General features: G+C 36.1%; 2 protein-coding genes and 1 long non-coding RNA gene across 3 annotated transcripts in view; 1 reads left to right on the top strand and 2 right to left on the bottom strand.

Annotated features, from left to right (window-relative positions):
* Nucleotides 1-37,270: 37,270 nt before the first annotated feature.
* Nucleotides 37,271-40,599, bottom strand: LOC133872056 (uncharacterized). Its single transcript, XR_009900925.1, has 2 exons — nucleotides 39,566-40,599; nucleotides 37,271-38,473 (listed from the first exon to the last, which is right to left on the bottom strand). It is a non-coding gene; the product is annotated as an uncharacterized LOC133872056 (long non-coding RNA).
* A 415-nt stretch (nucleotides 40,600-41,014) lies between these two features.
* LOC133871736 (suppressor protein SRP40) lies at nucleotides 41,015-51,248 on the bottom strand. The gene is made up of 7 exons (XM_062309148.1): nucleotides 50,925-51,248; nucleotides 48,490-48,554; nucleotides 47,548-47,588; nucleotides 46,331-47,367; nucleotides 42,277-42,366; nucleotides 42,090-42,151; nucleotides 41,015-41,323 (listed from the first exon to the last, which is right to left on the bottom strand). The coding sequence occupies exons 1-7, from the start codon at nucleotides 51,162-51,164 to the stop codon at nucleotides 41,218-41,220; spliced, it is 1,641 nt and encodes a 546-aa protein (XP_062165132.1). The 5' UTR covers nucleotides 51,165-51,248; the 3' UTR covers nucleotides 41,015-41,217.
* Nucleotides 51,249-71,383: 20,135 nt separating this feature from the next.
* The window catches only part of LOC133870972 (large ribosomal subunit protein uL30y-like), a 4,004-nt gene continuing 3,298 nt past the window's right edge, over nucleotides 71,384-72,089 (top strand). Inside the window, exon 1 of the mRNA XM_062308287.1 lies at nucleotides 71,384-71,537. The gene's annotated coding sequence lies outside the window, so the exon portion shown is untranslated. The remainder of the gene's footprint in view (nucleotides 71,538-72,089) is intronic.

Below are 72,089 nucleotides of genomic sequence, written 5' to 3'. Positions count from 1 at the left end.
CGGATCAATGTCGGGCCTGTCGTACTCGAATTCATCATTCGTATCGGGTAGGTCATCAGTGGCTAGTACGAGCGATATGCACTCATGGTAGGTTGTACCATCCTCATTACTCCCATCCCCCTGGCCAACGTCGTACACGTTGCGCGGTTTGGTCCTAACCGCACAAACCCAATTTGGGTTCCTTCCATCTTCGACGTAGAATACTTGATCCACCTGAGATGTAAGCACGTACGGCTCGTCCTTAATCAGTTCTCCCCTGTGGACGAGGTGATTGAAGTTGACAAACACTAGGCCATACTCGTCTATTGTGAATCCTCTTTCCATCGTGGGGTCTGCCCAATTGCACTTAAATAGGACGTACGTAGTCCTGTCATAGCACTCGACCTCAACTATATCGGTTAACTGCCCGTAGTACGTTTCGCCTTCAACGGTAGGAACACATACGCCGATGTTCTGAGTCCTCCTTCCCACATCATGGGCAAGCGTGCGAAACAATTTCCCATTTACCACGTACCTGTTGTACTTGACCGCTGTCTCCTTCAGCCCTCTACAACGCATAACCAAGTTGTGGCCCAATTCCTCCCTACGTTGATCGTCAAGGCCATCGACCTATGTTATAATTACAAATATTAAACACGTGTATTGGGTAATTATATTGAACCCACATAAATTTATCCAATTTAAAAATTACAACTATTTCCTTACATATGCAGGGTACCATTCGCAGAACTGCTCATGATGTTGTGCTTCAATAAGAGCCTCCGTAATGCGACCTCTAGTGCATGATCGCCTAAGCGCGTCTTTGTGCATCCTACATTCAGCGTATACAATTATGTAGTAAAATCAATTAATTGCGTTATTCGAATTCTGTTAAATATATAAACACTACTTACGTCCGCAAATTGTGAAACTCTTCAGAGTTGAACACAATATAACGATGAATCTGGTGCATTATCAACCGGTTCAGGGTAACATGCGTGCCCGCCCCCTTGGATCCATCAGGATTCCTCTGAGGTCTGTTGTGGAATGTTGGTGCGTGATTCAGATACCTTGAACAGAACGTTACCAGCTCGGTCGCTATGTACCCCTCCGCAATGCACCCCTCAGGAGCCGCTTTATTGCGCACAGTAGACTTGAAATGCCCCAGACTCTTGGTGTACACACATACACGACAATTTAATTGTCGTCAATTATGGTTACATTTAAATCAAATTATATATTTACATATTACGCCGAATTTTACCTCTCTACCGGGTACATCCATCTATACTGCACGGGTCCGCCGAGTCTACACTCGCGCACAAGATGCACGACCAAGTGGACCATGCTCGTAAAAAACCCTGGAGGGAATATCTGTTCTAGTTTGCACAAAGTGATACAAACGTCACCCTGCAGTCGGTCCATATCTTTTTGTGATAGCTTTGTTGAGCATATGCCTCTAAAAAATGCTGAAATCTCCACAAGAGGTCTAACAACTTTATCAGGCAATGACTTACGCAGTGCAATTGGGAGAAGCTGTTGCATCAGTATGTGGCTATCGTGGCTCTTCAACCCGAAAATTGTACGGTCCTTCAGCCGAACACATCGTGAAATGTTTGAGGCGTATCCGTCCGGGACCCTCACATTTCGAAGAACCTTCAGGAAATTTTCTTTGTCCTCTCTAGTCATGGTGTGACAGGCAACGGGAATATACGTTTTACCATTGGCGGCCGTGAACGGATGCAACTTAGGTCTCAACCCCATTTCCTGCAAGTCCAGCCGAGCTGCCAAGTTGTCCTTCGTTTTCCCTTTTATATCCAAAATAGTGCCAAGTATATTGTCCATGACATTTTTCTCTATGTGCATAACATCAAGATTGTGCCGAAGCAAATTGTCTTTCCAATACGGCAATCTGAAAAATATACTTTTCTTCTTCCATATAACATCGGAACTCCCTGCACCCTTCTTCCGCTTCTTCCGTTTCTTCTTCTTACCCGCGGTCTCATCCCCAAACGCAACTCCGTCCAACTGTTGGAGAACCTCGTATCCGCATGGCACAATCGGTGCGCTGTCAAATTCTTCAGTACCGTCAAATGTCCTCCTGTTAAGCAGCCACAGATGTTCAGGTGGCAGGTATCTCCTGTGCCCCATATAGCAAAATTTGCATCCGTTCTTTAAGCGTATAGAACGCATCGATTGCATACAGCAAGGACATGCCTTCGCACCCCTGTTAGGCCAACCAGATAAATCTGCATACGCTGGCAAGTCGTTTATCGTCCACATCAACTGAGATCGCATAATAAAATTTTCCTTCTTTGAAGCATCGAATGTTCGTACCCCTACATTCCACAGTTCCAACAACTCATCAATCAATGGCTGAAGGTAAACATCAATATCCATACCTGGTGAGCTCGGTCCAGGGATAACCATGGAAAGGATGAAGGACGACTGTTTCATGCACATCCAAGGTGGCAAATTGTACAGCACAAGCATTACGGGCCATGTGCTGTGGGATGTGCTCATGTTCCCAAATGGATTAAATCCATCTGCTGTCAAACCAAGCCGGACGTTCCTACTCTCTGCCATAAAATCTGGATGTAAAATGTCAAACGATCTCCATGCCTCACCGTCGGCCGGGTGCCTCAATACGCCATCCCTAGTGCGGCCTTCTGCATGCCATCTCATATGGGGCGCAGTATGCTCAAACATGAATAACCTCTGCAACCGTGGGATGAGTGGAAACCACCTCAAGATCTTCACCGGGCATTTTTTTCTCGTTGATATGATCTCACCATCATCATCTACATGTGTATCAGCTCTCCACTTAGACTCTCCACATACGGTACATGAATCTAATTCATTATTGTCTTTCCAGAATAACATACAGTCATTACGGCACGCCGGAATCTTCTCATACCCCAGACCCATGCTACTTAGGAACTTTTTCGCCTCATACGTGTTATCTGGCAATGCCTCATCGCAAGGAGGCAACAACTGATTGATGAATTCGAGAATGTCTGAAAAAATCTTGTTACTAATACCTCCAACGCACTTCAAGTTGTACATGTGTACAGTAGCACTCAATTTAACAGCTCTTGGTACTTCAATGCGTCCCCGCACGAGGTATCTTCATCAACTTGTTGCGGAAGAGTACTGACGGCTTCAGGAACATCGTGCACGCCGAAGGCGTCACGCAACATGGCGTGCATGTTATCATCCTGTTCCACGGCGACACCCTCCTGTTCTGTGACTTCACCATGTTCAGTGCTACGGTCAGCGGCCTCTGTGCCACTGTGATGACTCGAACACTGACCAGGAATAGCGGACCCAGTCGTAGTCTCACCGTTCATATACCACAAATTGTATCCCGGATTCATCCCCCGACCTCCAGTCAGGTGGGCAAGAACGTAATCAGGAGTGTGACGCTGGTTATTTCGACAATACTTGCATGGGCAGTAAATTTTTCCATCGACGGCCGTACAGTTACTAACGGCAAATGCCACAAACGCCCTACACCCATCGTTATACCGTGTCGTACCCCTACGTGCTGACATCCAAGACTTGTCCATGTTTCTCTGTATAGGGTTAAGAGGACAAGACAAATCATACGTCTTACAGTATAAACGTGTACAAATATAGTGCATGTCACGCAACATGGGGTGTACGAATTTATTTCCCTTTAAAGGGTTTATGGTTAGAGTTTAGGGGTTTTGTTTTTTTTTTTTATAAAGTGTAAGAATTTGTTTTATTTTTTTTTAAAAGGGTTAGGTTTAGGGTTTTTTTTGTTTTGAAAGTGTAGGATTATTTTATGTAGGGTTTTAGTTTTTTTTTTGAAAGTGTAAGTGTTTTTATTTTTTTTATTCTTTTAAAGGGTTTAGGGTTAGGGTTTGTTAGGGTTTAGGGTTAGGTTTTATTTTTTTCTTTAAGAGTGTAGGATTTTGTTTTTTTATTTTTAAGGGTTTAGTGTTAGGGTTTATGGTTTTATTTAATTTTATTATTTCTTTTTATAAGGGTCTATGGTTTAGGGTTTGTTAGGGTTTAGGGTTTAGGGTTTGTTATGGTTTAGGGTTTAGGGTTTTTATTTAGAAAGTGTAGGAATTTTTTTTTTTTTTTTTTTTTTAAGGATCTAGGAATAGGGTTTAGGGTTTGGGTATTTTTTTTTAGAAAGTGTAGGATATTTTTTGTTTTTTTTTTTGGGTTAGGGTATTTTTTTTTTTTAGAAAGTGTAGGATATATTTTTTTAGGGTTTAAGATTTAGGGTTAGGGTTTTTTTTTATAAAGTGTAGGAATTTTGTTTTTAGGGTTTAGGGTTTAGGAGTTAGGGTTTAAGGTTTAGGGTTAGGGTTTTTTTCCTAGAAAGTGTAGGATTTTTTTTTTTTGGGTTTAGGGTTAGGGTATTTTTTTTAGAAAGTGTAGGTTATTTTTTTTTTTTTTTAGGTTTAGGGTTTAGGAGTTAGGGTTTAAGGTTTAGGGTTAGGGTTTTTTTTCCTAGAAAGTGTAGGATTTTTTTTTTGGGTTTAGGGTTAGGGTATTTTTTTTAGAAAGTGTAGGTTATTTTTTTTTTTTAGGGTTTAGGGTTTAGGATTTAGGGTTTGTTAGGGTTTAGGGTTTAGGGTTTAGGGTTTAGGGTTTAGGGTTAGGGTTTGTTAGGGTCTAGGGTCTAGGGTTAGGGTTTAGGGTTTTAGGTTTTTTTTTTTAAGCGATTAGGGTTTAGGGTTTTAGGTTTTTTTCTAGAAAGTGTAGGTTATTTTTTTTTTTAGGGTTTAGGGTTTAGGATTTAGGGTTTGTTAGGGTTTAGGGTTTAGGGTTTAGGGTTAGGGTTTGTTAGGGTCTAGGGTCTAGGGTTAGGGTTTAGGGTTTTAGTTTTTTTTTTTTAAGCGATTAGGGTTTAGGGTTTTAGGTTTTTTTTTAGAAAGTGTAGGTTATTTTTTTTTTTAGGGTTTGTTAGGGTTTAGGGTTTAGGGTTTAGGGTTAGGATTTGTTAGGGTCTAGGGTCTAGGGTTAGAGTTTAGGGTTTTAGAAAGTGTAGGATATATTTTTTTTAGGGTTTAAGGTTTAGGGTTAGGGTTTTTTTTTATAAAGTGTAGGAATTTTTTTTTTAGGTTTAGGGTTTAGGAGTTAGGGTTTAAGGTTTAGGGTTAGGGTTTTTTTCCTAGAAAGTGTAGGATTTTTTTTTTTGGGTTTAGGGTTAGGGTATTTTTTTTAGAAAGTGTAGGTTATTTTTTTTTTTAGGGTTTAGGGTTTAGGATTTAGGGTTTGTTAGGGTTTAGGGTTTAGGGTTTAGGGTTAGGGTTTGTTAGGGTCTAGGGTTTAGGGTTTTAGTTTTTTTTTTTTAAGCGATTAGGGTTTAGGGTTTTAGGTTTTTTTTTAGAAAGTGTAGGTTATTTTTTTTTTTTTAGGGTTTAGGGTTTAGGATTTAGGGTTTGTTAGGGTTTAGGGTTTAGGGTTTAGGGTTAGGGTTTGTTAGGGTCTAGGGTCTAGGGTTAGGGTTTACGGTTTTAGGTTTTTTTTTTTAAGCGATTAGGGTTTAGGGTTTTAGGTTTTCTTTTTTTTTTTTTTAAGGGTTTAGGGTTTAGGATTTAGGGTTTTTTTTTTTTAAGCGATTAGGGTTTAGGGTTTAGGGTTTTAGGGTTTAGGGTTTAGGGTTATGGTTTGTTAGGGTCTAGGGTTAGGGTTTAGGGTTTTAGGTTTTTTTTTTTTAAGCGATTAGGGTTTAGGGTTTTATGTTTTTTTTTTATTTTTTTAAGGGTTTAGGGTTTAGGATTTAGGGTTTTATTTTTTTTTAAGCGATTAGGGTTTAGGGTTTAGGGTTTGTTACGGTTTAGGGTTTAGGGTTAAGAGTTTTTTTTTAGAAAGTGTACGAATCTTTTTTTGTAAGGATTTAGGATTAGGGTTTAGGATTTTCGTTTTTTTTTCGAAAGTGTAGGAAGTTTTTATTTTTTTTAAAGGGTTTAGGGTTTTATTTTATTCTTTTTATAAGAGTTTAGGGTTTGTTAGGGTTTAGGGTTTAGGAGTTTAGGTTTTTTTTTAGAAAGTGTAGGATTTTTTTTTTAGGGTTTAGGGTAAGGGTTTTTTTTTAGAACGTGTAGGATTCAAAGTTTATTTAAGGGTTTATTATTGTGTTGGTTTTATGGTTATGATTTTAGGATATAAAGTTTATATATGCATATGAGAGAAATTTTAGTTTTTTTTTTTTTTTTTTATCCGAAGATACCAAATTCTTCTTATAAATCTGTAGTCTCTTCACATGAATAGTTAAAGTTAAAAATGGAAGATAAAAAACATATTCGTTGCAATTGATGATTTATGACGTTTGTTTTAAGTTTTTTTATTACGAATATTATTGTAAATGGTGGACAGTGGAATATTTGTTTTTTTTTTTTTTTTTTTTTTTTCCGAAAATACCACAATTTATATATATTAGTAGCACAATTTTTTTTCCCCACAATTTATATATATTCATAGCACAATATTTTGATTATAATTTTGTATTTTAATTTTACTTTGCCATTATTGCTCACGATCATATTTTTATAAAATTAAAATGATAGCGGATATTTTTTCTTTTTGCCACTTCCTAAAAATACCAAAATTCACAATAGCACATTAAATTCATAGTAGCACACTAAAATATATCTCAAATATCCTCACATCAAGAGTTTTAAAAAAAAATAAATAAATAGAATCACCAATAAATTCCAACATCTACATGCATAATGACCAACCGCAGCAAAAAAAAGTAAAATAAAATAAAATAAATCATATATATACAATTCACTTAAAATCAGTAATAAAAAATCAGTAATAAAAAATCTACAAGTATATATTCCATATTTCCACGAACTAGACAATGAAAAAAATTAGACAAATATCACAAAAAAAGTTAATAAAATATACAAAGTTATAGCAAAAAATTCAAAACAAAAATAAAAATAACTCACAGTGAATTTTGTAGTGTAAGGATGGTTGCAAGCTTGTACGTGTACCTGCATTTTTTGACAGAAAAAAAAAAAAAAAAAAAAAAAAAAAAAAAAAAGAAAAAAGGATGAAAATGTTAGAACACTGTAAACCGAGAGAGAGAGAGAGAGAGAGAGAGAGAGAGAGAGAGAGAGATTGAGAAGATGAGTGAGAGTGAGAGGAAGTGGAGGGAATACCGGTCCGGACGCGAGGTCTGTGGTGGGCGGGGGACAGTGGCCAGAGCTGAGAGAGAGAGAGAGCTAGAGAGAGAGAGAGAGAGAGAGAGAGAGCCGGTTCTGGACAGTGGCTGGAACGGGAGGTGAGAGAGCTAGGGAGAGCGAGAGAGAGGGAGGGTCGCCGGCAGAGAGGCACCGGAATGGGCTGTCGCCGGCCGGCTGAGCTCGACGGAGAGAGAGAGAGAGAGAGATAGAGTGAGAGAGAGTAAACGTAAGAAGAAGCTACCCATTTCTTTTATATAAATAAAATATATAATTTAAATAATATACAATATTTATAATAATTAAATAGAAAAATTGTACTGCCCTCCGTTTGGCCAGGTGGCGCGCGGGAGAACTCCCGCGCAGTACCTGGCCAAACAATTGGACACGTGTACGTAGTACACGTGCCCAATTGGGGACGTGTATGTAAATACACGTCTCCAAATGTAATTTTTTTAATATTATTTTTATATATTATATATATTATATATATATTTAATATATTATATATATTTTATATAAACCCATGCAACCCAGAACGTGTATGCACTGCATGTACTGCATGTACACATTGCTAAACCCTAAGACCTAAAACTAAAACATAAACTATAAATTAAAACTAAATATAAACCCTAAATTTAAATTATGACACTAGGTATAAGTATATATACTATACTACCCTAACCCTAACCCTAACCCTAACCCTAAGTATATGTACTATATATTATTTTGAATTTTAAAATGGCGGCGCGCGGGAGACGTGTAATTAAAATACACGTCCCCCATTGTAGAAATTGTATTTAATTAAACAATAATAATTATATATATATATATATATATAATTTAACAACGTAAAAAATTGATAGGGTTTAGGGTTTTAGTTTCTTAGGGTTTAGGGTTTAAGGTTAGGATTTTTGTTTTTAGTGTTAGGAATTTTTTTTTTAGAAAGTGTAGGATATTTTTGTTTAAGGGTTTATGGTTTAGGGTTTAAGGTTAGATTTTTGTTTTTAGTGTTAGGGTTTCTTTTTTTAGAAAGTGTAGGTTTTTTTTTTCTTAGGGTATAGGGTTTAGGGTTCGTTATGGTTTAAGGTTAGGGTTTGGTTTTAGAAAATGTAGGAATTTTTTTTTTTTTTTTTTTTTTTTTTTTTTTTTTTTTTTTTTTTTTTTTTTTTAAGGATCTAGGATTAGGGTTTAGGGTTTAGGGTTTTACTTTCTTAGGGTTTAGGGTTTAAGTTTATGATTTTTGTTTTTAGTGTTAGGAAAAAAAATTTTAGAAAGTGTAGGATATTTTTGTTTAAGGGTTTAGGGTTTAAGGTTAGGAATTTTGTTTTAGTGTTAGGGTTTCTTAATTTAGAAAGTGTAGGGTAATTTTTTTTTTAGGGTATAGGGTTTAAGGTTTAAGGTTAGGAATTTTGTTTTTAGTGTTAGAGTTTCTTTTTTTAGAAAGTGTAGGATATTTTTGTTTAAAGGTTTAGGGTTTAGGGTTTAAGGTTAGGAATTTTGTTTTAGTGTTAGGGTTTCTTTTTTTAGAAAGTGTAGGATATTTTTTTTTTTTAGGGTATAGGGTTTAAGGTTTAAGGTTAGGAATTTGTTTTTAGTGTTAGGGTTTCTTTTTTTAGAAAGTGTAGGATATTTTTTTGGTTTAGGGTTTAGGGTTTAGGGTTTAAGGCTAGGACTTTTGTTTTTAGGGTTAGGGTTTAGGGTTTGTTAGGGTTTAAGGTTTAGGGTTAGGGTTTTTAGGGTTTGAAAGTGTAGGAATTTTTTTTTTTTAGGGTTTAGGATTTAAGGTTTGGGGTTTAGGGTAAGGGTTTTTTTTTTAGAACGTGTAGGATTCAGAGTTTATTTAAGGGTTTATTATTGTGTTGGTTTTATGGTTATGATTTTAGGATATAAAGTTTTGGGATACAGTTTTTGTTTTGTTTTAAGAGTTGAATGTTCTTTATTTAAAAAACAAAAACAAATACGGGTTTAGGGTGTTTCTTCTTTTTATAGAAAGGGTTTATTGTTCCGTGTTTAGGGTTAGGGTGTTAGGGTATTTTTTTAAAAAAAATGGTTTAGGGTTAGGGTTAGAGTTTTTGTTTTGTTATAGGGTTTGGGCACGTGTACTGAGTACACGTGTCCAATCCGGGACGTGTATTTAAATACACGTCCCGAAATGTATTTGCATGCATAAAATATATATATATATATATATATATATATGTATTTATATAATTTAACCACATAAAAAAATAAAATACAAACCCATGCAGCCTGAAATGTATATACCGTACATATAGCTAAACTTTACGCGCTAAAAGTAAACCGTAAACTATAATTTAAAACTAAACCCTAACCCTAAAATTAAACTCTAATACTAAGTATATATACTATATTAAACCCTAAATAAAAAATAAAAACTAAAACCTAACCATAAAATTAAACTCTAACCCTAAGTGCATAGACTATATATAGCTATAAACTATAATCCTAATTAATGGTACGTATTGTATATAGTCATAAACCCTAACCCTAATCCTCGTGATTTAATATATATATTTAAAAGTATACAATAATAACAGATGAAAAATATATTGACATTATTATTCATAAAATGTAAAATCAATTAAATTATAACCCATAGCTTTAAGTGTATATATTATATATACCTATACAACATAAAACCCTAACCCTAAGTGTATATACTATATATAGCGATAAACCTTAACCCTAAGTATATATACTATATATAGCGATAAACCTTAACCCTAAGTATATATATTATATATAGCTATAAACCCTAACCCTAAGTGTATATACTATATATAGCGATAAACCCTAACCCTAAGTATGTATACTATATATAGCTATAAATCCTAAGTTTAAGTGTATATACTATATATATCGGAACAATCTAATTTTGAACTGCTCATGATTTAATATATATATATATATATTTAAAAGTGTACAATAATGACACGTGAAAAATATATTGACATTATTATTCATTAAACGTAAAATCAATTAAATTATAACTCATAGCCCTAAGTGTATATATTATATATACCTATAAACCCTAAAACCCAAACCCTAAGTGTATATACTATATATATCGATAAACCATAATCCTAAGTATATATATTATATATAGGTATAAACCCTAGCCCTAAGTGTATATACTATATATACTATATATAGCTATAAACCCTAACCCTAAGGGTATGTACTATATATAGCCATAAACCCTAAATGTATGTACTATATGAGGGACTAAACTATAAGTATTTAATTCATTATGTAGCGCAGAACTCTAAAAATAATTGCATTTACTATATATAGCCATAAATAAAAAGGTTACTGTATATAGTTTCTAAACCGTTTACATGCATGCATATCTATATATATAGTATTAATTATAGGTTTTTTAACTTTGTTATGTTTAAATTTTTTTTTTTTTTGTTTCTAAACGTAGATGGTGTACAAAACTGAACCCTAATTTGAACTATTTGGTTTAATTAGATATATAGCACCAAATTTGTTTAATTATGCATATAGTACAATATAGTATACTATATATATATAAATAAATAACCTAAAAAGTATAAATTTCAACCATAAAATTTACATATAGCATATAGTTTTCAAACTTAATTTTATGTGTATAAGTTATGTACACCGTATTTTCAAAGATTTGTATGATTAATAAGATAATGAGTTTAATTTTTTTTTTATTATTTTAAAAAATTAATACAACACTGGTTTTTTTTTTTTTAATATTTATTTTGGCAAAAAATAACAATTTGACACGTGTAATAATACACGTGTCCAAAGTGGACACGCGTATTAAAGACACGTGTCCAGTTCGACACGAGTATTTTATACTCGTGTCCAATTGGACACGTGTATTATTACACGTGTCCAAATGGACACATGTCTTTAATATGCGTGTCCACTTTGGACACGCGTATTAAATACACGTGTCAAAATGGACACGTGTATTATTACACGTGTCCATTTTTTACGCATGTACAATTTGACACGTGTCTTTTGAGACACGTGTCAAATTTGACGCGTGTCTACAGTAACGGGTACTGTAGACACGTGTCAAAATGCAGCGATTTTTGTAGTGTTCGGAAATTGATTTTTATTTTTAAATTTTGTAAATCATTTGTCGAGTTTTATTTTTTCCTTCTCAAACTACCAGACTATCACCAAGCTAACACCGGATCACCGCCGGTCTGTCACCGAGCCACCTCTGAACTAGGGATGTATGTTAGAATATATTCAAAATTGCGTGCCAAGAAATCTTGGGGTGCGATCTGGGTGGTTGGATGACGCTTGGCTGAACAGGCAGGGAGCCTTGGCGGTGCGTGGTGGCGTGACTGAAACAGACGGTGAGCTGGATCTAGGTTCGGTGTGACTGGAGGCGGCGACAATCAGGACGGAGCCGATGTTGAGCAACTGGCCATGAGCAGTGGCGACGTAGAAGCCAGAGAATGGTGACAGGGTTGAAGGCATGCTAACCATGGACTGATCCGCCTGGATACGACGGCTTGGGCTGAATTAGGTGGCCTCGTGTATGGGCTGTTGGTAATGCAAATCACAAGAGGACTGGTTGGTTGCGCATCAAGCTGAGCGATTGAGCAGCGTTGTCTGGGCTAGATGGAAGCGTGAATGGCTGCGCGTCTGCGGTGTGAAGCTTTGGTGGTGGTGGGTAGTAGCTTGGGTGCCAGTTGCGCGGTGGTGCAAGGCTGGATCTTGTGGCTTCTAGTGTGGGCTCCTTGCAATCGGTGGCTGATGGGTGCTTTCTTTTTCTTTCTTTTTTTCTCACAAAAGAATCAACCCAAAAATACATTGGGGTTGAAAACAGAAAAATACTGTGAATCCACAGGAAAGATTGAAAAACTCTGAAAAAAAAAATGCATGAACACAAAAAAAAAAAAAAAAAAAAAAAAAAAAATGAAAAGAAAGAAAGAAAGAAAAGAAAACATAATAGACTAGAATCCACAAGAAAGATCGAAAAACTGTGAAAAAAAGCATGCACACGAAAAAAAAAATTGAAAAAAAGAAAAGAAAACATAGTAGACCACAAGAAAGTGGCTCTGAAACCATAATGAGATTTGTTATAAATCTAAAATACGAGAATAATAGCGAAAGCAAGAGAAACAAAAGAGAGACAAGGAATTACGGGTGGTTCGATGTTAGACACCTACGTCCACCATTCAAAATTCGCTCTAAAGACTACATTATGCTCATTAACTTGATTGTTTACAATATATATGTCATTATTTATAGTTGAATAAGTCGACATATACAAGTAAACCTAAATCAACTGATACAAAGAAACACAAATCAACCTAGACTAGGAAATATAAATCAATAATATTATATTTTAAATATATTCTAACAGTGTACATATGGATATCCGCACTGCTATTTGTGATATCCGAACCCCCATTTGCAAAATGTGGATATCGCTTATAGATATCCACATACGCATCATTTTTTACTGTCCACATTCGGGCGATTATTGCGGTTATTATCCGCAAATAGGTAATGCACCTATTTTAAACGCTTTTTAAAATAATTTTGACTGATTTTTAGTCTTTTGGCCTTGTTTTAAAAATATAATGCAACACCAAAAATGTAGAACCGAGAAAAAAAGGAGATGCTAGATACGACCTTAAAATATTCATTGTAATCAATGCTCACAAGAAACACCCTTATGTTTTTTTATTCATAATTCAATGAGCATAACAATCAAGCCAGTAAAAATTAAAAAATTAAAAAAAATTACAAATCCAACATAATTAATATATATTACAAATCATAACATAAAAAACATAAATTATCTAAATATTAGGCCATCTCCAACAATAAAAGCTATAATAGCTATTGAAAAAAGCCAACTCTCTACTTTAACTACTGTTTATCCTATATTCAATCCAACAAATTTACTATTCAACTCTTTATTTTCATTTAAATATTATTTCCCAATCTTTTTTTATTATTTTTTTCTTTTCCTCCTTTTCCTCCTTTTTCCCTTCTTTCTCGGTTTCTCCAGAGACTTCTTCTCTTCACTCGGCTCTTTTTTCCCCTTCTTTCTTATTTTCCTTTCCTCTCTTCCGTTCAAAGGACACACAGAGAGAGATGAAGCGAGAGAACAGAGAGAGAGATTGAGTGAGAAGGGAAAACGAGAGAGAGACTGTGAGATGAGGGAGATCAGTTGTTGATTTATGAGAAGGCCCGTCCACCGGGGCCGCCACGACCACCCGATCACCAGCCTGATCATCACTGCCACCCATATCGGTACTGCGCACAGCAATTTGTCGACGAATGTCTCGGCGATTGAAGGCCGACTCAGAAAATCCACACATCGAAGAACGGTTCCTCCATTTTACCGGAAATCAGCGACGAAATGAGGCCCGATCTACACGAACCATCGGCGAGAGAAAGAGAGAGAGCTTGGGAGGGATTTATCTTTCTTATTTTCCGGTGATTTCTGAGAAATTTTCAGTAGGTAATTTCATTGAGATTCTACTTTTAATTATTGTTGATTTATGATGATTTTGGTTAGTTGTTCTTGGCCGGTTGCAGTGATGATTTTGGTTGATTTCGGGAATGCGTTTTGGTTGTTTGCGGTGATGAAGGAGAGAAAACACCGGTTGGTTGCGGTGATGATTTTGGGGACGGAGGAAAGAAGGGCAGAGGCGGATTTCGTTGGGCATCAGGACCAGGAGGGATGAAGAGGGAGAGTGGGAGATTGAGAAAATATTTGATGAGGGACGAAGAGTGACAAAGAGGGACGGGGAGGGACGAAGAGCGATCGGAAAGGGAGAGAGGGAGAGAGAAAAAATTAATAAAAAAAGTCTAAACACATGAACAGTGAATAACCAATGTTGGCTATTTACTGTTCCTGTGTTTAGAAAAATGGTTAAAGTAGCCATTCTGTTGGAGAAGAAAAAAAAACCAAAAAAAAGTCAAATTTGACTATTTTGGCTAAAATAGCCACTCTGTTGGAGATGGCCTTACACATTCATATGTGAAATATATAAAATATATATATATATAAAGGGATGCGGATAATTCCACCGAGTCATCCCCAAATCACTATCGAGCCACCCCGAATAACCACTGACCTATTCCCAGACCACAACCGAGACACCCCCGGACCACCGACGAACCATCACTAGGCCACCATCGATCATCGCCGAGCCTCCGCCACACCACTATCAGAACTCAAATTATTAGGTTAATTTTTTTTTTATATTAATATTTTTTATGTTGTAAATAGAAATTGATTTTTATATGTTAATATGAATGAATGAAAAATATATTAAAAAAAAAATAATAATAAAATTGTGATTTTTTGTGTGTGCCAAAAGCTAGAAAATATTTTCCTGCAAAATAATTTTTCTGAAATTATTTTCAGACGAAAAATGACTTTCTTGAAATTATTTTCCAACAAAAAATAATTTACGTCGAAACAAACAGACCCTTCAAATAAAATCTATAAGATTTGAGAAGGGAAAAGGTAATGCATCTTCGATTTACCAAATATTTATTGGTTTTAAGACTTCGATTGAGAAGATTAGAGCATTGGAGAACTATATATGGTTAATGCAATTTTTTTTTTAAGGAATTATAGATGCCATCAAGAATGTAATGGTACCAAGGTTTAATTATGATTTTAATGGTAGGCTAGAGTGTCAAAGTTGAATTTAGGATTTTTTACGCTCAAAAGTTAAAACTCTTGTTGTATTATGTTTAATTAATGTTATGGTATGTTTCGTAATAATGGGAGTTCGAGATGTCTGAACCCATGAATGAGCGTTTAGGGTAAGTAAATGCTTACAAAACTGGTCTCACTTTAACGTGTAATATGTTAGGGGACTAAGCATGCTTTATTCTTCATAATGATATGTCATGAGCCTACTATTTTTATAACTGCTTCGAAACGATTATTACTTATTTTATGATGATGATAAATGAACAATATTTGCATTGTATGACATGGTACACCGTTACGTACGGTAGGACGTCAATAAGCTTATTGTACGGGCTTGACCCTATAGTCATAAATATTTATGATTATGTTATGATAGGCCTTGCATACAATGGTTGTTTTGTGACCGGCGCACCATATTTGAATAGAAGTCACAATTACGAGTTTGCTAATAGCGTCGGCCACCCGAGGTCAAACTCGATTGGGCTTCTAATTTATGACGGTATATGTACAATATACGAGGCACCGATGTTGTATTACAAGTCCCCCGGAATAGCGTTAACTCTGCTATGAAGGATTTAATATCCTGGATAGACCGTATGAAGAATATCTATGACTTTATATATATATATATATATATATATATATATATATATATATATATATATATATATATATATATATATATATATATATATATATATATATATGTATGTATGTATGTATGTATGTATGTATGTATGTATGTATGTATGTATGTATGTATGTATGTATGTATGTATGTATGTATATATATATATACATATATATATATACATATATATATATACATATATATATATACATATATATATATATATATATATATATATATAGCATGTTTTCTATGAATTAAAATATTATTATTTGTTACCGAAATTTTGCATCATTATTTCCTTAAAATAGGCTACCTTTTATTAGGCTAATAATGGAGGCAACACACATAGTTTTTCTGAAAAATCCACCTTTATAATTCCATAAATTATGAAATGTTACCTATAGCTCATTGTATAACCAATGTTGTAATAATTTATTTACTAAATGAATTACTTTTCTTCCCCGTCAAACACGTCGGTATTTACGGTTTAGCAAGTTGGTAGGCAGTAAAGTGAGAAATTCGCCAGGGTGAAGATATCAAGCGAATGGCTCGAATTGTGAGGTTGGGTAATTGATAATTAATTGCTATAGTAATGTCTGTTTGGAGGCTCTAAGTCTATGATTGATGATACATGATTATGTCTTAAAGGTTTATTGCTAAAAGTCTCAGATCATGATTTCTGCTTTCCGTATGTTTTTTTCTCTGATAAGTTTAAGGGTAATTTCACTAGTCACTTACCAATTAATTGAGCTGAAGGGATCGCCAGTAACTCTCCAAGTTATGTAAATACAATTATTTAATTTTGATGGCATTACAAAAAAATTCCTGACAAGTGGGTCTCACAAGGGCCTTCTCTCAATTGCCTATTTATTGGTGTGAGATAGCAGCAAAAAAATGGTTTATGTAGATGAGAAACGTAAACTATTTTACATCTCATAAAGATTATTTTCTTTGGTTAATTAAAAATATTTTTAAATTTAACCAATATTTTACATCGCGTCAAACACTAAAAAAAAAAAAAATTAAATAAAAAACTATTTAAAAATATATATATTTTACATCAAAATAGATAGGACCTATGATGAAATTTAGAGCAGCGTTAATGAATAGGAATCCCAGAAAGAAGTTTGTTTGGGTGTGTGAGGCATGTGGTAAAATCTGTGAGTGAGGCGTCCTTAAACGAGGCCCGCAATTGTGGTACGAACGGAAGTAAGGGTGTAAACGAGCTGAGCCACTCGCGAGCTTATTCGGGATCGACTCGATTTAAACTCGACTCGTGCTCCAATCGATTATTAAATGAGCCATTCGTGAACACGAAAATAAGATCGATTATTAAACGATACAAACTCGTATAAACTCAGCTCGACTCGGTTAAAGCTCCTGAACCCGCTCTTATAAGGATCGACTCGTTTATTAAGGCTCGACTCGTATATATTTATTATATTAATTTGTTAATATATAACTTATTTTTATAATATAATATATTAATAAACAATATACTAATGTAAGCATAAATTAAATAACAAATAACAGTGGTCATTGGTCAGTATAAATTAATTGGTTATATGTATAAAAAATAGTAAAAATGAATAATATCAATACTTAATTGTTAGTCATATATAAAATATAATGACAATCCAAATACTTAATCATATTATTCATGTAATATAATAGGATTATAGGACTATATAATCATATAATAATATAACATTGTGTCATATGACATTTAATCATTTTATTATATGTTATAAGTATTATCATTAGATATTAAACAATCATTACATCATTTATTTATTTATTTTTTATTGTAAGTTATATAGTTGATTTAGCATAAAATATAAATATATATTGTTTATATGTTATATATATAATGTAATATTAATTTTTAAATGAGCTCACCCCTTTTTGTGTATGTTAAATAAACTATATGACTTACAACAAACTCAGCCGAACCGAACTTAATTTTTAGAACTCATCATAAGCTCGAGCTCGGCTCGATTGAGCTCATTTAGCCGACTTGAGCTTAATTGTTACCGCTCGAACTCGGCTCGAGCTCGTGATGAATGAGTTCGAGATCGGCTCGGGCTCGTGATGAATGAGCTCGAGCTCGGCTCATTTACACCCCTAGACGGAAGCATTGCAGTTTACGAAAGGGGTCCATGTAGAATCGGGTCTATCGTAAGGAGACCGTCAAATCATAAACCACTAAGCTCCTCTTGAGATATTTGGCCCTATCATGACCCAAATACCCCTCTACATTCGAGAAATGCTATTAAAGCCAACTCATTAAGAGCATGCGAATTTAAAAAGTGCAATTTAAAAATATTAATTTAAAATGTGAGATTTAAAAAAATAATTTTAAAAATATAGTTAAGCGTTTAGTAAAATTATAGTTTGACCTTTAAAATCACAAGTCCGCATTTAAAATTTCACATTTTCAAAAAAGCACCACATTGCTTGCGATTTGAAAAAGCAATTTTCTACATTTTCAAATCACAATTTTTTAAAAACGAAATTCCCAAATAATTCATTTTTTGCGATCTGTTTTAAAATCGTATATTTTGTCTACGAAATCGCAATTTCAAGCGCACTCTTAATAGACTAATTAAATTTGACTAGTCAAAATAACTAAAAATTATTTTTTACTATTTTAGCTATCTATTTTTTTAAAGTACCCATAGCAGCCTCACTATTTTAGTTATTCATTTTCACTATTCCATTTAAATATTTTTTTCCTAACATTTATATTTTTGAATGGTGGTCTTTTCCTAAGAGTCATAGTTATGAATATCTGTCTTCTTTTAATGGTCATATTTTTAAAATTTTGCCTTTTTTCCTAACGATTATATTTTTTAATATTTATCTTATCCTAACGGTCATATTTTTAAATATTTGTCTTATCCGAATAATGTTATACACCACCCCCACATTCCCCTCTCATTCTCCTAAAGCCTATGTGGCGTAGTCCCCCATAATATTTGATGTTGCACATTCTTCAATGTTTTCGGGGTCTCGCTCCGATTTTGAAATTAGCTTCTGAGATAAAAGTGTGCTCAATGCATAAAACATTATGTCGTTGAGTCAAACCTGAATTAGGTTTACTACTCTCACTTAAACTAGGAGGCCCAAAGTTTGATTTAGTTTAGGAGTCCTATCCCCATTCATCTGGGAGTTAGACTGTTGACCAGATTCTTTAAAAAATTCTTATTGGACCCGGATTGGAGCTACTATCACAATTCAACTTGGAGTATGATTATTCCCAACAAATTAAATATAAATAAAGGTTAGGATAAGAAATAACAATAATTTTTTTTTAAAAAAAAAAAAAAAAAAAAAAAAAAAAAAAAAAGAAGAAGAAGAAGAAGAGAGAGAAATGAATGTTTGCTTTGAGTGTGAAAAAAAATATTAAAAAAAAAATGGGAGATAAATTTTATTCTTTTGGTGAGTGAACAAGTTGGTAAGCATTGTTGACTCACCAAACAAAAATCACTACTTTGGTGAGGCTATTGGGGTATAGATTTTTTTATTTGATTTTTAGTGATTTTGGCTCACCAAAATAGTAAGAAAACTATTTTGGCAAGTCCACTAAAAATGCTCTAATGCTATTAATTATTGTTGCCGTGCAAGTCTTTAGGAGGATGTTATAGTTTTAAGTGTGGGAGTTTGTAATAATTATTTAAAATATTGTTTGAAACCATCTTCACATACTGCCTTGCATTAATTTAGTAACCATTATTTTTTCTTTCCCCTCCGGTGGTAAGGGACTTCTTAGTCTTGGTGGCACTTCCATCATGTCTAGGATTCGATTTTTTTTTTTTTGTGTGTGCAAACAATTCTTTGGGGCTACGCCTGTTGGTAAAGTAGAAGTCTTACCTGATCTGTGTGGAGGGATACTTTGTGCAAATTTGGAGTTTTTTCGACAAGAACAGGTACACGAAATGGTCATGCCTTAAAAGCCATGTAAATTTTATTTTATTTTTTTTAAAAAAAAAAAACCTTTAGGTTTTGTCTTCACATTATTTAAGAAAAATATATGATGTAGAGCTCTATAGTCCAATCCAACTCAAACCGACCCAATGTAGCCTGTTTTGATTGACGCAACTTTTTTTTTTTTTTTTGGAGGGTTGATTGACGCAACTTCATTTCATTTCAAGGTCTTCTTTTTAATAAGAGAAAAATAAAAGAAAATTTAAAAAATTTAAAAAATTTTTAAAAAAAAAATCTCAACTAACGATCGATTTTAGAATAGTCCTTTAAATTTTTAAGTGTACTAATGTGATCCATCAAACAATTAAAGTGTGCCAAAAATGTCACTTTTATCGAAATATTCCTATAATACCCCTATCTCTTAAAAACTTAAAAAAATAAAAAATAAATAAATAAACTAAACTATTTAAAAAAATGATAAATGCAAAATCAATCCATGTAACTAGCCTAAATTACAAATCTCTCATTGGAGAAAAAAAATTGGAAAAAATATAAAAAAAAAAAAAAAAAAAAAAAGGCCTCCTGATCTAACAGCCGATTTTATAATAGTTCACTGAATTTTCAAATGTACTAATATGACCCATCAAACTACCAAAAATGCCACTTTTGTCAAAATATTTCTATAATACCCATATTCTCTTTATTTTTTTTTATTTTTTTTTTAAATAAACTAAACTAAACTATTTTCTTTTTTGAAAAATGAAAAAGAAGAAATGCAAAATCAATTCATGTAATTGGCCTAAATTACAAATCGCTCACTGTAGAATATAAAATAATTCAAAGGTCTTCAAGGTAGGCAAAAAATAATAAATTAGCCATCATAGTCAAATTCCGTCAAAATACTTGATGGATTCTGTTAGTGTCAACGCCAACACCAATAAAATGATGACGTGTTACTCTTACAAAAAAAATCAATATATTAAAAATATACATTTATAAAACTAAATCACTCACTGCAGTCAAATTCCGTCAAAACACTTGACTGATTCTGTAAGTGTGCCACGTTATCATCAATAAATGACAAGACGTGCACTATATATATATATATATATAAACTAAAAAGTTAAAGAAATTAACGCGGGCTACCCCAACCAAGAGGTGGCTACCGAGCCACTTCTTTTCATCTTGTTTTTTCTTTTCTTTTTTTTAATTATTTTTTAAAAAAAAATTAAGTTTTAAATTTCTTTAACTTTTTAGTTTTATATTAATAGTTTTTTAAATTTCCTTTTTTAAAAAAATATAATAATAATTTTTTATTCATTCTTTATTTTAGTTTTTAAGAGAATAAGGGTATTATATGAATATTTCGACAAAATTGACATTTTCGGCACACTTTGATTGTTTGACGGATCACATTAGTGCACTTGAAAATTTAATGAACTATTCTAAAATCGATTGTTAGTTCAAAGGGGCTTTATATATATATATATATATATATATATATATATATTTTATTTCTTAACAATTTTCATGCCTGGAAATGGTTATAGTTTATGTAGAAATTAGAATACTCAAAACAAGACAAGTCACTCAATCAATAGAAAAATAGTTCTTGATTTCAAAAAAAAAAAAAAAAAAAAAGAAAAATAGAAAGATAGTTCTTCAGCCTTTTTTTTTTATTATTACCTTTTTTTCCCATGAACTATCAGCCGTTGTCAATATATCCCATGAACTGACACTTTCACCACTCCGACTGCATCAAACTACCATTTACTTACTACAACACCACTCCCGTCAGTCAACTTCGTTAAAAAAATTGAAATGACACAAATACCTTAACTTTATAAACAAAATTTACATATAATATCCTTAAAATTAAACAAATTTAAAATACTAGTAATAATAATAATAATAATAATAATAATAATAATAATAATAATAATAAATAAAATAAAATAAAATAAACAGAAAGGAAAGAGAATGGAGGTAGCTCACAGCCTCCCCCAAGGGGCAAGGGGACCTTTCTTTTTCCTTTTTTTTTCTAAAAAAAAAAAAAAAAAATTACAAAGGGAAAAATATAAAAAAAAAGCCCCCTGAACTAACAATCGATTTTAAAATAGTCTCCTGAATTTTTAAGTGTACAAATGTGACCCATCAAACTACTAAAGTAAGTCAGAAATGCCATTTTTCTTGAAATATTCCTATAATACTCATATTTCCTTAAAATTTTAAAAAGAAAAAAAAACTAATTAACTTTTAAAAAAATAAAAAAAAATTGCAAAATAATCCACATGGTTGGCCTAAATTACAAATTCCTCAATGCGGAATAAAAAATAATTGAAAGGTCTTTGAGGTAGGAAAAAAAATAACATTTTAGTCATTGTAGTCAAATTCTGTCAAAATACTTGACGGATTCTGTTAGTGTCAACGTCAATACTAATAAAATGATGACATGTATCACTTTTACTAAAAAAAAATATCTATATATTAAAAATATACATTTATAAAACTAAATTATTCCCAGTAGTCAAATCTGTCAAAACATTTGACAGATTCCTTTAGTGTGCCATGTTAGCATCAATGAAATGATGACACATGTCACTGTTAATATATATATATTAAACTAAAACTAAAAATTTTAAAAAAAAATTAATTTTTTTTAATTGGGGTGGCCCTTTTCTTCTTGTTTTTACTTTTCTTTTTTAAATTAATTTTTTAAGTTTTTAATTTCTTTAACTTTTTAGTTTTATATTAATAGTTTTTTAAAATTTTTTTTTGTAAAAACAATGGTTTTTTTATTAATTTTTTATTTTAAGTTTTAAGAGATTAATGGTATTATAGGAATATTTCGACAAAAGTGGCCATTTTGGCACACTTTGGTAGTTTGATGGGTCACATTAGTGCACTTCAAAATTTAAAGGGCTATTCTAAAATCGACCGGTAGTTCAAGGAGTTTTTTTTATATTTTTCCCTTTTACAAATTTTGGCCAATTGTTAAATTGGATGAAATCAACTTGAATGAGCATCATTCTATATAACAGTAACATCTTTTCTTTTTTATTTTTTTTAATAGAACGCCGTTATAATACTATAAGCAATACCATAAAAATTCTTATTCAAAATTGGGGGTGGGGGGGGAGAGGGTATAAATGGACCGAACAATCTTGGGGTGAACGGTCTCTTATTCTTTTGTTTATTTATGTTCAACTTTTTAAATTTTTATGTTTTATGTATTTAAAATTTTAATATATTAATTTTTTTTTTTTTTTTATAAGAGTGACATGTCTCATCATAATATTGGTGCTGACGTGACACACTAACGAAATTCGTCAAGTGTTTTGACAAAATTTAACTATAAGAACTAAATTGTTATTTTGGTCTATCCCAAAGAACTTTGAATATTTTATTGTTTTTTTATACCACAGTAAATGATTATAATTTAAGCCAAACACATGGAAAAATTTTGCATTTATCCTTTTTTTTTTTTTTAGTTTAAGTTTTCTTTATTTTTTATTTTTTTGGTTTTTATTTAATTTTTAATTTTTTTAATTAGTTTTTTTAAGTTTTTAATATTGATGTTTTTTATTAAATTATTTTTTGAAAGTATTTGTCTTTAAAAGAAATTTAATATCTAAATGGTAGTTTGATGCGATCGGTGGTGAGAGTATCAGTTCATAGGAGTATATTGACAATGGCTAGTAATTCATGGGGAAAAAAAATGTAATTAACCCTTTTTTTTTTATCTTTATTAATCCATGTGATGACTTACAAGAGAAGAATATTGCATGTTCAAACCTCTTAACTCTCATATTAGTGTGGGGTGATCGCTGGATTCCGAAACCTGCATTTTTTTTACTGCAATCGTCCTCTAACTTAATTGATGGAAATTCTTTGGTTTCTCAACTTATTGATAGGGATCTCAGGAGCTGGGATGCAGGTCTTATTAATTCAATTTTTTCTGCAGAGGAAGCCCAACTCATTACTAGCATCCCCTTTTGCTCCACCTTCCCTCCGGATAGATTGGTTTGGCAAGGTACTTCTACTGGTGCATTCTTAGTTCGCAGTGCCTACCACCTTACAAAGGAGCTCCAACAACGTACCATTGGAGAATGCTCTAATCCGGTTGATCCGGGGGGGGGGGGGGGGGGGGGGGGGGGGGGGTGGTTGGAAGATCCTACGGTCCTTGCATGTCCCCAATGCAGTCAAGGTCTTCCTTTGGAGGGCCTATCACAACCTGTTACCGACCAAGGTGAATTTGTTCACTAGAAAGGTGGTGGATAACAACTTTTGCCCTGTGTGCCATCTAGCAGAGGAAACTGTTTTCCATGCAATATGGGGCTGCCCGGGAGCTCAAGATGTTTGGGGACATGGTCCCATGTGTTTTCAAAAATGTGCCATGCTAGGGGACAATTTTACTTTGCTGTTTGTCTTTTTTTCCAACAGGTTGAACATATAACAGATGGCTCTCATGGCTTTGGTGGCGCGGAAGATCTGGTTTCAAAGGAATGCCTTTATTTTTGAAGGAAAATTTGCTCACCCAAATACCATTGTGGAAGAGGCAACTAAGGCTTGTGAGAAATTCAAATGGTGCAACTCTCCTCCACTCAATCGAGCAGGTCCAGCAAGGAGTGATTATGTCTCCAATTATCCTTAGCAACCTCCTCCTCAAGATGTGGTCAAGGTGAATTGGGATGCCTCTATCAATAAGGGTTCCGGATGTATTGGGTGTGGGTGTGGGTGTGTAGCTCGGGACCACTTCGAGAATTTTTTGGGCACCAAAGTTTCTTATCAACGGTCCTTGGTGGATCCAAAGATGGCGGAGGCCATGTTGGTGCACCAAGTAGTCCTCTTTGCAAAAGAGGTTGGTTTTGTTGTGCTTTTTGAGGGGATGCTCTTCAAGTTATCCAAGCATTATCAGCCGTCCCTCCTCATTTACACAGTATTGGACATTTTGTTGAGAGCATACACCAAGAGTTTGAGGTCTTCCTGTGATGACCCATTTTTTTTATATATACAAAACATTTCATAAACACTAATCTCTCAAAATATAAATGAATCTTCATAGTGGCACGACGATATGTCGCAAAGCCAACATATGGTACATACCCCATAATATGTACCTGGCAAATCAAAGTATAACATCTATCTAACTATGCAACGGAAAACATAAATCTAACAGCAGAATTCACATCTTAAACATCTATCACAAATTAATTACAATAAGAGTCATTTAACATCTATCTGTTTAAGTCTTTCCTCAATATAAAAACACAACAGAAATGGCTTTATACAATAAGTGACACAGGGGTCACAAGCCATGAACAAAACCTATAAAATAGAGGACGCCCATAGTTCCGCAATTACGACCGTCGTGGCGAGCATCGTTCATAATATCCCAAGTACACATTTACGAGACCATTTACTACGACTGGAGTACCTGCAGCCAACAACAGAATCTGCACGTTTGCGGGGGTTGCCACATCTGCACAAGTGGAATTATTAGCCCACCGTCTCAGTATAAAACATACCGAGACATCAATGATATTAAACTGAGTTTTCGCAATGAACCAACTTTTCCTTTTTAGTCTCACGTACACTATAACAGTTACCAATTTATAAACTTTTGTTTGAAAACCCCCGTAGCTGATATAGCGAACACCGACTATCAGAAAATATTTAAAACATACTATGTAGTTGGACCCATACTTATGAGTTCCATTGGCTTGGAAGCAACTATGTACACACCCAACTACAATAATACTTTTATGTTTGTAGCTCAAATGCACAAAGATCTAACGTTATTAACTGTGATATCACCATGCCTCAGGGCATTACAACTTCATGTCTATGGCACATAGTTGTCCATGCGGTTACTAGAGTAAAACTCTGATATCCAAGCACTCCTTACGGATGTACTACGACAATCCATCTACCTACTCCCAAGTCACACTGATATCCCAAGCAATAGCGCCACATCCAAGTACACCAAGCTTAAAACATGTCATCTCGCTCTTTAGTACGAACTTACTATCATTTTCCGAATATGGTTAACACCGAATCCTAGGGCATTACAACTTCATGTCTATGACACATAGTTGCCCATGCGGTTACTAGAGTAAAACTCTGATATCCAGGCACTTCTTACTGATATAACACGACAATCCATCTACCTACTCCCAGGACACTGTATTACTCATACCGAACAACGACAATACCCTTGCACCTCCAAGTTCAATGTTCTTAAATCATGCAACTTTTTTTTTTGAAAGGTTAAATCATGCAACTAGACGATAGAATTATACATAAGTTCTTTCCCAGTAAAACTCTTAGGCATACAAATACGTCTAGCATAAAAATCACAATACTCTATATCATGAAAACATTACACAATTTAAACAATGATATGCATGCTCATGATTGTCTTTTCATTCCTTGTGAGGCTTACCCTCTATTTCATTCTTATGAGGCTTACTCTCCCTTTTTCATTCTTATGTTCATGCTTTATACTTTACAATTCTAACTCTATACTCCTATTCTTTGCAAATCATGCTTTCTTCAAATACGATAAACCAATCACATGTAATTTTATCATTTTACTTTGCATAATTTAAATTTCAACCGCAGCTCACATTCAAACACTTTAAATCATTTCAACACATTTCATCCATACATCATTTCATAACATCATTGATATTATTTGAACATAATTGAAACTACTCAAATCAACCAAAACAGATATATTCAACATACAGTTGGTTCAGATTTATAAAACATATATATTTTGCGATTCTAATATACATAAAAATAATAGTTTCTCAATGAGTAAAATATCACCTTGGCTGCATAGGACTCATGACTCCAACATTTTCCCGTGTTCTAGTTACTTGGAACTCTACATTGGAGAACGAGTCGACGTCTCCAATCACGACTCGAGCTTGCAATCATTTATGACATTAGACTATGCTATGAAACTCATTCTATGACACTTAGACTACCCGCGTGCTCACACGTTGCGTTACCCGTGTCTAAGTCTAATTAAGTATCCTAAACTAGTATTAAATTAACACTTAGATTTAGGTTCCTATTATGTCTTGTTTATTAACACTAAGGTATGTTTATTATTTTATTAGCTTATCTATTGTTGTTGCATTGCATTATCATTGCTAAAACCTAATCGGAATACACATAAAGATTGGCTTAGTGATTCCTTGTATATAAGCTATGGCTCCAACGCTATATAATCATTATGTATTCCATTTATTTATTATACCCCTTTCACTTACACTATTTACTCATTCCCTAATTTATTTCTAGTTAAGTATATGTTCTATCAATCGGCTCATAGAACCCAACGCCCAACACTTACCTATTTATCATATTGTCTTAGTGTCCTTATGCATTAATTCTTCTCATGCCTTGCCTAAAATCCAAACCATCCAAAGCTCATAAATATAACCAAATACATCTAGTAGCACACAAAGCCACATAACCATACCTACATAACAGTTTTCATTCCTTATTTCAACCGCATTTGCCATTTACACCAAAAGGATCTAAAACATTAACTCCAAGCTCTTCTCAACAAACCAACCTAACCAATTTCCTTATCTTATTTCTCATTCCTCACTTAAGTACTAAGATGAGGACCTTAACCATTAATTGACAATACATTCCCTAGTCATCCCAATGATCTATGACAATGAATCCAACTTTAATCAATTCAACGTTACCCAACTTACACTCAAAAATCCTCATTTACATATCAAGGCTAATTTCTCTCATAAGTGGGAATACCCACATAAAGTCTTTTAGCCCATACGGGTCCCAATCATCAAAACAATTCAAACAACTCTAACAAACCAACCTTATCCATTAACAATTCATCCTTTAACATCAAAATACACTCCTACACTAATACTTTGAAATCCTCATTTTCATATTGAAACCAACTCCTCTATTAGTCATAAAACCAATATCAAATCAACAATTCATAACAAGTTAACATAACTAAAACTACATTATCCAAAGACTCATTCCTTGTAGTAAATCAAACACCTAAGCTCATATTCTAACTTTACTATATTCAACCATTTATGACCTCCACAAACCATAGTTCAACCAACACATAATACTCATCCATTTTGTCATGTTAGAAAATAACCATGAAAAATAACACAAATCATACCAAGTGAAACACAACCATCAACTTCAATTTCGGTTAACATCAATCCTAAATTCAGATTTAACAAAATACATCCATCAAGGTCCCTACAAATCAGATTCTCTCAATTACCTCAAGCATGTCCACAATCCACCTAAAATTCAAGAACTCAACCAATCCAAACAAACTCAAATAAATCAATTATAAACTTCCAAAACCGAGACTCATTTCGAGACAACAATACTCATAAAATGGTTTAATCAAAACAAACCCAATTCCATTTTAAGGGAAAAGGGAAAAAAAGGAAAAAGAAAAGAAAGTGGAAGAGAGAGAGGGGGAGAGAGAGAGAGAGAGAGAGAGAGAGAGAGAGAGAGAGAGATTCGGATGGTCCAAAAAGAGAGGGGAAAAAGGAAAAGAAGATAGGGGGGCCATGTGTCACCTTGTGGCTGGTTGAGAGAGGATAATGTAATCTTCTCTTAACCAACCCGGTGGTGACATGTGGCAGCTAAGATTTCCTTTTATCAAAAACTCGTAACTATAATAAATTATGGAAAATGCTATACTCACACCCAAACTCCTACAACATTCTTTTACAACCAAATGTGGAATTTCCACATCAAATTTTTTTTTTTCTTTTCTAAAATGAAAACTCTCTCTCTTTCTCTTGTTCTTCTCTCCTTTCGCACTTCTCTCTCTCATTCTTCTTCTTTTCTCTTCCGGTCGGCAACTGCAAATGGAGACGGTGACGGAGAGAGCCGGCGCTGGACGGGATCCGGCCCTTTCCCAGCCGTTCTGGCCGGGATCTGGTCATTCACTGGCCAGCCGGCCAGGATTCGGCCCTTTCCCGGCCGGGATCCGGTCGTTCCCTGCCGTTCTGGCTGGGGATCTAGTCGTTCCCAGCCAGAACGGCCAGGGATCTGGCCGAGATCTAGTCGTTCCTCGGCCAAAACGGCCAGGGATCCGGCCCTTTCCCGGCCGGAATCCGGCTATTCTGGCCAGAGAAGGGCTAGAATGGTGGCTGGAGGTGGGAGGTGAGGGAAGATGGAGGGAGGTGGGAGGGGAGAGAAGATGGAGGGAGGAGGTGGAGAGGAAAAAGAAAACGAAAAAAAAAAAAAAAAAATTTGATGTGGCATTCCACATCAGGTTGTGGAGATTTGGTTGTGGGGATTTGGGTGTGAGTGTAGCAGCCCTCGTAAATTATATTAGGACCCCATCTTATTTTATTTCTATCATTTACTAATTAACATTTGGCCTCACATATATTTTAACCACGCTTTAATTAATGTAATTGAATTTTTATTCAACTAGGACCCACTATAATAATTAATTTAATTCTACTATTTTATTTTAGACTTATTTTATTTTCTTAATGTAAATACTATCACCTAAAACATAATTATTAGTCACATCATTTAATAAATACAATTCATTAAATGCTAAATTCCTAATTAATTTTTCTTGGTCTTTACACTTCCAATCCGTTTCTTTTACTCACTGTCGACGCGATGCTAATGGGGTGGCACATTCTCTTGCACAAGAAGCTGTGTCTCATTGTTTAGATGCTAGGTGGCTGGTGCACCCTCCTAGCTTTATTTGTAATCAAATTTTTAGGGAACTTTCTACTCCCTAGACCTACTCATTTTGAGGTCATTTTATGCTGGTTCTTGGCAATAATACGGAAGACTATTTGTTTCAAAAAAAAAAAAAAACTCTCATATTTTAGCCTGTTAGTTTCTTTGTAATATAATGTTTTGTGTTATTTTTGTGTTTTAAGTATTCTCATGTGTTTAAGGAAAAAAAAAACAAGCAAATCCATCACCTTTAAGCTTCAAAAACAATTCCAGCATTTTGCAAGTAGGGGTGTGCACAGGGCGGGACGGGACAGATTTTCGCCCTTTTTGCCCCCACCCTGCACCCTTGCGGGTTGCGAAAATTGCACCAGCAAATCGCACAAAAAATGAAGAATCCGTGAGGCAAGGGGTGATACGGGGTGGGGGGTGCGGGTTGTGCGAGGCGGGGTGGGTTCAATACCTAGATCTAGAAACAGGAGAAACCAAAACTAGATTTTCCCAGGAACCAAACAAATCATGGAGAAATTAGAAACAAATCAACGATTATTATTCGCAAAATTGAAACAACACAAGAAATCATCCAAATTTATAAACCTCCTCTCAACAAACAAACACTAAACAAAACCAAACCAAATAAAAACGAACAATTTTTTAAAAAAACACTCACCTTAATCACCATCGTGGACTCCATAGCTAAAGAAACAGCTTCTTAGCTCACTGGAATGCCCAAGTCTGTGGGGAGGATATGATCTGAAGACTGAAGAGTTACGGGGTGTGGGTATACGAGGGATAGATCTAAAGAGTGAGTCAAGATGAGGGGAAAACGAAGAAGATGAAGTGCGGCGGCAAGGTGAAGCCATCAGAGGAAAGGAAGAAGACGAAAGGGATGAGGGGATGAAGGAGAAAAGGAAGAAGACAAAGGGGCGGCTAGGAAGAGTCTAGAAAGAAACAATGAAAAAAATGAAGAGGCGCTAGGGTTTACTGGGTTAGGAGGGTTTTTTTAAAAAAAAAAAAAAAAAAAAAAACTCTTTCATTAAGGCAGGGCGGGGCAGGTCCCCGGGGTTTTTAAAAACCCGCACCCGCAACCCGCCCCGCACGGATATATCATTTTTGGACCCTGACACACAAAAAATAACTAAAAACCGGGATTTTCGAGGCTGGGCTGGTAGGCGGGTTTTTGTCCACCCTTATCTGCAAGGCAAGGGCTTGAGCGCAACACATAAGAGCTCGGGCATAAAAGGGCTCGAGCACAACATAGAAGAGCTTAATCGTAAAAGTGCTTAAGCACACAAGATTGGGATAGAGCGCATTTGGTGGCGCCGAAATGCAAAGTAGCAGCAGCAATGCAGAGAAAAGAAGAAAAATAAGAGAATATAGGCTCCAAAATGCATCCTGCAGTGTAGAAAAAGAAGAGAAAACGTTGAACAAATATCCATTTCTTCATGATCAATAGGAAAGGTAAAAATTTTGCCTATATTTAGTCTACACACACACACATGTTAGGAGAGGAAGTTTTGGGAAGAGAGAATTGGCTACTAACCTGAGAAGTTCTGCAAAATCCGATTCTAGCACTCCCATGAGTAGCTAACTCTTCCAGAAGGGTTTTTTTATAGCCCTATCCAAGTAGCAATAGCTTAGTTGTTTTTTCTTTTTGGAATTTTTTTACGGGCTTGAGTTTGAGATTGTGTTTGTGATCAGGTAATGGGTTTGGTGATGGGCAAAGCCGTAGGGTCAGTTTTCCTAGGTCTACCTATGGTGGAATTGCGGAATCGATATTGGGTATTCGAGGTACCCCTGCCTCCTACAATTTAGAAGTTGTTTGTTGGTAAATTTCTGCATGCTTTATTCCTTCTCAATAACCCCTATATATAGGGTACAAACAGTTATAGGAAGAGTACAGAAATAACCTATTCTAGGGAAAGTATAATTCCCTTATTTGGTTCGGCCATAGGAAGCAAGTAGCCCATCGACAACCACAAAGATAGTGGTTCGGCCATAGGAAGCAAGTAGCCCATCGATGAAATCCATGGAGATATCTGACCAAACGAGCTCAGGAATGGGCAGGGGTTGCAGCAGTCCTGCTGGTTTGGTATTGTCCGCCTTGTGAGGTTGGCAAACATCGCAATTCTTGATAAAATTGCAGAGTTGTTGCTTCATCTTTTACCAGTAAAAAACCGACCGGATTCACTTGAGCTCCCTTTGGTAACCTTCATGGGTGCTGTTGTGGAATTCGGAGATGATGATTGCAGTGATGGGTGAGGTGGAATTGAGGTAGATCAGGCCCTTAAAGTATATAAGCCCATTTTGCATGCACCACGGCCCCTATAGATTCTATTGCTGTATCTTCTCGGACAGGGCTATAAGATCCGAATTTTGTTGAATTTCTTGCTGAATGTGCTCAATCCAGTGGGGAATTGGAACAAACAGGGCTAAAAAGAGCCATTTCCGTTTGCCGAGAGAGAGCGTCCGCTGCCCGGTTGTCATGCCCCTTCTTATACTCAATGAGGAAGTCATACCCCATGAGCTTGAGAGCAACTTCTGCTGTGACTCGATAGCTATGGTCTGGTCCTATAGAAACTTGAGGCTGCGGTGGTCCGTCCAAACCACAAAACGATGGCCCAAAAGGTATAGTCGCCACTTTTGGACCGAGGTGACCAAGGCAAGCATTTCCTTCTCATATGTGGAGAGAGTGAGATTACGGCCATGGAGCGCTTGGCTGAAGTAGGCAATGGGCCACCGGCCTTGCATCAAAACAGCCCCAATGCCAAGGCCGGACGCATCACACTCGATGATGAACTTCTAGGAAAAATCTGGTAGAGCCAAAACCGATGCCCTGGTCATTGCTTCCTTAAGCCGAGAGAAAGCTCTTCGGCCTCTTCGTTCCACCCAAAAGCATCCTTCTTGAGGAGTTGCGTTAGTGGCCGGGCTATGGTGCCATAATTCTGAATAAATTTCCGGTAGTAGCCCGTGAGGCCTAAGAAGCCCCAGAGTGCCTTCAATGTTTGGGCTCTCGGCCATGCCAACATCGCCTGAATTTTTTCCGGGTCTACTTCCACTCCATCCCGGTCAATAACATGACCCAAATAGTGCACCCGTTGCTGCCCGAAACTGCACTTATCTTGCCTCACATACAGTTGGTTAGCCCTTAAGACCTCAAAAACCTTTGTTAGGTGCTGCAAGTGATCCTCCCAAGAACGATTGTAAATTAGTATATCATCAAAAAAAACAAGGACAAACTTACGTAAGAAGCTGCCAAAGAGGTCATTCATCAGCGATTGGAAGGTCGAGGGAGCATTTGTGAGCCCAAATGGCATGACCAGGAACTCAAAGTGTCCATGGTGCGTGCGAAAAGCCGTTTTCTCTATGTCTTGTTCCTGCATCCGGATTTGGTGATAGCCGGAGCGGAGATCCAATTTGGAAAAATATTGTACCCTCAGCAGCTCGTCGATTACGGGAATGGGGAATTTATCCTTAATTGTCACTCGGATGAGGGCTCGATAGTCCACACATAACCACCATGAACCATCTTGTTTCTTCACCAACAGTACCGGAGAAGAGTACGGGTTGGTGCTAGTTCGGATCACCCCTGTGTTTAACATTCCCAGAACAATCTTCTCTATTTCATTTTTTTGATAATGGGGATACTTGTAGGGGCGTAGCTTTACTAGAGAAGAGCCCTGGATTAAAAGGATGTGATGGTCATGGCGGCGCACCTGTGGAAGGCCGTGTGGCTCTTCAAACACTTGCTGGAATTCGCCCAATAACCACTGTAAGTCAGGATCACTTATACTCGGGCACTGCTGTTCTACACCCAATTCAACCGCCAGAAGCTGGAGTAGTATACCCTCGGGACAGCAACGGAGCTCCCTTTGCATCTTTGGTCCCTCTAACAACCGATTACTAGGTGAATTTTCCCCTACTAACATCACCTTCCACCCTTGCCATATGAAACTCATGTGTAGAGAAGCAAAATTCCAAAGAATAGGGCCGAGGGTCTTCAGCCATTGAGCCCCAAGAACTAAGTCATAACCCTGGAGATCGATGAGAAAAAATTCCAGAATGAATAATGTACCTTCAAGCAATATAGGTACTGTCGAGCACTTCCCTCTGCTGGACAGTTGTTCTTCGTTGGCCACCATTACTTCAAAAGACGTGTGCTTGTCGGGTACTAAACCCAATTTTTCTGCCAGTTTTATGTTGAGGAAGTTGTGCATGCTTCCGGTGTCAGCCAACAAAATACTCGAGCCTCCTTGATCGTGCCCGGAATGTGCATAGTTTGGTGGGTTGGCACTCCTGAGATGGCGTGGAGTGATATTTCAGGAATTTCGAACTTATTCTCTTCCCCTGCTTCCCCTTCTTCTGCTTGGCCTGGCTCCACAATCTCCCCATTCATAAATCCCCTCAATCAGGAACAACTTCTTACACCTGTGCCTTGGTGAAAATTTGTCATCACAATTGAAGCAAAGGCCCCTGTCCCTTCGGTCCTTCAGTTCGGCTGGGCTTAGTTTTTGGATTACTGGGGCTCGATTTCGAACCAAATTTGCAGACGGCAATGGTGGTGCGTTGGGTGGCCCTGTGCCTCTTCTTGACTCGAACAGATTTGGTCTTCTCCGTTGTGACAGCAGCCGTGCCTCATACAGCCTTGCAAGCCCCACGGTGGCAGTGAGGGTAGTGGGACAAGAGGCCTGGACTTCCGACTTCATACTCTCCTTGAGGCCACTGATGAAGCCCCCGATTTGTTGGGCTACCGACAGCCTTCCAGCCCTGCTCAACAAGCGCTCGTATTGTTCCTGATATTCCTGAACGGTCCCTATTTGCCGTAATTTAGTGAGGTCCCCAAAGAAGTCACCAAACTGCGTAGGGCCATACCTCACATGTAATCCCTCCTTCAATTGCTCCCACAACGCGCCCTCCTCATTCTCTTTAAAAAGCTGATACCACAGTTGCGCCTCACCCTCGAGATGGTAGGCTGCCATAACTACCTTGTCTTCTTCTGCCGTATCTTGAAATTCAAAGAACTACTCCACCCGGCATACCCAACTTGTTGGGTCTTCCGTGCCGTCATACTTTGGGAAGTTCAGTTTAACAACCTTTTGGAAAGAGTTGCTAGACTCCGTACGCCCCGTTGTCTTGCCAGTCCCAAAGGAACCTGCAGACTTGTTGTGGTCTTCTGCTCGGTTTGCCTGGAGTTGATAGACCAGGACTGCCAGCATCTCCTCTATCTGTTTCTTGAGTTGCTCCTCCATCGATCCCAGCTACTTCTCTAGTTTTTCAATCCGTGGTTCCGTCATCTCGCAACTTGGTTCTGATACCAAGATGTTACGGGCTTGAGTTTGGGATTGTGTTTGTGATCGGGTAATGGGTTTGGTGATGGGCAGAGTCGCAGGGTCGGTTTTCCTAGGTCTACCTATGGTGGAATTGCGGAATGGATATGGGGTATTCGAGGTACCCCTGCCTCCTACAACTTAGAAGTTGTTTGTTGGTAAATTTCTGCATGCTTTATTCCTTCTCAATAACCCCTATATATAGGGTACAAACAATTATAGAAAGAGTACAGAAATAACCTATTCTAGGGAAAGTATAATTCCCTTATTTGATCTCCTAAAATTCTGCTGCAATTCTGCGACTAAATGGGAAATATAATCCCTTATTCTTAGGCTGCTAATGGGGAATTACCACCCCTTATTTCTAGGAACTTCCTACCCTGAAATCATGCTCCCCAAGTACACGATTTCCTCCCTTACATTCCAAACATGTCTCAGCCGCCACCAGGATCTACTGCTAGGGTTTTGTTTCGTCTAGTGTAGGTACGTAACAAATTTTCTGCATATGTATGATGTTTGTATAACCTAGAGAATTGCAACTCTGTTAATTAGTTGTAATGTTTATATTCAATTTTGATGAAATCTTTATCTTGTCTTAGAAAGCTTTCTATCTTGATTGAACTCAAATCGTTCTTATTTTCTATGATTATGAGAAGGATAATTATGCAACGGTTTTCTTTGACATGCAATTAAGAGAGTTTGATAGGCCATGCCTAGAGAAAACGAAGCGTACTACAACCTAGTTTAGTATAATGTAGGTAAACGATTCATGCTAACCGAAGATGGATTATGCTTATTCCTTGATTGTTTGTAACTAAATTGAGAGATTTGATAGTCCATGCCTAGGGAAGACAGATCGTGCTGCAAATAAGTGGTAGGTGGACGATCTATGCCAACCAAAATTGGGTTATACCTATTTTTTGGTGATGGTGTTTTCTTAACGACATCGTATGTGTGCTTGACAAACATACACAAGTCGTATCATGCAAAGAATGAGTTTCCATTGTTAAATACGATAGCATTGTTATAAGGTTAGTGGTGAAATCAATTTACTATCCTCTACTATCATTTATGTTTCAGCATTTAATTTCAAAACAAAAACAAACAAATAATTTCTCTGTTGAGTTAAGTTAGAGTAGATCTTGTTAAGACTTGATAATAAAACCAATGTAGTCCTTGGGGTTCGACACCCCCTCTATAGTCCTATCAGATAAAGATTCGTTCTATTACGAGTGATAATTTTATTATTGATATACATTCACTAAGACCACATCAATCACATAATAAAAAATAAAAGTTCCATGTACTCTCTTTGAACTATCATGCAATTTACAATTGAAGTAATGTTCTCCCTCCCCCCTTCCAAACTACATAATCAAAATTACAATGTATCCCTTTTGTCCCAAAATAGACAAAAATATCCCTAAAAAAATCTCAAAAAGACAACTACCCTTATAAATTCGAAAAAAAAAAAAAAAAAAAAAAAAAAAAAAAAAAAAAAAAAAAGAAAAAGGAAAAACAAAAAAAAAAATTATGTTTTTCTTTTTTTTTTTTCTAAAACAAATTTTAGGACCAGAAATTCAGCCAAGAGAGAGAGAAATTAAGAATAATCTTTTTTGTTTTTTAACAAGGAAAAATGGAAAATAGACCATACACCCCAGACCCTCGTGATTAAGGTCATTAATTTTAAAGACGTCCCCTCAGTTTTGAAAGGAGTTGTTGACCTAATTAATTCTATGTGGAAAGCCCTCTTCTAATCTTCGATTGAGAAGATTAGGGTTCGGGACTATTATGCAAGTTTAATTCGTTTGTTACGGTGTAAAATATTTTTTTATTGGAAAATGTTTTCAGTTGAAAATAATTTTAATTAGGAAAAAAAAATTTCGGCGTTCGGCTCATATGAAAAATCAGCAAATATTTCTTATATTTTCATTCAATCATATTAACACATCACTTTTATTCACTGAAAATGTATTTCTAGGATTACTCTTTTATATAATTTAAGGAGCTACGAGGGAGAGAGTGAGAGAGCATAGAGACTTCGAAGAAAAGCTATAAAGGAAGATAATGTGTGAGAATAAAAGTAATTTGGGGTAAGATTGAGATCAAGCTAGTTCAATTATTTACCCATATTGCTTGTAGCTTAGGCAACAATTATGAGATAGCTTTTATGAGGCCCATCTGTCAGGGTAGGTGTTTAAACAAGTAGGTTTCATAAAGAACTCTCTCGCGATTGTCTGTTCAAGGGTGTTGGAAAGCGGCAAAAAAATGGTTTACATAAATGAGAAGTATAAATCATTTTACGTTTCATGAAGATTATTTTCTTTCACCAACTAAAACCATTTCCAACTTGACAATATTTAACGCCACGCTAAATAATAAATAATAGAGAAAGGGAAGAAAAAAAAAAACTTTTAACGCCGTTAAAAAACAGTACTGGAGATGAAATTTAGAGCAGTGTTATAAATAGGAATCGTTGAAAGAAGTTTCTTTGGGTGTGTGGGAAAATCTGTGAGTGACGCATCCTTAACTATGCCTGCAATTGTGGTGTATATATAAACGGAAGCATGACCAAGGGGAAATCGGATGAGCCGATTCAAGGCTTAGATATTTTTAAAAAGATCTAATGTGTATTAGAGTAATGTCAAAAGTTTTTCTTTTTTTTTTTTCTTTTTTTTTTTTTCTTTTTTCCTTTAATAATAATGTGACTTTTAAATTACTATTCAGCTTGTGATTAATTATTATTAAATTTTGATTAAATAGCAATTTTAAAAATCACTTCATTATTAGAGGACAAAAAAAAAACTCATGGAATTACTTATTAAAACTACAACATTATTGTCTCCAAGGGATAGCTCAATAAGCCGGGAACCACGCTTCATGAAGCGAAAATCATTAGTTGAAATCCTTCTTCCTTTGTTTGGACGATGTAAAAAAGAAGAAGAAAAAAAAAAAAAAAAAAAAAAAAAAAAAAAAAAAAAAAAAAAAACTTTAACATCAAAAGTCCCGCTGCTTCTTCCAGCTTGTTTGCATCGCTCTCTTGCCATTTCTCTCTCACACGGTTCCTCTCTCGATCTTTCTCTGGAGGTATCACAAATTCACAATAGAAACTCACCCCAAACTCTCTCTCCGCAAGCACCATGGGGAAAAGAGGGGGTGGCCTCTATATATATAATATATTACAAAGAAATTTCAGAAAGAAAAAAAAATCCAAAAACAACAGATCTTGCACAATCACACTCCAGCCTAACCAGTAAAAAAGTGATGACAGAGAGACCAAGGAAATTAAAGATCAGCATGCTTGATCCAAGAGCCAACGAACAAGCTTGATCATCGATCGTCCCAACAAAATTATAAAAGCGAGCGGAATTGAGATGAGATATAGTATATAGCATTACTCAAATAATAATAACAATAATTTCAATTGTTTGGGCAGGCAGCTGCAGGGAACGAGCTTGGCATTCTTAGTGCTGGTAATGTCGAGAGGTGGCCTTCTGACACGTGTCTTCCCATTTTGTAAAGCTGCGGTGGCAGGAATATGTTCCTGCGTGAAATCATTGTCGCTCTTCCACCGTCGGGAGATGGAGAATTCATTTCTACATTGTTACAGGAGAGATGGCACTTGCAGAGATCGTTGATTTCCCGGCCGTCACCGGAAATACGACCCTTCCGCACCTCCAGCATATCTGATCTTTGCTTTAACAACAATATTAATAATAATAATAATAAAGGGAAAAATTGCAGAAAGCAAAGGGGTGGATCGGAGGAGAAAGTTAATTAAGGCATCATCCATAGAGCCATATATGGAGTGGCCTGAACTTCCATCTCAATTCTTTTCATTGATAATATAGACGACGGAGACGGAGACAGTGGTGGTGGTGGGCCTGCTTTTTTTCCTGCTTTCGGTGGCCTTTCTCGGATTTTCAAGCTTGATGTGGATAATTGAGCCAATCAATGCTTTTCATCATCATCTCCAGAAGGAAAGGAGCGGGGGCTGAATGTGAATACAAAAAATTAAATATTTAATTTGTAGGACCCATAAAAATTTACACGTAGATTCTAGAAATCTAAAGCTGGCTATAGAGGGTTTTTTTGTCATCAGTTTTTAGGATGGAAGATACTTTTACACCAACCTTGAGTTTATCTCAAACCTAGTGCTTTCTTTTTTTCTTTTGTTTTTTTCAAATCTCAAACCTAGTGCTTAGAGGAAAGAAAAATGCCTTAAATTGTAAAACAATAAAAATCAAAGGGCCTCCCTATGAAGGATAAAAGGACCACTCCAGAGACCTCTCCGAATTCATTTTAATACTATAGAAATTTAATTGTTTTGCAATAGAAAAAGAAAAGAAAAGAAAAAAAAAAAAAAAAAAAAAAAAAACAAAATCAGTTTATGTAGTTTACATAATTTTTTTGTCATCAGTAGTTTTTTTTTTTTTTTTTTTTTTTTGACATACTTTAGAGATCTTTGAGTTCATTTTAATACTATAGAAAGCTAATTGTAAATCAAGTAAGTCATATGGACTGATTTTACTTTTTTTTTTTGGCCCTTTGCAATATGCTAAACGCAATACCTACTTTAACTTGACGAGACTTTCTCCATCTTTTCTTGTGGTGGTCGCAAATCCAGTTGATAAGGCATTTTCTTTTCTTTCCTCGGTTTTTTTTTTTTTTTTTTTTTTTTTTTTTTGGGATGATGATGATGTGAAGTAGCTTTACCAAATTGTGCATAATTATAAAAAGAGAAATGAAATAAATACATATTTTATACATATTGGAATTATGCATAATAGTTGATTTGAAATTTTGTTGCATAGAAATGTATAAAAGATGTATGTGTGTCACTTCTCTTATAAAAATAATATTATTTAGTATATTGTTATACATTGGTCATATAATTAGGATGGTGTGACAATAAAAATTAACCTTTAAATTAACAAGAAACTGTAAAAAAAAAAAAAAAAATCATAATAATAATAATAATAATAATAATTAAAAACTGTTTTCAATGTCACATTATATCATCTCAAGTATATGACAAAGGTGTAGCAAATTATTAAATATCATTTCACGAATTTTCCATGATTACCTGAGAAGACCGAATCTAGACTTGAATTTGTTGATAAAGTTATGGCCGCCCTACCAAAAGCTCCACTCGTCAATTGCAAGTGACAAAAGGGTCAAAGTTGGGACAACAATGAAATGACACCATCACCAGCAATCCAACTACCTTTGGCTTTTCCTAAGAGCTCCACACAAACAAATAAAATTCTTAAAGAGTGTGTTTGGTTTGCTATCTAAACACTATTTTTAACTAAACACTGAAAAATTCTCTTCTTTGTTATGTTACCAAACAGATTTTTAGAATACAAATTACTTTTCAAACGTATACCCTACCACTCACACACTTTTCAAATATTTCTTCAAGTAGGCTTCTTTCTTCGATAACGCATTCAAATAAAGTTATCGCATATGAAAATGTGGGCGAAGACAACTTGAATGGGCCTTTACTAAGTTGAATTCCTGTTGCAAACTTGTTTAGTATACACTAGCATATTTTAGTTGTATTTATGTATATGTTAATATAGTAAAGTTATTATCGTATACATATTTGAATACATACATATACTCCCATTCATATAAAGTTAATATTTTAATGGGTATATATATATATATCAACAAACTTATCGAGCCATTGCTAACAATCTTAAACCAAGCCAAGCCGAATTTATCCAAATTTGAATCGTTTAATATTAGAGTAATAATTATTGTTCTAGCTCGACTTGTTTATTAAACGGACCGAACCAAGCTCTAAGTAAAACTGTTATTGAACAGTTTGATTCTTTTACAGCCTTAGCCTCAGTATTTTTTGAGGTACAACTCATAATTTGAAATCATAAGCACCCGTTGTACCTCTCTCTCAGCTTTCCCTTGTTTTTGGCAACAAAAGTTTATTCTAGTGTTGTTCATCTTAGGCAGTTTTTCTTTGACGTTGCTTCCTCTGAGATCGGTTATTCTTAATAGTAGGAAGCAATACCAATCCCTAAGGAGGAAACAATTGGTGTTGAGATTATAGAACTTGCCTATAAGTGGAAGCAAAGTAGTAGCACAGCAAATAAACACCTCCCAGTCCCAGATCATAGTTACTGTTGAGGAGATGCCAAACTGCAACTCACATTTTATAAGTTTATAAATAAAAATTAATTTACCTAATTAACAAGTAAAAATAATAAACATTATTTATTTCATATGAAGAATAAACAAGGTCATGAACAAAGCTCAAATTTGTTCAGAAAATAAATAAATCAAGCTTGTAATCTATCTCAATGATAAGTTAGAACTCGAGTCATAATCAAAATTAAACAAACCAAGCTTAAAAATTTAATACTTGGCTTGACTTGACTATACTACGGCCCTAGTTATAGGTAACAACTTTCCAAGAAAACCTAATCCAAACCCATTGTCCTACGACAAGTAAATGGACCAAAAAGTGATTTAAGAGAAGATGAATATAGATAAAAGCACTAAACTGGTGGGGGATTCAAAGTCTAAAAATAATTTAGATAAAGATGAACAGGTCCTTGAATTGACTCAAAATTTGTTTGAAATTGGAACAATGAGGACTACCAAAGCAACATAAAATTAACATAGTTCTCATAAAAAATCATGCTGCAATATATGTGCTCAAAGGCAATGAGAAAGAACAAAAAGTGGGGACTTGTCTCACAAAGAAGTTCCTATTCATTCGTCATCTGAATAATTGAACTTAACGGAGTGCGAATGCAAATCAATCTGCCCTCCTCTATATGTCCCACGCTTCTTCTTGGTCTTTTCATGCCGAAAATCTCTGAGAGGGAGAGTGAGAGAGGTGTCAGGCTGCTTCTCTATACCATGAAAATAACATGTAATAACAATGGCATCAAAAGAAACATTCTAATTGTAATGCTCATGTGTAATCACTCTTGAAACCTGAATCTTCAATATGAGTAACATAGCATACAATGAAGAAAGCAACTCATTGTTTTTGGAGAATTGATAGTGTTGATCTTCCGGACCTCGCATTATGTAAGAAGATTTACACCTTTTTGGCGATAAGAAAAGAAAATTTTAACAGAAATAAACTCCTGGATGCAAAAGGCAAGCACCTAAGGAAAATCGCTGAGCCTTGCACTAGCATCTACACTATCACTGGCTCCCCTTGAACTTGATATAGATGAGGCAATTGGTACACTACTAACACAGAAAACTGTAAATAAAATAGGGGAGGAGAAAAAAAGGAGATAGAGCCTAACTAAACTGCCATCTGAGCAAGGTCCAACTGGACACTACGTTAACAGCTTAATCTTTACTTTGGTTGCCAATAATGATAATCAAGAACAGCATTAACACAACATTGTTATCAAATAAGGAGAGGGAAAAAAGGGGGAGAGAGCCAAACTGAACTGCCAACTAAACTAAACCAGGTCCAACAGGAATGTTAACAGCTTAATCTAAGGTTCAGTTCCCAACAATGGTAATAGCATAACAGAATTAAGGCAGCTTTTACCTCAACAGAATGAATAATGTTATCTTCAACAAAGATACATATATAGATGCCATACAGCAAGACATACCGTCCTCTAACTTGCCCAAGAATTTCTTGTGCTTTTGCACCATAGCCACTTTCTGCCCCATCCTACAGAGAATTGACCGCAGGTCAAAATCTAATATGTGCGCGCGCACACAAAATAAATTACAAAACAATGATAGCAGGGGGAATAAAATGGATGAAAACACATATAAAGTAACAGTATATCATACCTTTGCCCAGTAAGAATTATCTTCAAGCCTCTTGTCGGTGAATATTACCTCCTCAGCTTTTATCCGCCGAAAAGCATTAACTGTCTTTGGCTGCAACAAAAGCGATCAGTATGAATATTACGAGGAATCTACCATTGTCTAAGAAATATTGCAAACTTGTATAGAGCAACCGTCACCCTAAAAATTTGGACAGAAAAATCATTGCCTCTTGAGCAACATCCTCATCAACACACAATTTACACAAACCCCCTAGTTGTGGTCGGCCCACCTTTTCCGCTGCTTTTTCTTTTGCATTTTTTTTTAATAATTTTATATGGGTATAGTTGGTATTCATATGGCTTCCGTTTAGGAAATTGACAAAAAATGGGCAAGTAGACTTGATTGAAAGAGGGCTTAAACTCGAGACTATTATTGAAAAAAAATTAAAGAAATGGACTATTTTGAAAAAATAGGCCAAAACTCAGAGTAGTTACAGTATTTTTCCCAAAATTGAACTATAAAAGAAGTAGAAACCACACAAAATACCAGTGAAAATCTGTCCTAAAAAAAGCTCTCAACATCACAGCAATCATACAAAACATTTTTTTGTTTTATAAGACAATCATACAAAACATGCCCCCAACTTGCAGTAAATAAGTCACTTTTTTTCCTTTGGATAAGTAAAATAAGTCTCAACTTCCTTAAACCTCACAGTAGTGCCCCCACAACCAAGTTGAGAAAGGCTGAGATTATTAGCGAATTGGAGAGGACTACCATTATGGAAGAAGTGAGTTGGAGAATAAAATTGAGGGCTTTTCTTCCACTGAATGGATTATTCAAATGGAAGAAACAACACCATTGAATCTTTAGATGTTAATGGTTCTGTCTCTTTAGATACTACAGAAATTAGAGAGCACATTATGCAGTTTTACGATCATTTCTAATCGGAAAAATTAACTTGGCATCCTGAATTGGATGGTCTTCCTTTTGATTCTATGGGCGATGAGAAGGCTACTTGGATGGAGAGACCTTTTGAGGAGAGTCAGATAGTAGAGGTGGTAAAAAATCCATGCGGAGATAAGGCCCTGGAATCAATGTTGGAGAAAGTAATACCAAGACTCAAAATGTTTTCATTAAGGGGAGACAAATTTTAAAACTCAATCCTTACTGTCATTGAATGCCTTGATAATATAATCAGATTAGGAAATCTAGGAGTGCTCTGTAAATTGAATCTAGAAAGGACTTATGATCATGTTAATAGGCTTTCCTACTGTGTGCTCTCTTTGTCTCATCTCGTATTTGGGGATGGCACCTTGATTCTTTGTAGGGCAAACTCTGATCACCTCTGTCATCTGCGTTCCCTGTTACTTTACTTTGAAGTTGTCTCAAGATTGAAAATTAATTTGGCTAAATCAAAACTAGTCCATGTTGCCGCCGTGGAAGATGTTGAAGGGTCTTCTTTGCCTATGAAGTACTTGGGTCTTCTGTTAGGACTTCTTTTAAGGCAAAATAAATTTGGTTTCAGGTTTGTTCTTATCCTTCGAAGTGGGTCATTACAAATAGTATCAAAGTCATTGCATAGCTTGAGATGGGGGAGCGTGCACAAGCCCATGAGGGTCGCCAACGGACACTCGCTAGGACGCCAAGAGTGGGGTGATCCCATGAAAGTCGCCAGGGGGGACACTAGGTCCCAAGAGGGAGTGATTGTGACATCCCACATCGCCTCGGTATGAGAATAGGGATGTGCTTATGTGTATATTCACATCATTCTTGACACAACACGTTTTAAAACCGTGATGGCCATGAGCCTATCAGAACTCCGCAATTAAATGTGTTTCTGCGAGACTAGTAGCAGGATGGGTGACCACTTAGGAAGTCTAGTTTGAGAGAGCCAAAAGCAAATAATATTATGTTGTTGGGAATGGGTCGTTACAGGTTCCGTCCTACCTTATGTGGTGTCTTTGGGGGGAAAGAAATTATTAGAGTTTTGAAGACCATGAGCGGACAATGATGGATTTCAAAGGCTTTTTTTCTGCAAGACACTTTACCACTAGGCAACTACCTTAAATATTTCTAGCTTTCATTTTTTCTTGATCTTTTTTTTTTCTTCTAATTAAATGTATCTCTTGTACTTAGGGGCGTCCTGTGTTTTTTTATAAAATTTCCATTGCTTATAAAAAAAAAAAAAAAAAAAAAAAAAAAAAAAAAAAAAAAAAATGTATCTCTTGTATACTTTCTGTGTACTTGGGTTGCGCATTTGTGCTCTTTTAATAAATTTGCGATTACTTATTAAAAAAAATCAATAAGGGATGGTATTATTGAGAAGATGAAATGTTGTTTGGTTGGCTAGAAGCGGCTTTATTTGTCTAAAAGCGGTAGGATTACTTTCGATTAAAAGCACTCTCCAACAACCCTACCTATTATTCGTCCTTGTTCCCCATCTCTGTTGGTGTTGCTAATCATATTGAGAAACTTTAGTGGGACTTTCAATGGGGCAAAGTCATGATAAATTTAAATTTCATCTAGAAAGTTGGTCAAAGATTTGTTCTCAATATCCTCGGGCGATTTGGAGGTTAGAAATCAGTTTGTGTTCGATCGAGCTTTCTTGGGAAAATAGTTATGGAATAATGCCGCGAAGAGGGAGGCTTTTGTGGGCATTTGGAAGGACTGGGGGGTATTCTATAGATTTGTTAGATTTGATGTGGGTGATGGGTTGAAGTTCAAATTTTGCCATGATGTATGGTGCGAGGATCAAACTTTGAGGGCAGCTTTCCTAGAGTTGAATAGTATATCTCGATTCAAGGAGGCTTCGGTGGCAAATCACTTGCAATATTCTAACATCACCTTCAATAGATTAGTGCATGACTGGGAGGTGGAGTTAATTACCTCGCTCTTTAATCTTTTGTACTCTTTCTGATTAAGACAAAGTGGTGAGGATAAAATTTGTTGGACCCCTTCCAAAAGGCGGGTGTTTGAGGTCAAATCTTTTTACAGTACACTTATTCCTCCCGCTAGCTCGCCCTTTCCTCAGAGTGCATTTGGAGAAATAAGGCTCCTTCAAGAGTGGCATTCTTTGTTGGACGAAAGCTTCAAGAAAGATTTTAATTTTGGACAACTTGAGAAAGAGGCACGTCATTGTGGTGGATTGGTGTTGTATGTGAAAGAGGTGTGGGGAAATGATTGATCATCTTTTGCTCCACTGCAAAGTGGCCAGAGACTTGTGGGTATCAATTTTCCATCTTCTTGGGATTGAATGGGTCATGCCAAAATAGGTGGTGTATTTGTTGGCCTGTTGGAGAAGTCAATTTAGAAGCCACTACAATATAGAAGTGTGAAAGAGGATTCTTTTGTGCTTAATGTAGTGCATTTGGAGAGAATGCAGTGCTCGAAACTTTAAAGATTATGGGAGAACGGTGATGGAATTAAAATCCAACATGTTCAAAACTATTTATATTTGGGTGGCTGCTTACAACCACTTTTGTTTTTCTAATTTCTTTTTTTTTATAGGTAGTTTCTTGATTTGTGTTTTTCTAAAGCTTCTTAATTGGGTGTTTCTCTTGCATACTTCTCGTATACTTGGGTTGTGAGCCCTTTGCACCTTTTTAATGAGATTGAATTATTTTTTTAAAAAAAAAAGATAACGCTATTTTCTTCATATTCCCTATCATATTTTTAGCACTGAAAAGACAAATAAAAGGACTTAACATGATATATGGACAATATCATTCCCAACCACTTGATGATCACTAACATACTGTGTCGAACTTCAAGCAACAACTCCTAAGTTTGCAAAATATATAAAACCATGTGTCATAAAAACCGTGCATATGCATATTGTATACGCTAGAATTTTGATACAATGGATGACCCCTTATGAATACTAGATAAATGCACATATTATACTCATGATGGTGACAACAGCAAAGGACATGTTGTGAGATTGTAGTCTAGGAACAGATAACACCTGTGGGCACATTCGATAAATGGAAGGACTTGGCTTTTAATTTTGAAGATGGCTCACTTATGTGCTTGACTCATACAGTAGTATTGATTAAGAAGGTAGTTAGAACCATACCTCAACTGAACCATTATGTTGCTTCTTAGTTTTTTGAAATGCGGGTTTCTCTCCATTTTTCTCAAGGATTCCATTTGCCTGCCCATCTTCACCAGAACTTTCATCACTTCCTAGGGATGCATTCACCTCTGCAGGTTGCTCACTTCTCTCAGATTGTTGCAAACCTTCTACCTTTCTACGTTTCAGTTCTTCGGCTGCTTTTTTGTCGACAAGCTGGAAACCATTTTCTTCAGACGCCAATCTTTTTCTTTTTTTGGAACTTTTCTTCTTCTTGTTAGCCACATCCTCATCTGGTGTCTCACAATCATCTTTAGAATGGTTTCCATTTACATCTCCTATCTCAAGATCCTCCAAATCATCCTTCTTCTTTTTCTTACCTTTAGATTTGACACGCTTGTCTTCTGCAGTAGCACTAGAATTATTAGCTTGGGCATCTCTTGAACACTCCACATCCTCCAAGCCACATTGCTTGACATCATCAAGAGAATCAGAAACAGGCTTATCTTTCTTTTTCTTTTTATCCTTAGATCTTCTCTCTGTGTCAGAATCAGCAACACTTCGGCCTTCTGAAGGTACCATATCTTTAGATTTTTCTTCAGTTGCTCCAGGCAGTGATTCTAATAGGGGATGTTCCACAGAATTAACAAGAGATCTGGAATCTGACTTGCTTTTCTTTATCTTTTTCTCCTTGCTTCTCTTATCAGGTTCCTCCTCCATATGCGATACACACACTATAAGACCAGCAGGCCCCTTTGAAATTTCTGTGTTGACTTGTTCAGTTCCTTGACCGAGCGAATCAGAAATCTTCTTACTTTTCTTCGTCTTTTTAGATCTTACATTTAGTTCTGGGGCTACATCATTTGTTTCTATCTCCTTGGCATTGTTAGAATTAGAAAGTTTACCTTTGGCTCCAGATTGATTGACAATGGCATAGTTATCCCTATCGCTGCTTTTGTAATTTTTCTTGCTTCCAGTCTCCACAACCTCAGTAGAGTCATGTTCTTCATCTCTTTTACTAGTGTCACCATTCTTTGTATCTGAAATTTAGCAGAAATAGAATGATTTATATCAACATTTATCAAATAAAGTACATCACGTTGCCACTGAGAGAGAGAGAGAGAGAGAGAGAGAGAGAGAGAGAGAGAGAGAGGGGAAAGCCATAACCCCACTAACATAATTAAATTTCCAAAAACAATGTATTTGAAATTTCAGCATACCTTGCTTGTTCTGGTTGTTGACTTCTGTGTTGGAAAGATTCCTACATAGAACAGAAAGGTCAAATAACATGAGAATAGAAACTGAAATTCAATCTCTAAATTGACAATAGCATAGCATATGCATGTATGTGTCACAGTCTCACACACACACACACACATATATATAAAAGCACAAAATGCAGGTGACGGGTAGAAGGGTCATTTGACTGTGATGGCATCTGGCAGCTGACATCATGAAAACTATGGTTGTGAAGGCTTTTTGATGTCTTACAAAGAAAAACCTATGTTAATCATTATTGAGAAGTAAACTACAGCGCTATAAAGAGAAATTGGAATAATCAACAGCCCAAGAGATATTTGATTGAAAGGAATAGCAAAATCATATTCTTGTGGCCAACTCCATAAGTTTAGGTTAAACTACGCGATCATAAATTGCCAGAAACATGAGCAACAAAGCCTAGCACATACATTTCCAATAAAAATTATATCAAGTTTTAGGGAAAATTCCACATATACCCCTCAAACTACCACCCAATAGACAATGTCAACCCCACCCCCCCCCCCCCCCCCCAACCAAACTATCAAAAAATTGTCAATGTCCCATCAATTGACAATTTTTCGGTAGTTTTTTTTTTTTGGGGGGGGGGGGGGGGGAACATTGTCAATTGGGTGGTAGTTTGAGAGGAGTACGTGAACTTTTCCCCAAATTTTATGCCTTATTTACTTATCCAAAGAAAGTCTGATGCCTTATGAAGACACAAGAAATCAAGTACAAGGCATCAAGGGAAATAGATAATTTGTGATTAAAAGGCTACAACGATATCACTCAATATATATCGGAGCCACTATAAATAATGATATTATCTTAGACTAATTCTTGTGAGTGCATGCGTGTGTGTGTATATAACCAAACACATAAGAATGAACAATTTCTTATCATACCACGTCTCCAAATACTTGTGGTAAATTTCTTCCAAATCCAGTGTGGAACCCTTCTGACCATCTTTCTGCAGCAAGAACAAGATGAAGAACAGCGACAAGTGGATTTTAAGTTCAGCGACAAAGATATGCTATCAAAGAATGAACCAGCACTCTTTAATGAGACATCATTTGAAGAGAAGGGGATAATTAAGCTATACATAAACACATTATCAAGGACTACGATGTAATCGTTTACTCAAACACGCCAGCCATACTTTTATACTACCGAGTGCAAGTCCAATCAAGAAACAAATTCACATGATATACATAATTAAGTCAAGAATGTTGAAGGGAACAAGAAATCAAAATCACAATGAAAAACCATATGCGAATTATTAAAAATTTCTAATATGGTTCAAATCAACATGCCTACAAGGCCAAGAAGAAAGTCAACCGAAAAAACAAGCCACAAAACTGATAGAAAATAGAGATGGCCTGCACGAGAAATGGCTTGTACATTTTAGTGATGTGACTAAGTGTGTGAGTAAGAACGTGAGCGCATTATAAATAACACAATTTATTTAAACAAATCCAAAAAAGGGTGAAACCAAGTAGACAACAAGTACTGAAGAGAAATGCCAAAATTTTAAGAGAAAACAAAATTAAATCCAAAAGTTTAGTAGATTAAAAAAGTCCAATCTCCAAAGTAAAAAACAATAAGCAACTTAAGTCCAACTTATCACTATCTAACTTCTTATAAAATCATGTGTCAAAATTTACAAGTATCCAACTTCCAATATCTTAACCTGAACTGTATATCCCAGCATCTCCACAACCAACCTCAACAAACCACATAACAACAAGAATACTAGTGAGCAAAGTTACATACCAATCGAGAAATGAAATAGCAGCCAATCCACAGTTCACACATGAAGATCCTTGGCGAAAACTGGGTAGTTTTCACTTTGGGATAGGGTCCTAATGCCACATCTATAGCATCATCTGATATACTTATCTTTTTGGAAGCCTAAGACAAAAGATATCACCTCTACATCAGGCAAGAAGCCTTTAAGGTCCAAAGAAAAGTGTTATTGTAATTACTTAGGGTAGTCTGTTATGTAATACCAAATTAATCTAGTTAATTAATTGTACAGCTAACAAATAAAAGTACAACTGCCTGAAACCCACTCCTTTAAAGAGCTAAAGGACTAAAAATCAGAGCATAGATGAAGATTAACAGATTGCAAAATTATTTATCAAAAGGATATTTTTCAAACAAAGATCACTCCATCATGCTTCAATTAAAAATTTGCAAACTCTGCACTCTAAATCTTCAGGAATATCTAAAATATATACAAATCCTGCTGATTTCCTTGGTGTTGTTAGTTCTATTGAAAGGTAAGGTTTCTTTGCAATTCTGTAAGAAGACACTTTGAGCCAAATGAGCCGTTGAACTAAAAACATCCAAAGAAACACCAATCTCCATTCCCTTATCTTCCCTCCATATTTCTATCCTTACTAAAATCACTCCTATAGTACAAAATGGACTGTTTTCATATGGAAAACCTCAAACTTTCCAAATAAATCCTCAGCCAAATTTTTGAGCCAAATGATATTGCTAGCTTCACTTCTAACGATTTTAAAAGCACTCGCCACCATGGTACAGAGAAGCCAAGGGGAAAACCCTATCTTAACACTTCAGTTTAATCCGTACTTTGAAAAATGGTAAAACCCTCTGCATTTTTCACAATTTTACAAATTTGTCGCTAAAAGAGGAAAATACAAACAGCATAACCGAGCAGAGGTGGCATAGAGCAGCCAAGGTTAAGAAGACTCATAATCTTAACATTATGGCTAATCACCCTGTACAAGGTCCAAAATGCATAGAAATTGTATATGCCTCTCTAACAAAATTAGATCTAATGAATCACCCCATATCATGTCTTATCCAAAAAAATAAAAAAAAGACAGCATACTCAATATGCTTTTCCAAAAAACCTTCACCATTCTTTAAACTGCAAGACCACAAACCTAGCAAAGCTAATCATAGATTGGAATTATTTAGATCAGGTTTATTGAGTAAACGGACCCCCTATCGCAACTATGCTCCTTACATAGCTAATCATAACATCGAATATTGTTTTGTACACGCGGTCGGCACAATTCGGAACCTAACATCATTGGGTTCCTTCTATTGTCAATCTTTTGTCCCCAAAACACGTTAAATGCATTTTAATCAAATAACAAAATGATTCTATCTTCATCCAAGAAAATCCCTTACAGATGCAGATTGCCGTAAACACACACAGAGGATGGATACGTTAATCAAATATAGGAACAAAAGCAGTGTGCATATGACATGCATTAAAGTGAAAAATTAAGCAAAAAATAGAAAACATTGAAAAGCCATAGTTCCTCTACTTTCCCAGCAAACAAACAGAACCGCATCCACATACCTCAACCTGCGCTTCGGACCGAAACTTCTTGAGAGTCTTTGAGAAGCCACTGCGGTCCAAGAACTGAGCCACAGCTTGGAGGAGACAGGCCTTCTGGTCCGCGGTTAGGGCAGCGGAGGAGGCCTTGCCGCTGCTGGACTTCTTCATGGTGAATGGGTTCGCGAGCAGAACTTGGCGAGGCTTCAGGGCTAGAAGGGAAGGGTCTATTGCTGGGTACTCGCTTAATAGGGTTTTGGGCATGCGAGCGAGCTTTTTCCCCACTCTCTGTGAGTGTGGATGGGTTTAGGGTTTTGAGGTTCACTGGCCAAGTTTTAGGACATGGGAATAATAGTTGGTTGAACTACAAAAGGTGACGTTTTACGGTATGTCATAAAATTAATACCAGAGCTTTTTTTTTTGTTATTGATTTTCAAAGGATTTCTATCACATTACTAATAATATAATTCTTTATCACCCTAATATTATTAATCTACGTGGAAAAAAAAAAAAAAAAACTCAATTTTACTTGAAACCATTAATCCTACCATATCATTTTTTTCTCAAAAATCAGAGAAAGACTTACCTTGACTTGAACATAAAACGCTGCGCATCATAACATACTTTTCTTATACGTATCACACTCACACATATCCATTAACAAAACTACTAGATAATCATATTGTCAATATGAATTTACTTAAGTCCAAACAATTGTCACATTCATTGTATAATACATACATACTTTAATCATATCATTTTTATTTTTATTTTCCATTTCTTTGCCATTTCACTACTTGGGTCATCTCCACAGGTGACACACTTGGACATCTCATTGTTTGGGTTATTGACAAAGCAAGGATGACCATTATGTTACCATTTTATGGACGCCTCACTAGTTGGGCTATCACCAAGTGTCCTAGTCCTTGCTTTGTCTGCCTTTGAGTAATCAGCAAAACAATGTAACTATTATTTTTCCTTTACTTAACTGTTCCTTTTTTTTACAACTTTTGAAACATTGCATATGCCATGCACGTACCATTTTCAAACACATTTTCCTAACACATTTGTCGGTACAAATTATAGCACCCTTTCTTTATAATTTAAACCAAGTAAAAGATATGGCTCATATTCACTGAAGTTCATGCATGCAGTATACACTTAAAACATTTAATGTAAAACGTTTAAATTTTGGTTGGGCGAAAGTTTTATTTACACTTTCGCTTAATTCTCCTTCTAGCTAAGCATCAACAATCCGTTCTCGAACTTGTTTACATTATACCACATTATATGTTAGGTTCTACGTTATTTTGATAGTATAATACCCTGAAATAATATAATAAAATAAAGAGTTGTGTAAGAACAGCTCGTCCTTATCTTCAGACCTTCAGGCCTATAAATACCCCACCCTTATGCCCCTTTAGCCTACTTCTACCATCTTCGCTCAACTTACTCCTTGTGTGTGTGTGTGTGTGTGATCTCTTAAAGAAGGAATGAGTCATTTTCACCCCAAGGAGATAATCTTCTTAGCCTAGTTCGTTTCTGGTAGAATTATTATGTTACTTACATACTCTTTAGGCAATATCTCTAGCTAGTTTTACATCTTTACTTAGTTTTGACCTTGATGCTAGTTTAACGTTAGATTAGTGTTTTGATGAGATTTAACGTACTAAGTTCTGCATTGAGGTGTTGTGGTAGCTTATAACTCTGTTAGGGATCATATTAAAACCTTAGAACTTGTCTAGATGTACTTTTATGGCTTTTAGGTTTGGAAATAGAATTATGCCCCAAAACCAAACATTCGATGTTGAGTCCGAACGTTCGACATTTATGTCCAAACGTTCGACCCTCGAGCAGTCAGCTTATTTTGAACTCTTATGGGTTTAAGGTTTGTTTATCTTGAGTTTATAACTAATTTTTGGTATTTTCTCAAATTTCAAGGTCAATGAGCCTGAAATGGATTTAGTGGAATACCCTACAATGCAAGTGAGTAAAAACTCACATGGATACTTGTTATTAGCTTTCCTTGCATAGCATGATTATTTTGTGTATCAATCATGCATGTTTACAACTTACTTGAAGTACATTTGATTACTGTGAACTCTATTTTGTAAAAATGATTGATAGATAACAAGATAATAAAAATAATGAGTTTATAAAAGCATGCATCTAAAAGATAGTGAATATCAAATTGCATCGTCTAACATGGTACACCAATACGTGCGGGATAACGGTCATGAGTTTATTATTATACAGGTTAACCCTATGGTCAAAGAGATTTATGATTTTTGTTATGATGAGTCTTGAATCCAATGATTGTTTTGTGATCCGCGCATCATGCTTGAATGGGGTCACGGTTATGGTTTTGCTAGTAGCATGTGCCACTTAAGGTTAAACTCATCGGGCTGTTGGTATATGATGATATACGTACAATATCCGAGGCACTAGTGTTGTATTAAAGGTCACTTGGGACAACGCTAACTCTTCCAAGAATGGGTTAATATCCTGGGTAGACCATATGAAGTTGAACTATGACATGTTACAACATGTATTATATATATATTATATCCATGACCATTATGAAATAGAGAATATAACTATACATTACTACATGTAATTTATATCTTAACATTTGAATTCACCATATGATAACATGTGCATCGTGTGTATTTATGCTCAGTAAGTTATGAACTTACGATTGTATCTTTTTCACATATGAAACATGTAATGGACTTACGCTTGTATCTTTTCCACCTATGAAACATGTCTTGTTTTATAACTATTTATTTAGATGTTGATCTAAGAGAGAATGATGGTTCGCTTGGATGGCCTGATTCAGGTTATCTTTGAGGAGTTGGATCCGGTTTGGCTGAAGTCTATGTGGGACGAAGATGGGGATACTCGTAATAGCATGATTGAGATCATCCATCCGCTTTATCTTATTAAGACTATGCCTTGAATCTCTATGTTTATTATGACTTTTATACTTGGTTTTTAATATTTAAGTTATGTTGGAGACTGGTCTTTTGACCTTGTTATTCGGAGACTTATCTATATTATATGTTATGATGCTTTAGTATTGCTATGGTTGTTCATATTGTGATTATGAATTTTAATTGATATATTTATGGTATAAGTGAAAGTATTTCGCTGCAGAATCTCTTTGGAGATGATAAGATCCATGTGGTCTTATTATTCCTATAATAAGACTACGAGACAAACCATGAAGTTCGCTACCATTTAGTTACTTTCACTATGGCATTACAAAAGGGTGTGGTATTTATAGGTTCAATCGTCTAAGGATAAGGATGAGCTACTTTAACACAATTCTGTCAAGCATCGAACGTTCAATTACTTTGGTCAAACATTCGATTTACTGTTTATCCAACAGTCTTAGGGTTTTATCGAACGTTCAGCTTCTTCATCGAATGTTCAGTGTACTACCTGACACAAAGCCCGATCGCCTGCACTGTGCTATACGTCATAGGGTCAAAACGTTTGTGACGTGATCTCAAATGTTCAGTATACTATGCAGGTCGAACGTTCGGTTTCCCCAATCAAACGTTCAGTTAAAACACAAAAGCATATTTTTCCCCTTTAACAAACCCTAACATTATCATTACTTAAATTAAGGCTTACTTAACCCTAATTAATTAGATGAGGCATTACAGACCATCACGACTACAATTGTAACGACCCACCTTCAACGACACAATATTGTCCACTTTTGGCTCCCCTAAACCAGACTTCCCAAGAGGTCACCCATCCTAGTACTACTATCGCAGAAGCACGCTTAACTGCGAAGTTTTGATAGGTTCATGGCCATCACGGCTTTAAAATGCTTTGTGTCAAGAATGATGCGTTTATACATATAAGTACATCCCCATTCTCAGGCGATGTGGGACGTCACAACAATGATCACAATGGTACCATGGCTTACGATTGAGTTGGCCACCACAATTTGTGGACTTGATGATAAAAGTTGTAGCATCTAGAGTTGGGGATAATGAATATATTTCTTGTTGTTTTTCTTCTTGACGAACAAATGAATAATTTATGGTTGTGCTTGGAAAAGGCTCTATGAGAAGTAGTTGGCCATGAAGTGCAGCAGATTGTTTTTGAAGGCCCTATAGAAATGCTATCACCCTATCTTGTTGGAAATGTTTCGCAATAGTTTTCTCATGTCCATAGATGCATGGTTGGATAACTACAAAAGAATTGAGCTCATTCCATAGTGACTTGAGCTTTGTAAAGTATGCAGAAACAAACATGTTCTCTTTTTTAAGAGAAGAAATTGACTACTTCAACTGATAAATTTGTGGAACATTGGATTGGGAGAATCGCTCAGAAAGGTCCAGCCAAATCTCCATGCAAGTGTTAACATATAAAATATTGCTACGAATCTCACCCGCAACAGGATTGGGAATCCATGAACATACAAGATCATTCCACCTCTCCCATTAAGGGAGATCATTAGATGCAGTTGGCTTCATCAAGGTGCCATCCACAAAACCCAGTTTGTTTTGGCACGTAAAGCCATAGAGATAATCCAAGTGTCATAATTATCTCAGGATAGAAGAGGTGCATCAAGCACTATGGTTGGGCTATCTAAATGATGAACATAATGAGGATCATTGCTCTCAAGTGAAGAAATCACTTTAGGTGATGTTTTAGCATTGCAGAATGAATAAATGAATATGAATAGTTGAGGAAAAATATTGTTTAGAAAACTCGTTGCTAATGCTTCAATACCATGTTAAATTGACACATGTTTGGATATTGTTTCCTCAATATATTCAACATAAGAAGTAGTACGCATATATACAAGTTTAAAATTATTACAAAAGCAAGTAAATTGAATTACATATGACTTTTCGTGTACAACAAATAGCAACGTCAATATTAAGTAAATAGTAATGTCAATACTGTACCATGAAAGAAAATATAAAAGCTATGAAAATTAAAGGAAAAATAGCAAAATAATAAAATAGATACGAAAATTTACGTGATTCGGTCTATTATGACCTACGTCCACAAGATAAAGTCTTAAGAGCATTTACATTAAACTCTTCAAAATTTCTCTAAATTTTACTCTAAAAAATATACTTTAGTTTATTTAGCTAGCCACTTTTCAAAACCATTAAACATCAAACTCTCTAAATATTCATCTACTTTAAGTAAATATTATATTTTATTGATGAATCCAAATTTTGAACGGATTCGGCTTCTATACGGTAGTTTGCACTACCGCATAGATATTGTTAGTCTAAAACGATGTCGTTCTAGACTAACAAAAAAATACCAACAAAATCCAGTCTCTTTTAATGTGTCTTTTCATCTCACATCAAACATAACGCGCTTTAGACTGATGCAAACAGTGACTTAACACCGTTTGGGTAGGTGAAATGTCACAACAAATGTATCTTTTCAATGGCAACGCGAGGACGAGATATGAAGGCCCTCCAAAGTATACTATTTGAAGCTGTGAATGATTCGACACCACTCGCCCAAAGCCATAAGCTCCAAGATTGCTTATAGGTCTTGTTTTCTTTTTGAATTTCCATGATCAAGGTGAACACAAACAAAAATGGCATTAGACCCTTTGTTTCCAGCTAAAGAGGTTGTCCAAGACTCCCCTGACAGGTTCATGTTTGTTTGTGTATTATTTTATCATTTTAAATGTTTTTATTGTTTTTGAAAGTTTTAAAAAAAAAAAAAAAATCCTTTTGAAATGGCATTGTGTGAAAATAATTAATTTTGTTTGTGTGAGTTCTTGCTGCTGTGGAATGGTAAGTTTTAGTTTTTTGATAGATTTGATTTCTTTTATTATTGAGTGTTTCTCTCGTTAATAACTAAGACTTATAGCAAACGTCTATTTATTATACATTTCTTACAGTCCTAAAATATTGAGTCTCAAACTGTGTCAAAGCTTCTTCCTTTCTTAGGTGTCAACCATGCAGTAGCTTGAGTTTGGTTCCTTTGTTTATGGGCAAATAAATTTTTTTTGTTTCTACCATTGGTTTTTAATATGTAGATTGCAAACATATTTGTAAACAACTAGCATTGTTCGCTTCATTAATTAATGTTCTGGCATGTTCTAACAAGACTTCAAGATTCTTTAACATTATAATTTATCTTTTTAAGAGTTACATGAATGAGACAAATAAGAAGAGTGATCAAAATGTGGTTACTAATTATACGCCAAAGCTTGGCATTGAGTTTTGTTATGAACAAGAGGTGTAATGTCCAAGAAATTAATTAGGCACTAAAAGAATGAATTAGATTAATTAACCAAGAGATTAGGAGAAAATGTGAGAAAAACACTTCGAAAATACTTAGAAGGAATTTTTGGTGAAGTGTGTCCAGACGGGCTAGGATGTGTGTCCGAACGGGTTAATCAGAAAGTCAATAGTGACTTTCTGTACGTCGTGTCCAGACGGTCCAAAACTCGTGCCGGACGGGACTTACAGAAAGTTCCTGTCTGCGACTCCTGAGACGCATGTTCAAATAGGGCTCGATTGAAAATGCTAAAGCGAGCCCTTCAGCTCATTTCCTCCGAAATTCTCTCTCTCTCTCTCTCAGGGTTTTGCCAATAAACCCTAGATTCTTGAAGATTTAAGCCTCCGATCTCAAATCTGACTTCGGAAACATGATCTACAAAGCAAGATCTACGTTTTCACTGTTTGATTTGAGGTAAATCCAAAAATTCATGTCTCTCTAGATTTTATGTAGAAATTTGAGAGATTGTATTTAATCTTCCAATTTTTCTTAGGTTTCATATATTTTGGAGCATTTGAAACAATCTCCAAACTTTGGGTCACGTTTTGGTGGATTTAAGGGAAAACTCAAAAACCCTAGATTTTGTCTTAATAGTCTAAATGGTAATTTTTGGTATCTAACCCTAAGTAGATCTTACGGGTTAGTAATGTTGGTTGATAGGTTGTTAAATGGAATCCTATAAATTCTATAGGTTTTCCATGGGTCTAGCCATTGAATAATTTAAGAGCTAGTTGGGAGTTTAGAGTTATAAATACTAATGTGACATGCAATGTGATAATGCAACAGCACATTGCGAAGCTTCCGTTGAGGATTCACCGTTAAGCCATAAACCAAGCAGCCAAAGTGAGTATTATACTCACTAAGAACTTAATGTGTTTCATGATAAGAAATTGATATGAATGTATATGCTTGTGAATATTTTTCAGTATCTTCAAGAATATTGAGAAATGCTTTAATGATGTTTTGTGTGCTTTGAGAAATAATTATGAAATGATGTTTTGCGGAACACTGTGTGAATTGAGTTTTCATAATGTGATGGGAAGAATATGGAAAGAACATGATACTATTTGAACATGATATGATTTCCATGTGTGACAACATGGACACATAGCACAAATAGTGTTGATGCACTAGCATAATGAAATCATGAATGCTAAACGAACCCTGCGGGTTGATGCCTCATGGGTGGAATAAGTGTAAGACTAGAGTTAATGCTCCTGGCCGCAGAAGCAGTAGAACCACATAGTTGATGCTCTTAGTATAGGAAACAAACCATGCGGGTTGATGCCTCACAGGTAGAGTAAGTGTAAGGCCAAAGTTGATGTTCCTGGCTTCAGAAACAGAAAGACCACAGAGTTGATGCTCTTGGTGTAAGAAACAAACTTTACGGGCTGATGCCTCACGGGTAGAACAAGTGTAAGACTAGAGTTGATGCTCCTAGCCTCAGAAACAATAAGACCAAAGTTAATGCTCTTAGCTTCAGAAACAAGAAAACAGAACAAGAGTATACATAACATAATGATGTGTGTCGTGTGATATGATTTGAAAACGATGATTTCATGCTAGACGTATTAATACGTCAATGAGTTTTAATGGGAGAAAACATATGAATATTTTTATTTGACTAGGTTGCATATGATATAAATGATGTCTAGTTTGGATGTGCAAGTATACTTATATTCCACGGAGTTGTGGAATAGTTGTATGCTTGTATGACCAGGTTATGATGTCCATGATTTGCATACTTAGTGAAAAATAGGAATTGACTTCTAAATAAATACAAGTGTGTGTGTGCACAAAGTGTTAACAAAAATTAACAATGCGGAAAAATAAATAACACAGGGATTTTTGTTAACGAAGTGGAAACTCAAGATGAGAAAAACCACTTCGGGGCATCCAAACCCAGGATATCCACTATTCAGAAGACAAGACTAGATACAAGATAGTAACACTAATATACCCCTGATGCAGTGGTCGTACCTTGCTCTCTAACGTGTAACCCAACACGAACGCCTCCCAACCAGGTCTCCTACCTGAAGGGGTCTTCGATGGGATCCTTTACCTTAGGGCCGACCCCTAAGATAGACTTCAGTTAAAGCGCAGCAACAACACACACATCAATGGCTCTAGAGAGAACAAATCAGCTCAATAACCTCACAAATAACTCTCTAAGCTCTAGTGGAATTCAATACCGAATTCTTGCAGTTCTTAGTGCCCAGGGGCCTCTATTTATAGGCTAGGGGTTCAAATGGGTGACTGTTTTGATAAAGCTGGGGCGTCGTCCGGATGGTGGACATGGGTCGTCTGGACGGACAACTGTGCGACCAGAATTTTGAGATTTTCGCTGAAAATCTTTCTTGTTTGAGAGCCGTGTCCGGACGGTGAGGCACTGTCGTCCGAGCGGTCGCACGTCCGCTGCAAGTAATTTCCTTATTAAGGCTTCACGCGTCCGGACCAGGGGGATGACCGTCCGGACGGTTGATCTTCTACATGCAATTTCCATATCTGTTGAGCGCGCATCCAGACCATGGCAGACAGACGTCCGGAGGGTTGAATTTGAATTGCGATTCTTGCCTTATGGAGTAGCGCGTCCGGACGGGAATCCACCTTGTCCGGACGGTTGCAGCAATCTTCCCTTATTTGAACTTGGAAAGAAAATCTGAAGCTCAATCACCGAGAGTCGTACGGACAGGCTGCTGAGTCGTCCGAATGGATGCAAGCTGGAACAGAAGCTTCTCGATACAGATGAGTGTCCAGACGGAAATGCACATCGTTCGAACGGATGATGCTTTGGTCTGTCGGACGTCTGGACGGTATCGCACGTCGTCCGGACGGCTGGAACTATGGACAGATGAGCGTCAGGACGGGATGACACGCCGTCTGGACGGCTGGTAGAGAACCGACTTCTCTGACTTGCAAACAATGCAAAATCTCTGGAACACTTCTGAATAGTGGAATCCTTGTGAAAAGCATCTTTACATACAAGTGATTTTGTCCAATCAGAATGAGGCCAATCACAAACTAACAAACTCCCCATTTGGCCATTCTGGGACAAAAATCACTTGACCGGTTTGGAAATACATTCCCGGTCTAAGAATAAAATTACTCCCCATTTTTGTCACAAAGGGACAAAGGGTAAAACAGAGTAATAAAAACCAACTGCAAATAGAAATTAATCCCCCTAACGGTCTCAGAAGGACCAGGGTAAACAGAGTAATATTAGTCCAAGATTTTAACAAACATAGTAGAAAATAAACCAATTGTCTCAAACACAACAAAAAATACAACTAAACAAAAAGAAACTCAAGCATCATCTGTCATAGGTGCAGTTCTAGGTGCATCATCCTCATCGTCACTGCTAGCAGGATGATGGAACTTGAGACACTCTCGGAGATCCAGCTGGTTCTGCTCTACACGCAGATTGATGGAGTGCACCTCCTGCTGCATAGTAGTCATGGAATGCTGCATGGAGGACATAGAGAACCGCATGGTACTCATACCTCTTTGAATGGCAGCTAGGGCCTCCATTATCTGAGAATAATTGATGTCCGGCTCAAAAGGTGGGACGGTCTGAGAGGAGGAGGCCATGTATGGAAAGCCTACAGGCATGGCAGTAGGGACATCATCATCCGAATCATCTCTCCGCAGTTGGGCATTGGACTTCATCAAAGTCTGCTTGCCAATAGGATTTTGAATCTTCATCTTCGGCTCACCAGCAATACTGATGCCGGACTGAAGAATAATATGTGTATGCAGACAACCGAAGGGTAGACCGGTATTGCTCTTATCGCGGGCCTCCAGAATAACGCCCAAAATATGCTTGCACAAGTAGAAGGGCAAGCGGAGATGAATGGCATAGACGAACTGGGCCCTCTTCAAAATCAGGTCACTATGCCTGACGGTCGGCCAGAGATTGTGCTGAACAATCTTCGCCAGCATGCGATGAGAAGCAGATAGAGCACTGATCCTGATGGTGGTGGCGCGCTCCTCTCCCTGGGGAACAGCGTGGAAGAACTCTCTGAGATCGTCCATAGAGGAAGGAATGACTACCTCATTATAAGGACTGCCAGGCAGCTCGAGAACAGGCACTCTGATGAAGTGACTTATGATCTGGGAATCAACAGTGATGACATGGCTACCAACAGTGGACTGAAGTACCAACCCGTGGTCATCGTCCTGCACCACCTCTATGTTGGCATAGAAAAGTCTGACAAGCCTAGTGTAGACAACACAGGCACAAGAGTGAAGATACCCCCAATGATAAGTCTGGATAGTGTCATAAATACTATCCAGAGGTGCCACCATAATGTAAGAGCGGACTACATTCCGCTCGGCAATGACTGGGCGATCCATGATCTTGGCTCTAATGGCTGCCCGATCTCCCTCGGTCCTTTGGCTAACTCGGCGTTGTGGACTGCCTGCAGACATGATTCTGCACAAGAAACCAACAAGATTTGCCAAAAATAATCCAAAAATATTTTTGTTAGGTCATAAAAATTGGGAACTATAACGGCAGTAAAAGGGACTTTTCAAAAATATAGACAAAAATTATCACAATGTAGTCCCTAAAAATATCACCACAGCAGATAAATGCATCTCACAATCTCAACAACATTCAAAAAAATTAATGCTCTAATAGTTAAAAAATAACCTGAAGAGAAAAAGACAAGAAAAATACAGAATAATGCGCAAAAAGACAAAAGGGAGCAAGATGAATCCAAAAGCTCATAAGTAATAACTCACAAGATGCCAAAAAGAGAGATTTTGGTGGGGTAGGGTAGAAAAACGGCGACCAGGGGCTTTTATAGAGTATGTGGGGTCCCCCGTTCGGACGGTGTATTAATGCCATCCGGACGCGTGCTGCATTGGAAACAAGCAAACAGGTCGCATGAGTCTGGACGACTATCCTTACCGTTCGACCGTTTGGTGCCGCGTGCGTCCGGACGAAAGCTGAACCGTCTGGATGACTAATGTCTACCCGTCCGGATGCCAAAAGCAACCATCCGGACGCTTCACACTGAAAAACAAAAAACTGAAGAAAAATCTGTAGAATTTTTCTCAAGTCAGTTTCAGAACACACATGTATAATCCACTGATAACACAATCAGAGAGCATCTCAAAAACTAAGTAAAGATATAAAATAGAGTTGAGAATTCAATTAGCACAAATATTTTCCTGGACACTGAAAATTTAAATAGACGACTCAACTTATGCAATGTATGTGTGTGTGAAGACTTAACCCACAAGGTATGACTTTCAATGACATGACAGATAGCAATTAGATTTTCTAGACGAGAGAAAATAGGTGACAGATTAGTCAACAGTCAAACCTTATAACTTACTAGGTCCTAGCCACCCTCATCTGAAACACTCCCCTGAGATGCAACACCTAATTGTTTTACTTGTACCATTAATGACAAAGTAAATGTTTTACTTGCACGTAGAGGGCAAGACATATAGCAAAATTCAACACATAAGCAGTGAATATACATTAAAGCGCACAGTTCATATAATTTACTGCTTGATTCTTATGATGCTGCAATCTAGAGGGAATGCCAGAGTTTTTAGGTTTTAGGTTCAACTAGCATATGGTCAATTTGGCCATCTTATCAAAGACCTCTTCTCTTATCCAAAAATTCTAGAAACACAAAGTCAGAGAAGGAAAGATGTACCTTTAGGGAAGTCGTGGATAGTGCACATTTTTCATCACATGAGAAAATAAGCTATCCTACTTTTGCATATACAGGAAAACACTTGACAAATTATAGTCATGAACTCTCAATTATATCTAAGCAAAGTAAATTAATGCCCAAAGAATTGAGATATCAGGAGAAAGTACATGCAATTATCTGATATGCTAAAAAAAAATCCTGCAAATTCTCCCAATTTTTTATTTTTTATTTTTTATTAAAACATGCAATATGGAAATGACATCATATGCAATGCAAGATCAAACCTGATGATGCCAGTACAGAAAAACAGTCGCTCAACCTGCTTTTTCTGTCTTCCCCAACAAATACTTGCAAAATTCTCTCAAGAGAAATAGGGGGTAAAAACACAACTGGTTCCTAGATTGCATATAAAATATAGCAAGAAGATAAGCAATCAAACCTGATGCCGTAGGATTAGGAACCAAATCCTAGGCATGAACACCTGAACCTGCTAGGTGCGTCTGTTCCCCCTCATGGGCTGACTGTCCTTCTTGACCCAAGCTTGCCTTCTTGAGGGTGGTTGCTGGCAGGACATCATCCACTCCATCATGCTCTGCATCCAGATAGGTGGTTCACTATGATATAGATCTTCTTCCACCTTCTGAGGCCTTCTAAACTGCATGGATTTGTTTTTGGAGTTGCCACTGTGATTGGCTGGTACAAATCGTTGCTGAGGCCTCTGATGCTGAGATGTCTGGTATCGTGGTACATGAGACCAAGGAGCTTGATATCTTAGTGCTTGATGATAAGGAGCCTGATACCATGGAGTCTGAAACTGGACCGCAGGTCTAGTGCCATGATTAGCCTGTCGGGACACTTTTTTCTTGGCCTTGGCTTTTTGTGCTTTCAAGAAGGAGCACTGAGGACAAACATGCCCACTTAGACCGCAGTGATGACATATGGGAAATCTTCTGATGGAATGAGGCTTCTGAGTGCTTGGAACATCATCATTGATCTTGTCCTTCCCTTTATCTTCATCAGTGGGAGGAGGCTCTGGGACTGATATAGTCTTTGAAGTAGAGGGAGCATCAAAAGAGGGAGCTACATACCCGAGACCGGTCTTGTCAGTTGGGCTCTTTTGGATATACAGCATACGAGTCAACTTCTTATCAGTGACTCTTTCTAACTAGAGCTGCGTCTCTAGAAGCTTTTCCTCGAGCTCTTGAACTTGGAGCAGCAATAAACTCTTCTCAGTCTGCAAACTGTTCATATCATAGAGATACTGCTTACGACCTTCCCTCAGCTTCTCATACTCTATGTAGAGTGTCTTGTAAGCCTCCTTGAGCTCTTCCCCATTATCACTATGCTCCAAATAATAAGAGTCTTCTTCCTCAGCGTGTGGGGCTATAAAGGCCAGAAACTTCTCAGACTCTGGAGCTTCTTCTTCTGACTCATCACTGAGAGTCACATTGTATGCCTTCCCTTTGCCCTTCTTAAGATTCCCGCAATCGGCTCGGATATGCCCAAAGCCTGAGCATTCAAAACATCTGCGCCCTTTAGGATCATTCTTTTCTTCTTCCTTAGGTTCAGCTTCTCTCGGAGCTTTCTTCACTTTTTCAGAAAAAATTCTTTTTGAATCTGTCGTCTCTCATAAGTCTTCTAAAATTCTTAGCTAACATAGCCACAACTTTTTCTTCCTCCTCAGAGTCATCTTCAGATGAAGCTTCTACCTTCTTCTTTGAAGCCTTTAGGACAATGGTCTTCAGCTTCTTGACCGGGGGCAGAGACAGCTCATACGTTTGAAGAGATCCTACCGGCTTTGAGGGACTAGTTCAAGCGTTGTATCCTCTGGTTTAGTCCAACCAGTTTCAACAATACTCCAATAGTCAATAAATTTTAAAAAGAACCGCATGCGAGCTTTCCAATAGCTATAGTTCGAGCCATCAAAGGCATGAACAGAATTAAGAGTTTGAGACATATCAAGGATTAGAAGTAAAAAATAACACTCAGGAAATAAATCTTCTCAGAGTGTACCAAGCTCTGATACAAATTGAAAAATAGAAATTGACTTCTAAATAAATACAAATGTGTGTGTGCACAAAGTGTTAACAAAAATTAACAATGCGGAAAATAAATAACACAAGGATTTTTGTTAACGAAGTGGAAACTCAAAATGAGAAAAACCACCCCGGGGCAGCCAAACCCAGGATATCTACTATTCAGAAGACAAGACTAGATACAAGATAGTAACACTCACATACCCTTGATGCAGTGGTCGTACTTTGCTCTCTAACGTGTAACTCAACGCGAACGTCTCCCAACCAGGTCTCCTACCTGAAGGGGTCTTCAATGGAATCCTTTACCTTAGGGCCAACCCCTAAGATAGACTATAGTTAAAGCGCAGCAACAACACACACATCAATGGCTCTAGAGAGAACAAATCAGCTCAATAACCTCACAAATAACTCTTTAAGCTCAAGTGGAATTCAATACCGAATTCTTGCAGTTCTCAATGCCCAAGGGCCTCTATTTATAGGCTGAGGGTTCAAATGGGTGACTGCTTTGATAAAGTTGGGCGCCGTCCGAACGGTGGACATGGGTCGTCCGGACGGACAACTGTGCGACCAGAATTCTGAAATTTTCGCTGAAAATCTTTCCTGTTGGAGAGCCGTGTCTGGACGGTGAGGTACTATCCTCCGAACGGTCGCACATCCGCTGTAAGTAATTTCCTTATTTAGGCTTCGCGCGTCCGAACCAGAGGGATGACCGTCCGAACGGTTGATCTTCTACACGCAATTTCCATATCTGTTGAGCTCGTGTCCGGACCACGGTAAACTGACGTCCGGGCTGTTGAATTTGAATTGCGATTCTTGCCTTATGGAGTAGCGCGTCCAGACGGGAATCCATGTCATCCGAACGGTTGTAGCAATCCTCCCTTATTTGAACTTGGAAAGAAAATCTGAAGCTCGATCACTAAGAGTCGTTCGGATGGGCTGCTGAGTCGTCCGAACGGATGCAAGCTGGAATAGAACTTCTCGATACAGATGAGTGTCTGGACGGAAATCCATGTCATCTAGATGGATGATGCTTTGGTCTGTCGGGCGTCTGGACGGCTAGAACTACGGATAGATGAGCCTCCGGACGGGATGACACGTCATCCGGATGGTTGGCAGGGAACCGACTTCTCTGACTTGCAAACAGTGCAAAATCTCTGGAACACTTCTGAATAGTGGAATCCTTGTGAAAAGCATCTTTACATACAAGTGATTTTGTCCAATTAGAATGAGGCCAATCACAAACTAACACTTAGACATACCTGTATGCATGTGTTTCACGAAGTCATGGAATAGTCGTATACAAGCATAGCTGAGTCACTTGATATATATGTATGTGTGTATAACATTGTAAGATTACTCTTGTTATTGAATACATGTGGTTATTCTTATCAGCTACAATACATTTTTAAAACAAGAAGCATCATGTTGATAGTAGCTGTTATTGTAAACATATGGTAGAAATAAAAAGGTTGGCTTACTGTGGAACCATTGTGTATCATACTTTTGAGTTGGTGAACTCATACTTTCACATATGCGAACATGGCTACCACCACGATCGTGTAGATGCTGATGCTTTGGCTGCAGGTACCACAGATGTCGATGAAGGCCCTGTGACTATGTATTTGGGATACTACAACTGAAGCTCCTCACTCGAGTCATAGATGTGTCAAACTCGGACAGTCCACTTTTGTAATTATTTTGTACATGGCTTGTGTTGTATGTGACACGTAATTTTGTACAACTATTATTTCTTTGTGTAATTAACATTTTGATTAAACTTAAAACCGATAGACAATGTATGACTCTGTTATTTATAACATTACTTAGTTTATAAGATTTAATTTCTGTTGTATAAATGTTATACTCTGATGTATCAGGTACATATTATCGGATGTATACTTAAGTTGGTTGGGTGACTAATCGTCATGCCACTATGCGATTCTATTTTGTATTAAAAACAAAAGGGTCGTCACAAGAGGCATATGACTTTTATAATTAGTATGGACAAAATTATGGATTTAGTATTCGTAAAGATTTGAGTAATAAAAGAAAGATAGACGGCATGGTGACTTCAATAAAATTTATATGTTGTAAATAAGGATTTCGAAATAAATTGGAGAGAGATGGTCAGAAAAAAATATGAGCGAGTTAAAACAAAGACAAGTTGCCAAGCACATGTGAAAATTCGACTTGGTAAAGGAAAAAAGAAATATTATATACATAGTCTTGAGTTCAGTCATAATCATGCTCTTCACGTTCCACAATGTGCTCACATGATGCTATCACAACAGAGGATCTTAGAAACAAAAGCATTGGAAATCAATTTGCTTGATAATAGTGGCATAAAATTGAATGATTCATATGAGTTTATGGGTTGACAAGCTGGTAGGAAATATATTCTTGGTTACACAAAGTAAGATCAGACTAACTACTTTCATAACAAATGACAGTGAGCGTTGAAATATGGTGAGCCATGGAGTATACTTAGATACTTTCTAAAGCAAAAGCGAATGAATTCTTCATTTTATTATGCAATACAGTTGGATATTGCAGAATAGATAACAAATATTTTTGTGCAGATGATTATTGATTATATGTTACTTAGTGATGTAGTTTCTTTTGACACGGCATACAGAGATAATAAGGAGTATTGATCGCTTGCAATATTTGTTAGTTTTAATCAACATATAGAGATTGTGATATTTGAGGCTGCACTTCTATACGATGAAACTATAAAGTCATTCCAATGACTGTTTAAAACTTTTTTTGAGGCAATGTCGGGGAAGAATCCAAATACAACCATTACTGATCAAGATCCAACAATGACAAAAGTCATCTCATTGGTGATGTCTAATACTTACCATCAATTGTGTATGTGGCATTTAATGCAAAATGCTTTGAAATATGTTGGTAATTTATTAAGATGTGAGAATGAGTTTAGAAGTGATCTTAATGCATATTTTAAAGTTTGGGAAGAGGAAGAGGAGTTCTTTAATGTTTGGGATGCTCTACTTCATAAGCACAATGTATAAGACAATTATTGGCTACAATGTTTATTTGAACTGAAAGATAAATGGGTTAAAGTTTATGTCAAGATGTCTTTTTCTGTAAGAATGACTTTGACACAGTTGAGTGAAAGTTTGAATACTAGCCTGAAGGATTATTTACAATTAGATTATGATATTGTAAAGTTCTTCTTAAATTTTGAAAGATTACTTAATGTTAATCGCTACTAGGAATTGCTAGCGGGGTATAATTTAAGGTAAAGTTACCTAAAATTAAGATGTTCTCACCAATGTTGATACAAGTAGCAAATATTTATACTTGTTAACCATTTTTGAAGTTTCAAAAGCAATATGAAGAGTTCCAATGAGCTTTTGTCAAGGAGTGTATCAAAAGAAACTTGTCTCATAATATAAAGTGTCAATATACAATAACCCTAAGGATCATAGAGTCAATTGGAATTCTTCAGAAAATAATGTTCCATGTAGTTGCAGAAATTTTGAAAGGTGTGGAATTTTGTGTGGCCATACTTTAAAAATTCTTGATGTTATGAATATCAAAGTATTTCCAAAGAAGTACATCCTTAAGAGATGGACAAAAATGCAAGGAATGAGATTATGCAAGACTTCAATGGATATGAAATAATAATATACACCAAATTAAAAGTCACAAATCGATATAAGTCCTTGTGCCCCTTGTATCTCGGGCTTATTAGTCGAGCAATTAAATGTGACGAAGCATAGAAGATAGCATTGGAAAACTATACTGAGTTGAGCAAAAAGATTGAAGATGATGTGAGAAGGAAATCCAATCTTTGCGAAGTTGATAATTTTCAAGAAAATCCATTAGATTAGATGTCAACCATAAGTGTTAAAGACCTAAAAAAGAAGCAATGTTGTAAGGGAATGCATTGGATTATAAGTTGTACTGAAGTGGCTAAAGAGAATAAGAAAAGTATCAACAATTGTCCACCGCAATCAAATTAGTAATTACAAGTATAAACTCATAGCTTTATGGTTTTTTTTTTCTTCACATTTATACATGTTATTTATTTAATATGAGCTTCATTTACTGATCAGTGTGTAACTGAAAAAGGGTTAGTGTGCAACTTCAACTATGCATAGAGCTAATAGTTCTAATCCTTTGTCATTATATCATTTAGATCAGGTACCAATCTTTCACATTTTTTTCCCATTTCAGTTGATTTTATTTAAGAAGTTGTGTACAATTATTGATTAGTAATATATGGCATAGGATTTGTACATACCTCATTCTACAAGTGCTAATGACCCTTGTAGTCTTTACCCTTCATCATTACATCATGTGCCATTCTACTTAAACTTAAGGCATATATAATGCAAGTGATAACGATTACTGTAATTCTTCTTTCATTTGGAAAATTGAAGGATATTGAGAGTCAATCAAGTCTCCTTACAAGTTCGAACATCCATGACATGACTCTCTGGGATTTCTTACCTAATCATTAGTTGGTGTTGTTTAGTTTCTTTTTATGAGGGAAATTTGCTGGATTGGGCAAAATGGATTGTTTGTACCTCTTACATTTGCTTTTGTACAATGCTTTGATGTCAATGTGTAGAGTTGTTTTGTAAATTAGAATAGATTGCAGCATATATGTTTGCCAAAATGGATTGTAGTGGATAGAGCTTTTGTTCTATGTAATTACAAGAATGATCAATGTTTGATGTCAATGGGTAGAGCTTTTGATGTATGTCCATTTCTTTATGTAATTACAATTATTGCTCTATAACACAAATTATGATGATTTTATGTTTAGAGTTATGTATGTGCAGTTTGTGCTATAAAAAACAACGTTGGTAACATTCAAATAATAAATTTTCATTGATCCAACAAAACTTTTACAATAAAATAAAATGTATCTGCATTTTTTAGAGAAACACGACATTTACAAACATTACAGCTACTAACAAAGCATTCTCATGGGCTACATGCATTCTAATAGTTGTACATTCAATAAACACTTTGTCAGGAGTCTAATATTGAATTTGAATTTGTAATCAATGTAAGCTGCATTCTATCCTTATCCTAGAGAGAGAGAGAGAGAGAGAGAGAGAGAATGGGATACCTGCCAAGGTGGTTATCAATAACATTGAGGGCTAGCCTTCGGAAATGCTCACGGCAGTTGATGGCTTCGTTCTGAGCAGGAGGCGGCACGTTTGCTTCTAGGTTTCGAACCCTATTCTCAATCCATTTAGGCTCTGGCGTCGACGAGATTCTTTGGTGACGAGGCCTCTTGTGATTGTTTGGCTTAAGCTTAGAGTGGGTTGAGGAGAAGAGGTTTGGTTAAGGACTTAAGACGTTTCACTACCTAAACGCATCAAGTCACACAGTAAAAGAGACTTAGTTTTGTTAGTCTTTTGTTGTTAGTCTAAAACTGTGTCGTTTTAGACTAATAGCATCTATGCAGGAGTTTGGAGTTTGCACTACCACATAAAAGTTGAATCCCTTTTAAACTCTTTTTATTGAAAAATTAGTTTAGTTGAGATGAAAGAAGAAAACGTATGAAAGAGAAAGAACATTAAAAAAAATTGAACTTTCACTTTTGGACTCATTACATTTAGAAAGCATTACTGACAAGAGTTAAATTTAACATTGAGTTGAGGGTTTGTTAAACAACGTATTTTGTGATTTTTGTTAAAATTTGAGAGAAAAGCTAGAAGTAGAGAGTTAATTGTGAATGCTCTACATTGTTGCTCTTATTACTTATAAATTTACAATACACAAGGTTCCTACTTATAGGAAAGTGAGAGAGAATGCAAAATAGTATGAGAGATCAAATCAAAATTTAATGTATTCAAATCAATGCTGAAATCGAATCCCATTAAATTGCACCAATATAATCCCATTCTATTATAACATTAGAGGGTGTTCTTTTTGAGATGGACATAAATGGTTTGTAGGAAATTTCTTATAAACTAACTTCTAATAATGACATGTGTTTTTTGCAGGTAAGAATCACATGTTTTTTAATTGCATGTGCTTCTCACATACTTTTTTGATAGCTTAAAGGATACTTGTCGCTTTTAGGGTCTGTTTGAGTTTGAGATTTGCCGATTTCAAAAAGTGCGTTTTAAAATAACCATTTTAAAATGTGCGATTTGAAAAAGTGATTTTAAAAAATGTAATTTAGCCTTTAAAATAACAAATTAACCTTTAAAATTCTGTATTTTCAAAAAAGCACTATCTTACGTGCAATTTGAAAAAGTAAATTTTATGCATTTTCAAATCGCAATTTTTAAAAAGACAGTTCCTAAACGATTTATATTCTGTAATTTAGTTTAAAATCATACTTATTGCCTATGAAATTGAAATCTCAAATGCACCTCTAGAAACTAGTTTGTATGAATTTCCAACAAATAAGTTTGTGGTAAATTTGTGTGATTTTGATATATATTGTCAAGTAAACTAGTGTACGAAATGGAATTTGGAAAGCAAGGTCAAAAATGACATTTGATATACACTAGCGGCTAGGATTCAGTCATATAAACATCGCCAACTCTGGACCGTGGATGGAATCCTCCACAAAACCCTAATCCCACGTCTATAACATTCTCTCTGTGTACAGCTTTGGCGAGCCGCTGAACCGACCATCTCCCAGCGATCTCAAAGTAACTCTCTTTTCTCTCTCATTTTCTGCGATTTTCTTAGCATTTTCGAATCGCTTCTATTGCTGTGAGATCTTTTGGTCTTATGAGATCCAAATACATTTAGTTTTCTGAAACGAAGTCAGGGGTCTCAGGTTGTCGTTTCCGACATAACTGAGACGAGCCTTGGAGTGTTTTTGCGGTATTTTGTAGAAAGCAGTGCTTGTTTGTTTCTCTGGAAAATATTTCCAGTAAACGTTTGTCTGTCTGTTTCTGGGTTGGAAGCTAGGAGTAGGAATGAATGTTTCTGAAATTTTTATGAGACGGTGGTCTTTTGAGTTTTATTTTGCTGAAAAGAATTCTGAATAGAATTTCGCTAGGACTTCATCTAACAACCTTGGAACTGATATTCCGAGGAATTATTTTTCCATCCAAACAGATGGGCTTGGCTTTAATTGTAAGATGAGGCCTGGCATGTCTTTGCTTGGCATATGTATACCCATTTTGCTTTCATGGGAAATTTTTGACGAAAATAAGATGGGAGTCTTAGAAGGGAAATAAATTTTGCAAGAAGGT

The sequence above is a fragment of the Alnus glutinosa genome, chromosome 6 (genome assembly GCF_958979055.1).
Source record: "Alnus glutinosa chromosome 6, dhAlnGlut1.1, whole genome shotgun sequence".
In the NCBI taxonomy this organism is placed as follows: domain Eukaryota; kingdom Viridiplantae; phylum Streptophyta; class Magnoliopsida; order Fagales; family Betulaceae; genus Alnus; species Alnus glutinosa.
This window is presented reverse-complemented; position numbering and strand designations above follow the sequence as displayed.

What these genes read in the sequence shown, in the direction of transcription:
- LOC133871736 (XM_062309148.1), bottom strand. Translation starts at nt 51,164, where the DNA reads ATGCCCAAAACCCTATTAAGCGAGTACCCAGCAATAGACCCTTCCCTT. An exon ending in CACAAGTATTTGGAGACGTG is followed by an intron (nt 47,589 to 48,489) that starts GTATGATAAGAA and finishes TGTTCTATGTAG; the next exon opens with GAATCTTTCCAACACAGAAG. An exon ending in CAACAACCAGAACAAGCAAG is followed by an intron (nt 47,368 to 47,547) that starts GTATGCTGAAAT and finishes GCTAAATTTCAG; the next exon opens with ATACAAAGAATGGTGACACT.